Source organism: Schistocerca americana, chromosome 4 (genome assembly GCF_021461395.2).
Source record: "Schistocerca americana isolate TAMUIC-IGC-003095 chromosome 4, iqSchAmer2.1, whole genome shotgun sequence".
NCBI classification, from domain to species: Eukaryota; Metazoa; Arthropoda; class Insecta; order Orthoptera; family Acrididae; genus Schistocerca; species Schistocerca americana.
The window spans coordinates 498,489,369-498,561,457 of NC_060122.1; the positions used below are offsets into that span (position 1 = coordinate 498,489,369).

Here is a 72,089-nt window from a genome sequence, read left to right on the forward strand (position 1 = left end):
TCCATGCCCGAGGCTGGATTCGAACCTGCGACTGTATCGGTTGCGCGGTTCCAGACTGTAGCGCCTAGAACCGCTCGGCCACACCGGCCGGCAAAACTATTCTCAAACTGGCTACACGAGTTGTCGCGTTACCAACCAATGAAGAGTCCTCGTTGACACAAGGTTCCAGATTATTGGCGACACAAGCGTTTCCAAACGAAAAAATAATGGTAGAAAGAAAAATGACAGCAAATGACTATGATGATAAAATGGCGTGGCAACATATTAGAAATTAAATTACATGTAAAAGAATTAACTGAATCGAAATAATTATCAGACTCTTCTGATTAGACTTAGAAATAAAAAAATCGTTATATTAGACGAGATTCGAATCCACGACCTTCAACACGTCAAGCTTGTTCGCTAACAACTACGATATGGTTCTATGCTGCATTACAATATTTATAACTCTCGTGTCCAGTCGCAACGGTGAAAACTGTACAATGGTGAGCCAAAACATTGTTACCACGTGCTTAATATGTTTTTGTCCATCTTTGGAACGAAATACATCACTGATCCTGCGTATCAGTGTTCCGACAGGTTGTTGGTAGGTTTGTGGAGGTATGTGACATTAGATGTATACGCACAGGTCATGTAATTCGCATAAATGACGGGCCGCTGATTTGTGATCGCGGTGATGGCGCCTTATACTGACCCAGGTGGGCGCATTAGGTTTTACATCAGGGGAATTTGATGGCCGATACATCACCGTGAGTTCAATACAATGCACGCCAAACCACTGTAGCACGGTTCTGGCTCCGAGACACGCACAATTATACTGCTGAAAGACGACATCGCCGTCGGGGAAGCCATCAACAATAAATGTAAGTAGGTGGTTCGCAACTGCCTGCGTGACTTCGATTACTACTACAGGTCCCATGCAAGCGTAGTAGAATGTCTCCCATAGCACAATACTGCTCCCACCAGCATTCATACGTGGCCCCGTGCAGGTTCCGAGGCGTCATTCAGCTCGATAACGGCGTTTGTGGAGACGACCATCGACCTAATACTGAAAAAATGTGATTCATCCGAAGAGCCGACACGTTTCCATTGATTGACTGTCGAATTTCGAAGGTTCCGTGACCACTGCAAACGTAACTCACGATATTGTTGGGTCAACATGTGAATACGTAGTGAAGGTCTGCTGCGGAGCCACATGTTCAACGAAGTACGATGAACAGTGTGCTTCGTAACTCTTGTACGTGCACCAGAATTGTGCTCTTTCGGCAGTGATGCCGCGGATCACAACCTATCCCGCTTTACAGAGCAGATGTAATACCAATCTTTCCTTTGCTAAAGTCGCTTATTTGAGCCCACATCTTCGCTAGGGAGACACCCCGTCTGTATCTGCTACGCTTCCATACTTTGTTACCGCGTCACGTGCCCGCAAGGCTACCAAAGCATGCAACGTCGCGGTGGGCATAATGTTTTGGCTTATCAGTGTATAGGTGACGCTGAATCGCGTGTTGAGAGGAATTATCCAGTAGAATTTGGTTAATGCTGCGTGTGGAACGTGCATATTTCGTTACCATCGTTTCGTGTCTGTTGTTTTTGGTGTGATTATCATGTGAGACGAAATACAAAATGAAAGTGCCGGACGTATGATTCAGGATGCAAACACATCAAGAAAGAAAGCCAGACAAGGAACTGGAAGTGAACTGATCAATTGTGTGGGAGTGTGGCAACGGCGAACGGTACGGGGACGACGCAGAACGCTCTGGTTGGAGGAAATTAGCTCAACGCGTGAAGTGCCGACTATAAAGTAGTTTTAACCGGACTGTAGTGACCCTTCTTGCAGTCTGGAAAGGGCTGGACCTTCTCCAGCGTCAATATTTTCCTTTCAAGGAAGGAGTCACACTATTTTTGGTGAATCACCAAAATCTGGATCTCACCTGTGATGGCAGAGCGCGTTACACAGCAATGTCAGGTGACATCACAGTGTGTGTCGGTCTGCCACCGCCTCTGACACAGAAGGGCGGCTCTTTGCCGATCGCAGCTGTCTGCAGACTTTCTATTGACGATTGCAGTGAAGGACGTTTAAACCTCTAGAAATTTATTCAGTTTCATGCAACTTGAAAACCAGGACAGCTAAGAAAGACCCCAATGACAAATTAGGGTTAGCTGTATGGGACTTGTCGTTGTTGTTGTCAACATGATAAAAAATGGTTCTAAGCAGTATAGGACTTAACATCTGAGGTCATCAGTCCCCTAGAACTTAGAACTACTCAAACCTAACTAACCTAAGGACATCACATACAGCCATGCCCGAGGCAGGATTCGAACCTCCGACCGTAGCAGCAGCGAGGTTCCGAGCTGAAGCGCCTAGAACCGCTCGGCGACAGCGGCCGGCTCAACATGATGGTTTGATTCTTATTGTTCTGCTCACAGGCAGTCCATGGTGTTAAGGCAGTAGTGGCATAATGAAATATTTTGTTTTCTAATTATTTTTTTATTTTTAAACATTTCAGTTGGTACATATAGATACACACCATTTATCATCAGACAAAATAATCGAGCGAAAGTACTGCAGCAAGAGTGTCCAACAACACAGTGGGATATAAAACTGTTACGCGTCAGCCTATGTATATACTGATATGTCTTGCTTTAGTACACTCAGTTCGAGAATAAAAACAAAATGCTTATTCGTTTGAGATTCTTGATAGCTACTCCATTATGGAAGCAGCACACACATACATACAGTTTTTATTAATGAAACACACGGTCAGAACTGCCGTTCGTGGAGACCAAATAAATAAATTATGTCTCTGAAACCAGTGAGCGCAACGTTGTGATAGTCTATGTCCACAAGGTACTACACATTAGATTCATAACATTGTTGATGATCTCTACTTCGAGTTTCAGAAAACACATCGCTCTCATGCTGACCGTCTAAAATTCGGTCTTCTGGAAGAGTCTACCGCTTGTCAGCCAATTGTCTTCTCGCTACCGGTAGACACGTACCACGGAACATTTGTTTTCTCTTCAGTTCCGATGTTAATGTTGCTGACTTATGCCTTTTCTGCAGACTCTTTGGTGCCAGCCGCTTTAGTATCCATCTCCTCCTTTATGTCTTCCAGAGAACGGCCCTTAGTTTCTGGGATGAAGAACCAGGTGAAGATGAGTCCCAGCAGGCAGAAGACCGAGAAAAACCAAAACGGCACGAACGACCCGAGCGAGTCGCCGACCACCTGGAACAGCTTGGTGATGCTGAAGGTCAGCACGGAGTTGAGGACGCTGAATGTGGAGTTGCACAGTCCGCGCACCGACGAGGGCACCAGCTCGTTGATCAGCACCCACAGCAGTGCATTCGCTCCGACGTTAAAGGATATCTGTAAGAAAGATAGAAGGAACGTCAGTTCGAGTGGTACCACTTTACTTAACTGCTGCTGCCCAAAAAAAGTAGCAAACGATGATAGATGCCCCATGGTGACCTATACTTACTGATACCGATATTCCACTAAGTAACACAGATCATTATACCACGTTTCTGTGCTGCTCAGTTTACTATCATATAGATCATCTCTAAGTATCTATCAAAAAGTTTCTGTTTGTAGGCTGTACAGTCCTGAATGGGAACACCAGTCAGGAAAAATCGTCATGAGCATGGAGGAAAAAGATCACCATGAGCATTGAGGAAATCGTCCGACTAATGGACCAGGTCGAAGGTACCTGTTTTGAAAAACAACGTGTCATACTGCGTGAAGCAGTCTGTAATTCTCTGCTGCAAACTCTCGTCCAACTGGAACGTTGACACTTCAGGGTCTTTTTTAAGGGACCGAAGGCATGACAATCGCACGGACAGGGATCAGGACTAAAGAGTGGGGACTCGAATGTCTCCCACTTGAGTGTCCCATTTGAGGCTGGCTCCACAAATCGACTGGCGTCTTGTGTCGAATCACGAACTGAACGGAAGTTGACGCACCATTCTACAATGCTGCTTTTCGACGGACATGGTACTCCATACACATTCTTCATTCTCCAATCTATGTCCACCGGTGTTTGTCTTCGAAAGCCGAGAAAAGAGTAACAGCATACTGGTCCTGTTTGGACACACTTGGTAATAACGTCGCCCCAGTTCATGTTTCCGCATTAACCACTTACACGACGGATAGACATGAATATTACGAGAGATAATTGGAATGTAAAGTGGGATCAGGCGCGAAATCAAAACCACTGTGAAAATCCGGTGAAGCTTTGCACAGACGTGTTGGGAAGCTTGTCTAGTATGCCTGTCGATAACGTCACGTCGCTCTTTTCAGTTTTGAGCGCACAGTGAGCATGTAATGATGCCTAGAAAATAGAGTCTCCCACCAACTATGAAGGCCTGCTGAGAAATTTCGTCTGATGTCATGCATACCGCATAACGTAACTGTCAGGCGTTTCCTTCTTTCTGACAGTTCTCTGCCGAGGTCTGCAGTGGTAATAAAGATGCTCCTGCAGCGTTTTCAATGGGAAGTGGGTTTGATCAGGCACAATACAACCCGTAATTGGCTCCCCCTGAGTTTCATCTCTGCTCACATGAACCGCTGGCTATGAAGACAAAGTTTTGTTACAGACTACGAGCTGTAGACTAGCTTTGAGATTGGGGGAAAACACAGGAGGATGCCTTCCACAATGAGGGTGTAGTGAAGTTGGTTCAATGCTACGGCAATTGTCTAAATCGGAGTGGCGATTGCATAGAGAAATAGGTGGGAGGTGTAGCTAACTGTTGCAAATGAAAGATTTCTTTTTTTATTTTTACATATGTTTCCATTTCGTGACCTATCGAACTTACTTTCCGAACAGCCCTCGTGATCCCAAGCCTACATGTCGATGCTTATATACTACATTGCGTTTACGCTGCAGCAACGCCTTCAAAGAGAAAATTTTTGATCGCCCCTGATACCACTAACTCAATGAATCTTTCTTGAGAACAAATTGAGTTTACCGATAAGTGTGGAAGACGAAATTGTGCATTATTGTAAAATGCGACAAAATAACTATGTTCACGATATTGTACAACTGCAGTGTGTAATTTAATTCGTATCTGGAATGTCCAGAGGCGTACACTAAAGAATAATTGGGAAACATGTTACTTTCTCCCATATACGTTTTGCGATGTGAGTACGACCAGAAAATCAAAAGGAGCAGAACTCACACGGATGTTTATCGATGACTGTTCTTCCCACACGACGTTCGCGAATGGAACAGGGAAGGGAGGAACAGATTATGGTATCAAAAGTATCCTCCATTATAACTGTAAAAGTGCTTGTGTAGATATACACTGTCCAAAAAAATAATAGCAACACCAAGAAGTTGTGGGATATATCCGAAAGTTCGTAGGCGTATTTACACTTCTCAAAGTTGGTGTTTGCTCGAATTTTGCGACAGTCGCTTAACAGTGGCGCTAGTAGCGACACTATGAGGATGAAAAGCAGGTCTGCTTTAAATACACACAGTAAAGGCCTTGAGTGCTAGTTACCTTTGAGACTGGCCGTGATGAGCTGATGTCAGTCAAGGCGACAAAGATGTCATTATCAACACCTCAGTGAGTTTGAACGAAGTCGTGTAGTAGGGCTACGAGAAGCTAGATTTTTCTTCTGCTATACTACAGAAAGATTTGACACGACTGTAGTCACTACGGTGATCACGAGAATGTATGGTCTCAAGAAGACCGGGCTCCGGACGGCCACGTGACACTACCAAGAGGGAAGACCACCGTGTTTGGCGTAAGGCTCTGCCGCATCGTAGTGCATCTGCAGCAGCAATAAGAGTGGCAGTTTGCACTACAGCGACACAACAAACAACTACAAACAGATTACTTCAAGGACAGCTCCGGACTAGAAACCCTGTAGCGTGCATTCCATTGATCTCTAACCACCGCTATATGCGACTTCAGTGGCGTCAAGAGAGAGCTCATTGGAGGGTAGAGGGGACATCTGTTGTCTTTTCTGATGAAATCTGGTTCCCAGTTCTGCCTCGGAGCCAGTGATAGCCGTGTATTGGTCACAAGACTAGTTGAGGGCCTGCAACTGACCTGTCAACGTGCTAGATACATTGAATCTACACCTGGAGTGATGGTCCGGGCCTGCGATTTCGAATGACAACAGGAGTACTCTTGTCCTTATCCTATGCACCTTGACTAATTTGTACGTCAGTCTGGTGATTCTTCGTGATGTCCTGCCGTTCGCGAACAGCGCTCCAGGAGGTGTTTTCCAACAGGATAACGCTGGCCCATATGCCGCTTTTTAGCCCAACATGCTCTACAGAGGGACCACATGTTGCCTTGGCCTGCTTGTTCACCAGACGTAGGGGACATCCTCGGACGATAACTCCAGTGTCATTCCTAAATGGTATTAACCATCCCTGTGTTGACCGACCAACTGCTACAAATATGGAACTCCATCCCGCAAACTGACCTCCGTCACCTGTACAGCACAATGCATGCACGTTTGCATTCAAAATTCCGGATGTTTACACTCGTTATTAACGTACCAGTGTCCGCCCCCGGGAGCTGAGTGGTCTGCGCGACAGAACGTCAATCCTAAGGTCCCGGGGGTAGATTCCTGGCTGGGTCTAAGATTTTCTCCGCTCAGGTACTGGGTGTTGTGTTGTCCTAATCATCATCATTTCATCCTCATCGACGCTCAAGTAGCCGAAGTGGCGTCAAATCGAAAGACTAGCACCCGGCGAACTGTCTATCCGACGGAATGCCCTAGTCACACGACATTTACAGTTTTTAATGTACCAGTATTTCACATTTGCAATGACTAATCTCGCGCTTACATTAACCTTTGATCTTGCAATGGTAATCACTTAAATATGGTATCTAGACTAACGTGTTCCAGAAATTTCATTATTCTAAATTATTTATTTTTTGGTGTGCAATGTTTTCCGTCAGTCAGGTGTAACTACGTGTGGTGAAGTGTAGAACATACTGTAGGGACTTGCTTACATAGTACAAGAGCAGCGTCGCGAGTGGCAGCCAGAAGAGGCTGTTGACCACCTCCTGGGAGCCGTACTCAGCCAGGTAAAAGTAGACGCCGATCACAGCCATGGCGATGGTGCAGCCCGCGAACGAGAAGAGCAGCATGGGCCGGCGGCCGGCGCGGTCCACCAGCAGCGTCGCCACGATCGAGAAGAACAGCTGCACGCTCAGCAGCACGATGGCCGACACACTCGCGTCCAGCGTGCTGCCGCTAGTCAGGAAGATCTGCGTCGAGTACGCGCTAATGGCCGCACTGCCGTTCAGGGCCAGCAGCACCATGAACGTCAACGTCACCTGCCAACGCAAACGTTCACTCTAGCTTCAGTCTTCCAATGGCTCTAATTTTTTGACCAATAGAATCCTTTACACTGCACTACACTGACTGTTCAAAAGTCATTAGGAAGCACTGGATGTCATGCAGATAGCGAGTCACTATTGTGTGAGCCCTTAAACTGCTATAAAACGTCAGGCACGGAATCTACGAGATGTTGGAATCGTTATGTCGAAATTTGTCCACGTATCTTCCAGTATCACTCAAAATTGTTCCGGTGTAGTTGGTGTTAGATTCATTTAACATACGTATCAACAGCATCCCATAAAAGATTGACTGGGTTAAGGTGACAACCAAGGGGCATTAAGCCACGGCTCCGCATTCACTGGAGTGTTCGTCAATCCATGTGCTTTGAACCAAAAATTAGTGACATCCTGCATTGTCCTATTGCCGGCCGTGGTGGCCGTGCGGTTCTAGGCGCTACAGTCCGGAACCGCGGGACCACTACGGTCGCAGGTTCGAATCCTGCCTCGCGTATGGATGTGTGTGATGTCCTTAGGCTAGTTAGGTTTAAGTAGTTCTAAGTTCTAGGGGACTGATGACCTCAGAAGTTAAGTCCCATAGTGCTCAGAGCCATTTGAACCATTTGAACCATTGTCCTATTCAAACATAGCATCTCCATCAAAAATGGTTCAAATGGCTCTAAGCACTATGGGACTTAACATCTGAGGTCATTAGTCCCTTAGACCTAGAACTATTTATACCTAACTAACCTAAGGACATCTCACATATCCATGCCCGAGGCAGGATTCAAACCTGCGACCGTTCAAGCAGCGCAGTTCCGGACTGAAGCGTCTAGAACCGCTCGGTAATAGCGGCCGGGCATCGTAAAGCCACAAAGGAATGCAAATTATCTGCTACCAAAAATTAGTGAGATCCTGCATTGTCCTATTCAAAACATAGCATCTCCGTCAGGGTATCATAAAGTCACAAAGGAATGCAAATGATCTGCTAGACTGTTCACATGACGTGTGTCTGACATTGGTTCTTGCAGCTTGGCAGTCGGTCCTAATTGCATCCGTATGGACGCAACCCAGCTGAAAACTCTCACTGGCAGCCTGGGTACAATCTTGATGACATGCATGATCCATAAGCTCACGGAACGTACGTTGCACTCTCATGCGCTGATTGTCTCAACACAGCTGAGACCAAGATTCATTGGACCATACTACACTCCGACACATATCCATAATCCAGTGTTGATGTTGTGTATAGAGGTGCCAGAATTCCGGCTGCAGAAGTATGTTATGTGCACCTATTTCTGTACAGCGGTGGTAAAAACTGGTTCCTGTACCTGTACGGATTGTCGATGAAGTGATTGAGCGGATGTGCCAGCTGCTATCCGACTGTATGAAAACTATTCGTCGAAAAAACTTAATTCTTTCGCATCTGACTCATGTGCAATGAAGGGCTGAATTTATTCTCGTTATTTGTCATAGCTAGTGTGCTGTATCGAAATTTAAGTACATCGTAGTAACAAATTTCTGTGCCTGTGTAGGGATAAATCAGGTATGGTGCTGTTTGCACCATACGTTGGTGTGAGTGGGATTTATCGAAACTGTATGTAAGGCTGAGAGCAGAGCAGTGCACTCTGTATTTTCCAAATATTGGTTTAAACGTAGAGGAGGGTCCACTTTGGCTGTATGCAACGTGACTCGTGTGATCTTGACGCACATCATATTTCATAAACAGCTAAAAGTTTCGAAACAATTTTTTTTTGAAAATGATAGCAAACAAAGCTGGGAGTATTTTTCTGTATCAGTAATACTCAAAACGTTTTTTTATGTCGAGATAAGGAATTAACTATTGCTTTTTTAGATTGAACGACAAACTTTCTTAGACATCATTTAATATCTCGTCTAAGAAGAACAGTGTGACCTCGTAGACGTTAATATCTACGATATTGTATGTGGGCCTGAAACCTGACGAAAATTTCACACTTGAAGCGCAGACCGCAAACCCCGTCCACTTCAAGAAAAAATAGAAACTGATTCATCGCATTTGTTTCATCCCATTGTGCTTCGCACGATGCCCCACGCGTGTGCGCTCACGTTGGACAATTCAGCCGCTGGCGACCAATATTCTCTCGCGGTCGCCGCTCTGCCCGGCGTTCGCGACAGTTCACTTATGTCGGATGATGATTAATGTCACGTTTGTGACTACCGGAACTGTACGCTACAAATGCAAAATGGAAAGACTCTGATAGTCAGAAGGAGAACACGGTATAATCCGATTTCCCGTAAGTTTTGCGCAGTGGAAGAGGAGTCAAAACAAGCGAACACTTGTGTTGGTTTGTCCGTAGACCGTTTCTGATTGTCAAGATAGTTTAGATGTCTTGTAGCGCCCCGTCTTTGAAACCCGATTCTTGTTTTTATTTATTTAACTTATTAATTTTTTTCATTTATCTACCCATGTATGTAAAAAGTGACTACAAGAATGTTTCTTATGAAATAAGGCGATACAAGGGCGTTACATCAATTGTAAATTTATGATTAGGTTCCACAGTAAGTGTCACACTTTTGCAGTTTAATGTATGTGTGTATGATATTTTCAAAGGTTAGAGTCTATTTAAATTATCATATTCTGATATTTCATTCTTATATCAAGTATTGTATCAGTTCTTTTATTTTATTCTTATGTTTACTCTTCAGGAAGATTTTTTGCATGTCCTTGGATGATACCGATCATAGAAACATACAGAACATAGAAAATCGAAACAGCATGAGCATAGCCCGAAGATAGGTTTGGCACAGTGACATTTCTTCGTATAAATCACACTTGGGAAAAAAGGCGCTGTTATATTACCGAAGATTTCATACGTTGGCAATAATTTCGCAGAAAACCAATCATAACAGATCACTGGCGCTCGTCATTGATTATGTATCACGATACACTACAGGAATTTCACCGAAAACAGTAGTAGACGAATAAGGACAACGTTATTTCAATGTACTCTGGAAAGCATTCCTGTATTAATATTCTACGGACATGGATGGATAAACAAATAACAAAAAAAGTAACAATCAGGTTCTAATGTGGGACCGAAAATTGTGAAGCAGAGGCACTAGTCACTGCGCCACCATTTCTGCTGAACTATTTATCCGGTAGTAGGTACATAGCGAAACTAGAAAAGTTTGGCTGTCATTTTCTCAGAAACGGCGAGTTTGTACCTACAAGCAGGACGTGTTCACTTATTTTCACCCCTCTTCCATTGAGCGAAGTTTGTGGGAAATCGGGTTATGGCACTTGCCGTGTTCTCCTCGTCAGCCTCAGTGCCTCACGTATAAAACCTATAGATTTTGATACGGAGATGAAGCACTATTATTTGTAGCAAAAAATGTTAAAATTTACAACAGAAAGTCTGAAAGTAACGTTCATGAGCGTGCAGTACTTATTTTGAAATTGAACATATCCGACAGAAAGCTCGTTACGTTTCGTTTCCACAGAATGAGATGGCTGTAACGCTTTGAAACCCGAAACAGATGGCCCCCTCCGTACAGAGAGATGGGGAGCGCCAGACTCACCGCCACAGCACGGCGAGCCCCGGGGTCTCTCCGCAGGGCTCGGAAGGAGTCGGCGACGCTGATCTCGTTCTTGCTGCGGTCGTCGACGGCCTTCTGGATGGCGTCCAGCTCGGCGCTCACGTCCTTCTCCGAGTTCTTCCCGCGCAGCCTCATCACCGCCGTCTTGGCCGCCTCTGTCCGGTGCTTGGCAACCAGGAAGTAAGGGCTCTCCGGCATCCACCAGAATATCGCCACGAATACGACGGGCCACGGCATGATGAACTCGGTCACCGCGAAGTAAGGCAGGTAGGAACCTACGATCATCATCAGGAACGAGCCTGTCCCGCCCATCAGTGTGAAGAGCGTGATCAGCATTCCTCTGACGCGGTCCTCCGCTATCTCCACTAAGTACGACGGAATCACCTGTAGGTAAAATAGGTTTTCAGTTTAATTTTCATTCATGAGCCTTAATAGTAATTCTGGCTGACAAGCCCATCGTTGCTTGGATATTCATTTTGCCAATCTTCTATTAGGAAAAAAAAAACCAAAAACAAAAAGTCACATCTCTATGTACTCGTATTATACTTTTGAAATCATGAAACAGTCATACAAAAAATATGTATAATGTATAAGCACACTAGCCTACAACGTGATTTTGTAATTGTCGGTATGGCAACGTTTCTTCTCAGCTGTATGCACGGCTATCGTTACCGCCCACAGCCGTTTGAGATTCGCAGTTGAAGACTGTCAAAAGTGCTGCCACGTGTCAGGGATTTACTTTAGCTGAGTCGACTGAGGGAATCTCTTAGTGGTAATTAATAAGTGTATTTAAACTTCATGCGTGATGCGGTGTTTTTTTCGTGAATTCCAGTGTATAGTACACTATTTTTCTCGAACTGTGTAGCGCGCAATACTATATTTGTGCAGGTACACTCAACGGTGTATGTGGATGCTGTCTGAAAAATGTGTTGCGAAAAGGTTTAGTAGAAAAGAAATAATGAACTTAAATGTGATGGATGATGCGACAGTTTTTCACGCATCTCAGTGTCCATGTCGTCTCATCTCCTGAACTGTAAGCGGTACAGTGATATATTTTTGTAGGTGCATTTAGGGGAATTAATTGATTACTTCCCACAGAATTTATTGCGAATACAGTTTGTAGCAGAGAAGTAAGACGTTTAAATGTCATGCGTGATACGGCGGATTTTCACGCGTCTCATTGTTTATGACGTCCTATCTCCTGATCTCTGATAGGTAGGTCGTCCTTACCTCCACATCAACCGTTGCCTACCGTAACGGATATGTGTTCCACGTTTTGTTGAAATCCGTCAAGTGGTTAAGGTGGAGATATAGAAAACACACACACACACACACACACACACACACACACACACACACACACACAAACACACTCACTCACTCACCCAGACACACACACACACACACACACACAAACACACTTACTCACCCCCCCCCCCCCCCCCCCCCACACACACACACATTCATTTTTATAGTTTGTGTGGATTTCGTTTGGTTCACAAAATTTTGCTTTCTACGTTACTTAAGTACGTGTTGGAATAACTAAGCCGTAGCTGAAGAATGGAAGCCAGCTTAAGTTATTTCTATATGTAAAAAAAAAAGCAAAGGGAAAGGCACTCCTAGAGGAATATGTTGACTAGATGCAGGGTATAAATTTACTGTAAAATTCCCAATCAGATACTGCAAATATTTGCTGACACGTAATTGCAGAATAAGAATCGGACTTCAAAAAGGGACGTGCGTGTAATGATATGTTTATTATAAGACAGATCATCGGTAAATGTAGTGATTTGGACTCTGAAACGTATATAGCATTTATTGATTACGAGCAAGCCTTTCATAAGGTAAAAAGACCCATTTTGTGGAAAATATTAGACACAAACGGTTTTCCTAAACATCTCATGGACATTAAAAATCTATAGGTAAACATAAAACAGATAAAAGTTCAAGATCTAAAATGTCGGACGATATTTTAATAAACCAAGGTGTTCGACAAGGCTTGTAGTCTATGACCCACTACATTTAATTTACTTAGTTATGTAATAGAAATTTAAAATACATTTAGGAATTAAAATAGAATCTAGCATGTTATTAAATTTTTATTTGCTGATGACCACGTAATTATACAGAAAATAGAACATAATTTACAAAAAGCAGTATATTTATTGAGCCAATAAGCAACATATTACAACTTAACTATATATGCAAGTAAGACAGAGGAAATGGCTCCCAAAGCAAAGAATCCAGAATGACTGAAATTAATAATAAATGAGAAAATTTTAAAACAAGTAGATCTATACCACTTGTTACGTAGGTTGTCATATTAGTTTTAACTATGACAAAGACATAATTAATAAATTTAAAACTATCTGCGTAACTTTTGGAAGAGCGTTGAGAAACAAACAAGAAAGGAAACAAAAATGAGACTCTATGAAGTTATGGGTGTAGCTACTCCTGTCCGTGGTTCCGAATCATGGACAACAACAACAAAAACAGCAAAATCACATATGCAGGCAGTAGCGAAGAAGTTCATGGATAAACTAAGGAATGGCACATAAATCAACTTTAAAAATATTTCAGTTAATGACAACGTAGATGAGAATACAGTGAAATGAAATGATCATATTGATAGAACGATAGTAAATAGAATGTCAAAAAATAGCGATTTAGCGGCCGACTGGAAAGAGAGAACTAAGTAGACATCGTAAGAGATGGACAGATGATAGGGACCGAAACAGGTGACCGTAACACCTAATTCTTGGAAATAGATGGTGATGATACACTACTGGCCATTAAAATTGCTACACCAAGAAGAAATGCCGATGATAAACGAGTATTCATTGGTCAAATATATTATACTAGGATTGACATGTGATTACATTTTCACGCAATTTGGGTGCATAGATCCTGAGAAATCAGTACCCAGAAAAACCACCTCTGGCCGTAATAACGGCCTTGATAGGCCTGGGCATTGAGTCAAACAGAGCTTGGATGGCGTGTACAGGTACAGCTGCCCATGCAGCTTCAACACGATACCACAGTTCATCAAGAGTAGTGACTGGCGTATTGTGATGAGCCAGTTGCCCGGCCACCATTGGCTAGACGTTTTCAATTGGTGAGAGATCTGTAGAATGTGCTGGCCAGGGCAACAGTCGAACATTTTCTGTATCCAGAAAGGCCCGTACAGGACCGGCAACATGCGGTCGTGCATCATCCTGCTGAAATGTAAGGTTTCGCAGGGATCGATTGAAGGGTAGAGCCACGGGACGGGTCGCAACACATCTGAAATGTAACGTCCACTGTTCGAAATGCCGTCAATGCGAACAAGAGGTGACCAAGACGTGTAACCAATGACACCCCATACCATCACGCCGGGTGATACGCCAGTATGGCGATGAAAAATACACGCTCCCAATGTGCGTTCACCGCGGTGTCACCAAACACGGATGCGACCATCATGATGCTGTAAACAGAAACTGGATTCATCCGAAAAAATGAACTTTTGCGATTCGTGTACCCAGGTTCATCGTTGAGTATACCTTCGCAGGCGCTCCTGTCTGTGATGCAGCGTGAAGGGTAACCGCAGCCATGGTCTCCGGGCTGATACTCCATGCTGCTGCAACCGTCGTCGAAATGTTCGTGCAGATGGTTGTTGTCTTGCAAACGTCCCCGTCTGTTGACTCAGGGACCGAGACGTGGCTGCACGATCCCTTACAGTCATGCGGATAAGAAGCCTGTCATCTCGACTGATAGTGATACGAGGCCGTTGGGATCCAGCACGGCGTTCCGTATTACCCTCCTGAACCTACCGATTCCATATTCTGCTAACAGTCATTGGATCTCGACCAACGCGAGCAACAATGTCACGATACGATAAACCGCAATCGTGATAGGCTACAATCTGACCTTTGTCAAAGTCGGAAACGTGATGGTACGCATTTCTCCTCCTTATACGATGCATCACAACAACGTTTCACCAGGCAACGCCGGTCGACTGCTGTTTGTGTATGAGAAATCAGTTGGAAACTTTTCTCATGTCAGCACGTTGAAGGTGTTGCCACTGGCGCGAACCTTGTGTGAATGCTCTAAAATGTTAATCATTTACATATCACAGCATCTTCTTCGTGTCGGTTAAATTTCGCGTCTGTAGCAATTTTGCGTGGTGTAGCAATTTTAATGGTCAGTAGCGTAATATAATTCCAGTCAGTGTGAAAGATCATCAGGCCTCGAGACGGAAATACACTCCTGGTGGAAACAGTTTACTATCAGTATCTATGTGTACTGGGTGTCTCAGGAGGAATGATTAGTATTCAGGCATATGAGAGGAAGGATCACTGGAAGCTTAAAAGTATTGTAAACTTTGGCTCTTAAGAGCTGTGAGCACCTCCTCATCTTCGATACCGTGGAACAAAAATCTCGAGATTTTTGCTTGTCATACTGTGGGAAGAGGTAATAGAGCCCAGAACAAGAAAATTTTTTTTAGATAACATAGGCTCAAAAATGCATACCTTAAGAACTGTGAGCATTTGTTCGGTAGAAGATATGTATTTTATGGTAGCGAAGATGAACACGTTCTCATAGCTCTTGAGGCCTGCTTAGTGGACATTTTTGTCTTGTTTCTTTCCATGCTACCTTCTCACAAAACACAGAAAGCAAAGAGCTTGCAGTAGAAACGAGAACGAAAAATCACACCTAAGTCACGACTAGTCGGAACTCATGTACTGACTCACCAGACAGTAGGGCATTGCGGAGGCTGAATGAAAAAAATCGCATGAAATTAGCGGAAGGAATACGTTTTGAGTTGTAAACAGCTACGGACGGTCCTTTAGGGCATATGCGTGTATGCTGTTAAAAAGAATGGTGTACAGCAGTCGGGCAGCCTTTCGTAAGCCAAAATATTTCTGTAGTAAATGCAAAGCGAAGCTTTAGTCTAAAGAGAGTCGCCACTGGACAGAAGATGTCTGGAAACGAGTCATTTGGAGCGATCAATAATGATATGTCATGTGGCAGTGCGATGGAAGGCTTTAGGTTCTGACGAATACGTGGGGGTCGTCACCCACCATCACGTGCCAATAGCGTGCCGCGCGGGATTAGCCGAGCGGCCTGAGGCGCTGCAGTCATGGACTGTGCGGCTGGTCTCGGCGGAGGCTTGAGTCCTCCCTCGGGCATGGGCGTGTGTGTTTGTTCTTAGGATAATTTAGGTTAAGTAGTGTGTAAGCTTAGGGACTGATGACCTTAGCAGTTAAGTCCCATAAGATTTCACACATATTTGAACTTTCTTTTGTGCAAATAGCGAGTACGGACGAGGTGGTGTTACGCGGTGATTTTCGTGATAGTCTGTGTTCTCCTTATTACACTTAACAAAACGCTGAATGTGGAAGGATACGAACTCATTTTCTGCTATTTTGCTCTGAATCCAGTAAAGGAACAGTTCGGGGTGCACCCTGTCATAAGCCATCATGTCGGAGGCAACATTTTGTGGACAATGACATTACCTCAATGGACTTGGGGCCCAGAGTCCCGACATGAAACCAACAGAACACCTTTGGGTTGAGTTAGAATGTCAGCTTCGCTCCAGTTTTCAGGATCCATCAATGCCTTTTCCACTTTCGACTTTTGAGGAAGAATGGGCTGCCATTCTTCCACAGACAGTCAGACAACTCATGGGAAGTGTCCCAAGCAGACCACAAGCTGCCATAAAGGTAGACACAGTCGATACTAATGGCCAGAATAGATGTCTGGATAATTTTCATCAAATACTGTACGTAAGGTACATTATGTTTAAAATGGGGGTAATTTCTACCCCCCTTGTGAAATAATGTTTCGGATGGAGACTAGGTGGTGCACGCACCGGCATGATGAAGCCAATGGCGAGGTTGGCGATGATGACGGCGGTGAGCAGCTCCCAGAAGGAGGAGGCGAAGCGCAGCCAGAGTGCGGAGCCCAGGAAGGGCAGCGCGCAGCTCAGCACGATGGGTCGCCGGCCGACCACGTCGACCAGCCAGGCGGACACCAGCGAGGGCGGGACGGTGGTGATCATGCCCACCGACGCCATCCACGAGCCCTCGTCCGCCGAGATGACGATGTGCGACGTGTTCTGCTGCAGCCGCGGGATCATAGGCGAGCTGAAGCCGATGAACAGCCCGCTCGTCAGGAACGCCAGCGTAGCTGCACACGTGTAACACCCACCCTGTCATCTCGCGTCACAAATATTTTCTAGATGGTAAGTCTTACTCAACAGGGTGGGAAAAGCAAAACTGGCCGGGAAAATATTTCATTCGCCTTAAAACAGTGGACATCAGTATAATGGCAGGGTTCCATGAAAGTAACAGTATAGTGCCTGAAGCACAAATGTTCTAACATTCTGCGTGGTGTCTGTTTGTTCTAAGTCATGTCTCCCTACCACTTTCGCGCAACGACGCTCTGAGCGTGTTTTTTAGGGAATTGACTAGTTTGAACCTGGGACCTGTTGCTGGTAAGGAGACGCCAGACCACACATGACATGTAGAGTTCAGAAGAGTTCAGTGAGACTAGCGATGATATAATCAAATACTTAATGATTTCAGCGTCAGCTCCACTGCATTCCCTGTAAAAGAATCTTAATACTAACTAAATTTAGTGGAAGGGGTTCATGGTTTTCCTATTTTTAGTTAGCTGGTAAAATAACGTCGAAAAAGCAGTTAAGTTTACCATTGTAAATTTTATTCTACTCACAAAGCATTGTTTATAAATTGCGCTATTGATAAAAGGAAATATTTTAATACAGGATGATAAAAACCAACTGCGTTCAACAAAAATGTGAACGAATATTCCCTGAATGGGTTTCCAAGTTCTACAATGGATTGAAGGATGACCTATGCCATATCACATCTATAATCTAGATTTAAGTTAAGTTTCATAAAAGAGAAAACTACCAAAATGGTGTACAGTGACCCTCAATTATCTATAATTACTTATATAACTTGTCGTAAATTACAGTGGCTGATGTGACTTCTCAATAATTATTTAACAGAGAAATCATCGCGTTTCAGATTTTTACTTCACGTAGCAAATGTGAATACCATGAGCTTTAATTGACGATCGAAACTAGTATTACGCAAAAAGGGGATGTAACAGGTGAGACTTCTGCAGTTCTGAGTGAAGCCTTAGGCTCTCAAAAATGCGGCATCACGTGCATTCATTACCTTGTCGGTGTTTAGGCAGCGTCAGGGGGCGGCGGGCGGCGTAACTCCACGCACCTCGCCGTCTCGGAAGCAACTCTCTCCTAACTTCTCCTTACTACAATTTACCGAAGTTGGTTTAAAAAAAAGCTATCTGGCTGTGTTTTCAACTGACCAATCAGGGTCTCAATGTTAACCTTAAGCTCTGCCTACAAAATTCTGTCTATCCAATGAGAAACGTTATACTTTTCGTGGTGGGGCAATGTTTTTAACGTTTGCAACGTAACAGAGACGCGAAAAAGTCTCACGCTAAAACTTGCAGCTGGTGTGGCCCTTTTAGTGTTATCGTAAGATCTATACTGTTCTTCTGGTGGGGTCTATCTTTTAACATGGGCTGGGGGGTGGTTTTGGCGGTCAGCTGGCGACGTGCGTGTCCGTCCCTCATCGTAGGACCTCCTAGCCTACACGATTCTGCTCTCGGCATCTGTTCTCGTTTCTCCCCTCGGAACTGCGTCTGTTTCACGGTGGGAAGGTATGACATGCCTTTAGGCGTTCTTGTGTTAGTCTGTGGTATTCCATTTGCTCACTCGTTGATCGTATTACTTTGGTTAATTTAATGTCAGGATTTATTTGGAGCTATGTGACATACTGCCGGATTTGCTATCATTGAGGGTTTTCGTGGAAGGTGTTAGATTTGCCTGACACCTTACAATGTATCTAAATTACTATCGAGGTTTTTTTGTGGTTTTTAGGGCGCACAACTACAGTGGTCATTAGCGCCCAAACTAAGTTATGAATGCACTGCGAGGCACAAGGTTAAAACAGCAACTAAAAAGGACAACACTATTAAAGGGCACATTAACAGGCAAGGGAGTAAAAGAAAACAGCATAATCAAATGTCCTTAGACAGGTTTGTCAAGTGGATAAAACGAAGAACGCGAGCAGCTGCTCCTGAATCATCCGCTAAAATGTCATCCAGAGGACATGGCAGGCCAAGGTCAATGCGCAGTGTATTAAAATTCGGACCGGACGTTAAAATGTGACGTATCGTCAGCAATTACCCACATGGGCAGAACGGCGCCGGCGCAGCCGTCGGCAGATGGCGATGACTGAACCGGCAGTGTCCAATCCATAACCGGGCCAAAACGACCTCCTCCCGCCGAGAAGGGCGTGAAGAGACCGTCCAAGCCGTGGGGAGTGGTTTCAAGGCCCGAAGCTTGTTTTCAGTAAGTGTAGACCAATCGGCATGCCACAGCGATAAAATGCGCTGACAAATGACCCTGCTAAAATCAGATGAAGGCACACAACAAGAAGCTGTCCGAGGCTGGAGGACCGCAGCCTTGGCCGCTGCATCTGCAGCTTCGTTCCCAGGGATACCGACATGGCCTGGAACACACATAAAGGTAACCGGAGAACCGTCGTCCGTCAGCTGCTGAAGAGAGCGTTGGATCCGGTGCACGAACGGGTGAACCGGATACGGATCACTGAGGCTCTGGATGGTGCTCAGGGAATCAGAGCAGATGACATAAGCAGAATGTCGGCGGCGGCGGATGTAAAGAACAGCCTGACAGAGGGCAAACAGCTCAGTTGTGAAGACCGAACAATGGCGATGGAGCCGGTATTTGAAACTGTGCGCCCCGACAATAAAAGAACGCCCGACACCGTCATTGGTCTTAGAGGCATCTGTATAAATGAAGATCGTATTAATGAACTTCGAACGAAGTTAGACAAACCGCGAGCGGTATACCGAAGCTGGGGTAACCTCCTTTGGGAGCGAGCTGAGGTTAAACAATCATGACGGAATTACAAAGTTTCTTTCATAATGCGAGTAACAAAATAAGGTGTTAGAATTTCCCGTATGAAATTTGGTATAAAGGCACTCACTGTTCTATTAGCCTATTGCACTGTTAGTACTTTGTCCAACCTCCGTTCTACCAAATTATCTCAACAGTCCTCTTCGGCACTTATTTTGGTAGTGTTTGTAGTTCTTGCAGTGAAAATGTCACCCATTCTTTTCTCGTATCTTTATTTTCCGCTTATACATGCAATCAAATTGCCTTCCATTGCAATGAACACGCCTTGCAAGTATTTCACAATAGTTTTCCCAGATTTCAAATTCGGGATACGTGTAAGTCTCAGCAAGACAGGCGTGTCTCTATCATCAAACCACTTTTCGGTTCTAGGAGAACCATACACAGATGCATTACCTTGTTGAAACATTAGACTTTCGTCCCCTAGGTCCTCAAACATTCTTACTAATTCTGTCTTCAGCATCTCAGTGGACATATTAGAGTTCATTCTAGTGTTCATCAAAGAAATTCGTGATATATCTTTAGTGCGGAATGCTGCCCAGATCATAACGCTTACACCACATAAACTTCTGCTGATTCTTACCCGCTACTGTATTCTCAGATCATGCCAATAATATTGAAATCCATACTGCCATCTTAATTAAACATTTTCTCACCACTGACGATCATTTTAACCCATTCTGAAGTCCATGACGTACGTTTTTCAGGAAATTATAATGTGACCTGCTTATGTTTGAGTGTAAATGCGAGTTTCTGCAGTCGTTTCTTGAGTGCAGGAAGTTTGTCATGTGACAAAATTTGTCATACACGTCTGGTTGTACTGGCAACTGAAAATCAGCTAGAACTGAGTAGAATAACCGTTTGTGGCCCTTCTTTTGCCAAAAGGAACCCTTTCCACGACTCAGATAATTTTATGCTTTGCCCGTATTTTCCGTTCTGCCCACATGGTGCCCCTATGTAACGAAATTATTAGCCACTGTACTTGAACAGTTCATCTTTCTGGCAATTTGACGATTAGGGAGTCCCATTTCCCTGTAAGTACCAACTTTTGATTTTCCATCACGTGACAACTGTTTTCCATATGGCATTGTCACAACGTGGTTTATGTAAACAAGATTCAGTGTCACTAATGTTGTCTGTTTCTTATCTGCCTTAAAGGGATATACACACATACTAACACGGCATAGATCTGACTGCTTTTATACCAAGCTCCACACTCTGCCAACAAAATCGTTGATGACTTGTAGTATACTGTACTACTGACACAAAATGCGATACTATTTGACTGCATTTGTCGGCATATTGGATTTTATGCTATTGCTCATACATTGTCACGACTATCTCAACAGACAATGTTAATACTCCTGCATTAAACCGCGCTTCGTACTTATTTCCACTCTTGAATAGGAAAGCTAACTTACCAGGGCAGATGGTGTAAGTTGAATTGCCTTTCTTGAGGTGTCGAAATATTTTCTGGGCCATTTTATTTTTCCCATTCTGTACATGAGGACTGTCAGTTACTGAACCTAAACTGTCGCAGTTGTTTACAGTAAAACAATGCTGCCTCCGTAGCCACTGTCGCTAGTGAAACTGCACTCAACTCGGAGATACCTGGTTCGAATAATGAGCTGTGGAAGAAAGTTTCGCCTCCTGTATCTGGCCGACAAGAGGAATCGAGATGGTGTCGTACAGTTGCAGACCACCAGTGCGTGCTTTAATGTCTTGGATTAAATTATGGCTTACTTCATACTGTCTCATGGAATGACGGCATGTGATTTTGACGATTGTCATCTGTCCGTCGGGTGAAGATGTTCAGCCCGGCGTTCTCCTTGGTTCTGTTCGAGAGGAAGAGGGTATGTGCCAGTACCAGGTTTCTCACAGTCCCTTCTCTCATCATCAAGCAACAGAAACATGACACTACATTATACAAAAAACTGTAACAGCCACCAACGCTTAAAAATACACTTTAGACACAACTCCCATACACTACGTGCAGGACGAAAACTCTTTCCGGTTAGGTGTCCGAAACTACCCCTCGTCTTCCCCTAGCCAACAATGACATAATACGGTCTTTTCTTTCACAACTAAACTTGTTTCCATCGAACAATTTATATTAACTATAAGCGAATTGTTGTAAAATATGGCGCTCTAGCAGGCAACGTTGACTTCTGATTGAGCCAAAGTTACTACAATGGGGAATTGTGCTGATTATGCACCTTTGTTTCTCCATTTCTTTTGCTATGAAATATATTTTCTTCTCACACAGTTAGCTATAGTCAAAGCGTCAATGTGTTGTGAAATTCCGTTCTCTTTCCAGCCATATACTGCGAAGTTTGTATTGTGGCAAACAGAAAAATGGTTCAAATGGCTCTGAGCACTATGGGACTCAACTGCTGAGGTCATTAGTCCCCTAGAACTTAGAACTAGTTAAACCTAACTAACCTAAGGACATCACACACATCCATGCCCGAGGCAGGATTCGAACCTGCGACCGTAGCGGTCTCGCGGTTCCAGACTGCAGCGCCAGAACCGCACGGCCACTTCGGCCGGCGGCAAACAGAATCCCTTGCTGCCTTCCATTATGATAATACTTCACCATCCACTCACAACTATCCTGGATACGTGCAGACAAGTGCACGTATCTAGGCATATTCACAAAAAAATTTTCCCAGATTACAAAGTCTTTTTATGGGAAGAATGCCAAAATTTCGCTTTCTTATCAAGGTGTATGCCATAATATAACTTTTGCACTCTTTCTTGAGATTTTCACTGTCACTATAATAATAATAATAATAATAATAACAATAATTATTATTTATGTCGTTATTTATGGCAGTATTAGTAGAACTTCTACTATTATCACTAGTTCCTATTCAATATTATTGTAACAAATAAACTTCAATATAATTAAATTCGGTTGAGATCTTCCTTTCTCTCATCATTTTACGATTATTACAATTTAAGTTATTGTAATCACTAGATTATTAATGAAACTTCAATGCAAGAAAGATTCCATGCCTTAAAATATTCATCAGAGACAGTGTCAAGTCCGTGATGTAACCGGGTTGAGTAAATATAAAAAATAAAATGGAATATATTATAAATGTTTTCCTCCTCATTTTTTTCATTTCATGCCCGGTCAAAATGAGCTTGTGTCCGCGTCGTAGACCTTTTTGTTCCTTACAGTCAGTTAACAGCGAGCAGGGAGGAGTACGCGTGAGTGTAATTGCAGCTATGCACTTTGCTTTGTGACAAAGAAGAGCTTTATGGAAACCTTGATTGGAGCTATAGAATTCGATCGTTTTTGTTTTACTGTTGGTATACTGTTGTATCTAAAATGAGGATGGTTAGTGATTTCAAAGAGGAAAATTATATATTGCATTCATGCTCATGGACCGTAAGAATAACTTCTGTACGCCTGAGATCTAATAATACCTATTTTAAGAATCATCTTCATTGCAGTAAGGAATATTGGTCGCTGTTGATAGCACAGAGAAGACTACGAGCCGCTGTCCTGTGGGAGAAGCCACCCCACTTCCCAAGCGAGGTGATTTAGAAAAGTCACGGGAAGCCTAAATCAGTATTCACGGACGAGGATTTGAGCCCTGTTCTCCCAAAAATTTGTCCAAGATCGTAATTACCGCAACAACATACTAGGTTTGACAATGCGAGAGCGGATCACTTACTTTCCAATATGTACAGTAAAAACGAAGAATTTAGCATGTGCGAAAGTTTACTTATGATAAATGATTGATCTGTAAATAGCAAACCACTGAGAAACATAAAGTCAGCAAGTTCCGCTAATGTTATGAACGAATTCGTTTACTGATGCCAAACCCAATATTGATACAACTGACTGGCCGCGCGGGGTAGCCGTGCTGTCTTGGGGCGTGATGTCGCGGTTCGTGCGGCTCCCCCCGTTGGAGGTTCGAGTCCTCCCTCCTTCGGGCATGGGTGTGTGTGTTGTCCTTAGCGTAAGTTAGTTTAATTTAGTTTAATTAGTGTGTAAGCCTAGGGACAGATGACCTGAGCAGTTTGGTCCCATAGTCCTCACCACAATTTTTTTTTTTTTTTTTTTTTTTTTTGCAACTGACTCGGCCAATTAAAACATTCAGTAAATGGACTGGCTGCCCTGAACGCAAACTGCTGAAAAGAAATAATCCGAGGGTATCTGACAGGATTCCTGTTCCTTTAGGACGAAGCATTGCCAATACTGTTTCGTATATTTCCCAGATATGTCTTATGCCGTAACACCTAAAGCCCGAAAGAGGGAAATAATTGTGCAGTGTCTGAAGAGAATGCGAATGGATCAGGACATGACTGGGGTTTATACAGTGCTCAGTACTGCTCAAATTCTGTTCTCCCTGGACCGATGGCCTCCACTAAAAGTAAATGAACCCTGAAGAGAAAGCCACAAAGAACTCTTTACGAACGCTTAAGTCAAATACAGATGATAAAGAGGAACTTGACAGAGTGGAGAAATGGAAGAATGAGCACTGTACAGCGTTAAGCCAAAATGAAAATAGTATTTCAGGGTCAATTAAGTGGACCTCATCTTAAAAAGCGTGGAAGGCAGCTTATCACTACCGTTGATTAAAATATTTGTTGAAGGAGCAATGGACACTAGAAATGAAATATAAGAACAGGTCTGGAAGTGCAAAGATGAATGATACCGATACTAAGGTTGGCGGATGATATTGTCATTTTGGTTGAAAGTAAAGTAGACACGGAAGAACTGTTTATTATAACAGTGCTGTAAGTATGCTAGTCTCAAATCTTTTAGAGTATTAGAACACGTCATTTTAAAACTCGAAAACGTCATGAATGTTTCGAATGTCTTTAGAGCGGTGCTTTTTAAGAAGCAAAACTGCTGGATTCTGAAGATTGCAAGCCTATATACAGCATCCTATTTCGGGTCTCACGTGAGAAACCACTTCGCTATTCCGGAACATCATTGGATAGTCCAAAGGATATATGTCGAGCGTAGTGGGAGGTATTGCAGAAAGACTGTACTAATATAACAGGTGGCTGGCAGCCAACAGCGAATCAGCAGCATGGACCCAGAGGCAGCTTTTTCAATGAGTAAAATTTCTTTGGCAGACGGCTGTTCTATTGAGAGCTCTTGTTTATGTAGTTGAAAGAGCATCTTGATGACATACTGGGCTCACCCCTTTCTCTAGTTGATGGATTCATGGAAGCTTTCGAGCAAACAGCACTAAGTTTCCATGCCATTGTTCTCACACTGAGAGAGGTAGCACAGTGGTTAGCACATTGAACTCGTATACGGAGGGACAACGGTTCAAATCCGCGGACCGCCATCCTGATTTACTTTTTCCCGTGGTTTCCCTTAATAGCTTAAGGCAAATGTCCTTCGAAAGGGTACGGTCGCTTTCCTTCTCCATCCTTCCCTAATCCGAGCTTGTGATCCCTCTCTAATGACCTCGTTGTCGAGGGGACGTTAAACATTAACCTGCTCCTCCTCCCACGTGGTTGACTGACGTACTTAGGGAACACGTTGGTCACATGACTGCATGGCAGCTCTGATGAAAATTTCGACACCGTTTTTGAGGCTGTCTAATATCCAAAAGAATTTTTTTAAAAACAATATTGCCAAGCACAGATAAGTGATGAAGGGAAAAAAGAGACTTCGTTGTCGCCAAGCAACTAAGATCAGTAGCAACCGAGAAAGCTACCTATTTGAGGGAAACTCAGTAAATGTAAAAGAGTTCTTGTCACAGATTTTATTTTATTGCCAATAAAACTTCCTTACAGGATCATAAAACACGAGTGCCGCAGATAATACAACGCACTAAGAACTAACATAGGGGTACTACACGAGATGCACACGGGATGAACAAGAACAGCACCGACAAACTCTGAGAGCTGCTACTATAGACTAACACAAGAAAGTAACGGCTATTAAACATAGCTTCTAAAATGCCTGCCTAAAAAGGTATGAACTGTTACTGAGTAAAAAGAGACGTGTTTCACAGTGCCCATAGCTCTAAATGTATGGAGTCGGAGCACATTTTTACTGTACATTTTTTCTTTTCTTTTGTCCATATCACATCTCAAATTATAAAAAGTAAAGATTTTGTAGAAGAGATGTGCCTCAGAGTAGTAAAGATGAATAAATGGCCATAGCTCATAAGGTAGTATTTTAGAGCCCATGTTTGTTAGACTTTTCTTTTCTTGTTTCGGCCCATACTACCATCTCTGACAGTTTGTCAGTTGAGTTACGGTTCACCCTGTATACATTTATGCTTAATAAAAATCACGCGTCCGGCCATCCTGATTTAGGTTTCCCGGGATTCCCCTAAATCGGTTCAGGCAAATGCCCGGATGGTTCCTTTGAAAGGGCACGGCCGACTTCCTTCCTTAATCCGATGAGACCGATGACCTCGCTGTTTGGTCTCTTCCACCAAATCAACCAACCAAGTCGTTATTATAATGATAACCCACTGATAATGACGAAGGAATTTATATAGCTAACGAGGACAGAAAAGTGTTTTTCATTCAAAGAAACTACAAATCCTTCTTCACATGGAAAGCAATAACCCCTATCAAATGTCTCACATGCGAAAAAATGATCTATTTTCGATGTAGACCCACGTCAGATTAATACAAATATACGCCTAGGAGTTATACTGAAGAGACAGAGCCAAGATGTTATCTGTTATAGCCATGGTCGAATGGCTTTCTTATATTTACTGGGGGAAGATCTTAAAATATTTCATTTTACTTACGAGTATCTGTTTCGGTGCGCAGACAGCATATGCCTAAAATCTACTATCCAACACTAATGAGATAGGAATATATATTTTTATGAATGCAGATTTTAAAGCTGAGCGAGTCGACATTAAACTATAAGTATTGGAATTCGGCTCCCATTTCTGCATACAATTTCTGATCTGTCAAGAATCCCTAATACAGGAGCAATTTACTTGAGAGAGATATTCCAGTTTAACTGCAATAATCATTCTGAAGTAATACTGCTAATGTTTACAGCTAACTTCGCTTAAAATCGTTACTGACATCAATTTTCACTTGAACAATGCAAGGCACAAATTATGTGACAGTAATAATGTTATCGACGACCGTAATACATACAAGACCAGCAGCAGCAACAATAACAACAGTAAAAGATTAGATCACTTGAACAGAAATTGATAGGCGTTTAGGGGAACATTCGTGGTCTTTTAAGATCATCTTCATACGCAGCGCGCGGTAGTATGCTTGGCGTTCTCTACCTGCAAACGCAGCCGGCCACTGTAGAGGAATGCGTGATACTTGAATCCCAAACATGGTACTAGTCCATCGTAGCTACAGACTTATTTTTATATGCAACTGTACCTCCACTTCAGCAGCTGTCAACGATAAGAGGAAATCAGAAACGACTTTTTTATCGCGTTTCATCGATCACAACGTAATGCGATATCATGCAATGTATAGACACTGGGAAAGACCGACATTTTTCAGTAGTGAACTGTAACACCGAACGTTTTAGCTGCCCGGCGCAGCCTTTTCAACCACTGCTGGTTGAGAAAGTGTCTCAGAAACTGAGAAGCGGTTTTTGAAGTTTTCAGTTAGTCGGTAAGTTGTGTTTGTCACAAGAAACCTTAGAACAGATGAAGGCGATGTTCTAATGGCATTCTAGCGTATTTTGAACTAGTAAAGTAACAGTTTGTGTCAATAAACCATGTAAGAAGACAAACTTTGTCAGCTTTTAAAAGCAGCTATGCTTTAAACATGTCGCCTTGCAAGATGTAAGTTGAGCTAATGAATGAATCTCGGACATTACTAAGTGCGTATTAAAATAATTTGATTCTATCCTGCAAGTGATATGGCGATAAGTGACGCGTTCTGGGGTCATATTTCTGTATTCCCAGCAGATTTTTACACCGCTCCTCAGAAGCGACTACTGACTAAATTGCGTGCCTCTGTAGTTTCGCCTCAATTGTGCCACTGGATTAGTTATCTCTTATCAGATGGGTCAAGCTCCTAGATACCGACGGGAAGTCATCTGGTCAAAGCGAAGAGGTATCTGTGCTTCCACACGGAAATGTTACAGGTCCTCTGCTATTCTTAATCTATATAAATAGTTTAGCAGACGATATGATCATCCCTCTCTGTTTTCAGATGATGTTCTCGTTTAACGTCTGTTAATGTAACCAAAGGATCGAAACGAATTGCAAAATGATTTAGACAAGATATCTGTCTGGCTAGTAAAGTGGCAATTCACTTTAGCGGATAAAAAGTGAGAAGCCTCGACATGAACACAAAGAACTCTGTTTGAGTACACGATAAATGACACAAATTTAAAGGTTGTCGATTCAACTAAATATACGGTGCTACGATTACGAACTTATATTGAAACCATCACATAGAGAAGTTTGTAGCGAAGGTGAACAGAAGACAGCGTTTTATTAGCATAACACTTAGAGGCCGCAACAAGTCTACTAAGGACACTGCATACATTGCGCTTGTCCGGCCGTTTCTGTAGACTGCTGCGCGGTATGAGAACATTACCAGACAGGTTTGACGGAGGACGTAGAGAAAGTTCAGAGATGGGCAGTTCATTTTGTATTATCGCTAAATAGGAAGTGGGCGTCACATATATGGTACATGGTTTGGGGTGATAATCATTAAAACATCTACATTTAGACATACATGACTAGATTTTCATGTTCTCTCGGTCACTAAGCGCGAACTATTAGTCCTAAAGAAAAGGGAACAGAACCTTGTTGCAGGAAATTTAAGCCAACCCCACTCAGCCCCGACCGGTCAGCATTTCTAGTATGTTGTTTATGGTACTCCGTCCTACCACTGTACAAAAATTTGCGACTGCACGAATTATTTCACGCGTTTGATCTTCTTTGGCCTAAATTGAGTGACCTTATTACGCCACCTGTTTAGGCAAGCACTTACAAATAGTAAAACCGACGTTTGTGTAAATTTTACCAAACAATTTTGTGAAGTTTAACAGCATAAAACATACATTTACGTAGCTGTATTTGCCAGGCCTTCTGACTGCGAAACAGCTCTTCTTGTAGGAGTTAAGTTTGGATCGAATTGTCAACGTCATTAGTTTTAGCGTAACGTTTACAAAAGTCGTTTTTATTTCATACCCTGACGGGCACGTTTAAATTAACACTGTTAACGAAATCACCGACTGTGCCGGCGCCGTAACAGCGCAATTAGAAATAAAAGGCGAATATCGGGAATAGTTCGCGTAGTTGGAAACTTTGTTTAGTAGTGGGAGGAAGTTCCACAAACTACATACTAGAAATTGTGACTGGTCAGGAATCAGTGTGGGGATGGAGGTGCGTTTCAAGGTAATTTTTGTACGTTTTTCTTGAATAAATCGAAACCATGGCCTCCAGTGAAAAGTATCCCAATACAAAACGTAGTTACATTAAATTTCCTAAAAAGATGTTGTTCGTGTTTTCTATACGAGTAACAGTTTGCACGTACCAAGCGAGAGAATATGAAAATATCGCGCGTGGTTTTTGAAGGCAAGATATAGAATTGAGGGTTGCATAAAACGACATCGGTAGCGACAGCAAAACCACCCTGTATATGATTGCTGAGTATTGTCATAGTAGGGCGACATTTTTGTTAACATCAACGTGCAACTCCACTAATATATATATATATGTATATATATACGTTTGTTGAAGTACGCCGTGGTTTTCGACGACACACTTAGACCAATCAACGATTTCGTTCATCATTCCCTCAAGCCTGGTTTCTTCTCTATGTTCATCGGAACATCATTTACAGTTTCCTACGTGTGGCTATGATTCCTGAACCGCAAGCTGATGCAACCTAAACCTTGCTTTCATATCCTAGATTTCACTGTGAACGGTTGGACTTTTTGAAGACACTGCTGCGTATAGGATACCACCTTCCTCAATCAACCTGTTCTCTTTTATTCGCTAAGGACTTTGCTCAAAAATATTGAGAAAAATCTGTAGGTTTTAACGGTATGTATGTTTAATTTCTATGTCTTGCTTGTGATAAAATTTCTGAAATGATGTGAAGTTAGAAATGAAAACTGTCTAATTTAGTTTGAGCTCTTATATCCATAAATATGCACTTATATTTTCACTTCATACGGCTCGGTGCCCAGTGTAATGACGTTTTTTAGATGTCAAAATAGAATACACATTCTGGAGGACCAATAAATTTTATAGAATGCATTGTTGATATCTGAGGCACTGACATGGGAAAGGTCGTAACTGCCAAAAATTGAAATGTTGAGGTTTCGCATCGAGAAGTTAGCACGTGGCCATTCCAGTGGCAACGAGAAGGCAGTATGTCTAGATATAATCAAACTTGACTGATAGCGTAGTCATTTGATAACAAGTTGTATGTGCAGAGCTGTTGGCGCGGACAAGGTGGTATGTCCTTTTATAGTCTGTCGGCAACAGAGCTTGCCTAGATGTGATGGTAACAAATAGTAGTGTTTGTTGTCATACAGATCTGCGTTTACAAATCAATATGCCGCCAAAACCCCTTTCATTTAGAATGGTAATTTGTGATAGGACACTCGGTATCATTGTGAAGAGAAAAAAAGAGATGCAAGACATGGATTCCAGAAACAGCAGAAATTATTCGAAGTGCTAAAGATGAAAGGCCTAATTTTGTGACGATGATGGAGGATGAGGACTTCTTTGATTTTTCTGCAGAATGTGACGAGCTTGTGAACACAAATCCTTTAAAAATTAGCTTCCTCAACTGGATTAGACTGTCAAGAAATAATTTTCCTGAAAAAAAAACGAAAACAAAAAAAGGGACTGTCATTCAGGTCAGTCACTAGTCTGCAGCGCTTGTAAAGCCTTGAAAGATAACCATTTATCCAGACTTTTTTTTTAAATTCCAAGCAGTATCTGTAATAATGTTAGTGAAACCAATTCGTAAATTTGTTTCTTTCGTTCCCCTGAAAATTCTTCTTTTGTTCCAATTACTACCTTTCTCACATCAGTGCCTCATTTAGAGACTGAAGTATACTTTTCCCAAACATTTAAGGTGCATCTTAATTTCCCTTCCTCCTTCCCTCGTTAGAAGTCATTCCTTTGATGTTTACAACAACATTCAATGGCGGAAATGGGAACTGTTCACAATGAACACTTTGACTGAATTCTATCACACTGTTGCTTTGCTGCTTCCATTTCTACGTGATATCTTGATTAAACCTTCACCCTCTGCGAATTTATTTTTTGAACAGTGAAAAGGAATGCCCATAGATTAAGAAATGTGTGAGTACGTGATATCTGTTGGTTATGTCTAACGGTAATGGAACTTTCCAAGTGGAGATCGCAACGCAGCAAATCCTAACAACATGTACGTGCAGCTTATATCCGACTTTTGGTTTAAGAGAGCTCGAAACTTTGGCAAGAAGGATATGGTAGCGTCATACACACAGACTGCACAGGCAGTCGGCTGTAGCGCGGAACTAGTGGTGACGAATTGGTTTCAGAACAGTTGTGGTAAGGCGTGCAGGCATGGGTCCTTCCTTAAGTATTACGCCATGAGTAGATCACAGAGCTGTTTGACTGAATATGACAAACAGGTAGAATACAGCAGCTAGGATCGATGAAGAGGCTATAGGGAGAATGTCAAAACGAAACCACTGGGAAAAGATTACCGGAAGTTGCGTTGAGATCTCAGTTTGTCCTGCATTGTGCATTGCTGACACCACAACACAGAGAATTGTAAGGTATAAAGCCAGAATCAAATGGTACACCGAGTGCTGTTCTGTGGTGCTCAGCGAAGAATTTCGCTTTTGTTTGTGGCTGCTAGATCGACGTCAATGTATCGTTAGACGTTCTGGTGAAAGGGTCAGAGGAAGCAGCGTCTGTAGAGACCATAATTCACTAGCTCCTCCAATCATCGTGTGGGCAGGTGATAAATACTGGAACCGGCAACAGCGCAGATATGATATATGATGAAGGGAAGCTGAACGCTCGTCAGTGTGTAGGAAGAATGGTAAAACCTGTGATCATATTTATCATGTCCATTATAACAACTGGAATATGCCAGCAGGATTACGCAGAACCTCACTCTGCAGTTCACACTGTAATCGCTTCAAGGACTGTACAGATTCTTGGTCAGTCGCACAACCCTCTCATTTTCCACTAGTAGAGAATGTCTGGTATAGTCTGTCGGTAACCTGAAGAGCGAGCGAGCGAGTCCCCACTCTCCCAACCCAGCTACGTCACAAGACGCTTGTACAGGCTGTTTCACAACGTAGTACTGGCCCTGCCGCGGCGCGCGCTTTAAATCTGTGGGACGTCGTGTACAGATACGTCTCGGCTACGTTCATTTTTAGACAAGTGCGTTAAGACTTTAAGGAATTAAAAAAAACGATAGATTCTTCCGAAACATAACATTACAGAGTAAATAATATTAAGATAAGAAGGGAAGTTAGGATTATACTACAAACATAGAACAGAATGACTGTTCATGTGACTGTAATGTATGTTCCTCTATTGCTATCCGTAAAACGAACCCTATATAATGCAATCAATCTGTAGAATTTGAGGCTTGTTCTTACTTTGTGTTTCTACTAAAAGGCAGAAGTTTTCTTTTAAGGACTGCATTGAAACTTAACAATTTTTGAAACACTAAAAGTGTTTTAAAAGTAAGCAGAAATTTATAATTTTGCGTGTTGTATTAGTCCGATTTACACTACTTTTTTGTCACTGTCTTCGTAAACATGTCTCAAAAGCATGTGTATAATGTTATGCATATTGGATATTTACTCTGTTGTCAGCTGTCAAAAAGGTTACATGTGTTTTGGTTCAAATAGCTCTGAGCAGTATGGGACTTAACTGCGGTGGTCACCAGTCCCCTAGAACTTAGAACTACTTAAACCAAACTAATCTAAGGACATCACGCACATCCATGGCCGAGGCAGGATTCGAACCTGCGACCGTAGCGGTCGCGCGGTTCCGGACTGTAGCGCCTAGAACCGCTCGGCCACTCTGGCCGGCCATGTGTTTTGGTAGCATCAACGATTATTTGTTTTGTATAAAAATAGATCAGAGAATCTGTATTAAATATTGTTATAAGAATGGAATAAAATGTATGAAATTTTTTGAAATGTTAAATATTGCTTTTGGTGAGCCTGTTACAAGTGAACCAAGGGCATACAAGTGGTATAAACATTTCAAAGCAGGCCTTTAAGGGCAGCGGTTTTACAAGCATGGATGAGATTAAAAATGCACAGTTAAGAGACCTATAAACTACCCAGAAGAAACAGTTCCTAAAGAATTCCGGGAATTGGAAAAAGCACTGGCACAGGTATATAGTATGAATCGGGGAATATTTTGAAGAGGATAACATTTCTGTAGATTAACAAATAAAGTTCTTACCAATAAATAAAAATTAATATGTGAACGCACCTCGTATGTCAAGGGTTTTGCTTAGAAGTCCAGAATCGATGTGCATGTTTCGAATAAAATTTCAGCAGTGTTTAGGATAGCTATTGCGCAAATATTTCAAGCAATATGTCTCCGAATTAGGTGAATAGTGACCGAGATAGAGATTTAGTGTTCCATAAGCATTAACCGTTTTACGTGATTTTGAAACTGTCTATAATGATCGGTTTCCTCTCACGATTATTAGTTTTCCTTCGTAGCGATTCCATTAAACCATGCGGCTTATTTTCACGTTCCTTCCTTATGCGTCCTATTGGACGAGGCTGACGTTTGCATAAATTGCAACCCTTTCATTGGGACTGGTAATATTAGCCAACAGTTCTTCTTGGGTCGCCTCTTCAATACACGCTATAGTAACATTAGAGACGATTGAACGCTCGTCACTCGGCAAATACTTCCTCTTTCTCGTATTCTGCACATTTTCTTGCAATGCTAGACGATTATACATCACTTCTGGATATCAAAGTACATCAGTAAGTGTACAGAGTTAACTGACTGACACTGGCAACTAAGATTCCACGAACAGAAACGACGTATATCACTACACGCCGATCTACACCGCTAGACAGGTAACAGACAACAGATTTTGTGTGCCCCTGTAGGTCGGTGGCAGCGTTCTTCCGGGAAAGGCCACTTCCCCCATCAAAAGGACTGCTCGCTCTTAACAGACAGACTTATAAGCGATGGGAAAAATGTGTACTTTTGTACCAGCCGTCAACCACTAAATATCAGTACCTGCAACAGTATTTTTTTTAGATATGGCAAGAAATTCCTCGAGATGAGTTTTGGAGACATTTTTCTTCCTTACTACAACGAGTACAAGAGTACACATATGCAGACGGAAGAGGCCAGTGAACATTTGTGCCAAGACCAGGATTCGAAGCTGTGTTTTGGATTGAGGAGGCAAATATGCCGTAGTTTTGTTTGATTAAAGCACCTATGCCTGGGTTTCAGGCAGGATCCCACGTTTCCTTCGATGCTGAGGTGTTATTCCAATACAGTTGGAGAGTCTCCGCAATGCTGTTCGAATTTAAGGGGATCACCAAGTGGGTTGAGGTGAGAATGAGAGTTTGGACCGAGGAGGGAGGCGTGCCAGGGTAGTGTGTGCAGGTGTGCAAAGCCACTGTGCCAAGGTGGTGTAGTGATTAGGGCATCTGCCCAGTGAGCAGGAGACCCGGGTTAGAATCTCAGCCTTCGTTCAAATTTTCATTCATCGCTTCGGTCTGCTTACATACATCATAGATGTTTTAGACTTGAAAAGATGCCATGAATCATATAGTTTCATTTGAATACAAGAGTGTTGTTGATTAACGCAACCAGCTGCAATTGCCGTTAAAACGCTTTATTTCAACCCCAGAATAGATTTAGAGCTGCCATGACCATCTTTATGTGTCTAGATGGCTAACATTTCTATTTACATTGATGGTTTGGTGAGAAACATGTCCCCTGCTCCTGCAGTATCTTCCGGTGAACGGAGATTCTTTCCTTGTGTTTCTTATGTTTTCCAAGGTCGATGTATAAGCCGTTGCATTGCAAACAGCACACATATTGTAAGTAAGTCACTGTGCAACACTTAATAACATTCTTAATGCTAGTTAGAGCCCATACACGTGCATTACAGTCGATGTTTTTGCAACAGTGGTGTTGCGCAACAGCTTGTGCATCATTCTTGAAAACCGTACGAATCACAACGAAGCGTATCGCAGTCCACTGAAAGGTATTGCAGAAGCAGTGGACACACTGCTGCACAAAAGAATGTAACTGGAAATGTTAGCCATCTCAGGGTGGGCATGACAGCCAGAAACCGGTTTAACAGGAATTGTGGCTGTTGCGTTATTCGCCAACAATCATAAGCGACCGCCGAGATCACAAGATCAAACATCAATAAAATAACATTGAATACAAAAATTTTCAAGTGTACTTACCGATCACATTTCATACTAATACTGAGATGTTAAGTCCCATAGTGCTTACAGCCATTTGAACCATACTAATACTGATGACAGACATGGCTCTGAACTGAGTGGAAGTTTAATCATTTAATACCCGTTATGTCACGAACATTTGCACGAATTTTGGTAAATATTGGACTGTTGACTCATACTGCAACCACTTTCCATTTCCTGCAGCGTACTTCAAGTGGTTAATCTCAGTCCACCGCGCGGGGTAGCCGTACGGTCTGGGCGCCTTGCCACGGTTCGCACGGCTCCCCCCGTCGGAGGTTCGAGTCCTCCGTTGGGCATGTGTGTGTGTGTGTGTGTGTGTGTGTGTGTTGTCCCTAGCGTAAGTTATTTTAAGTTAGATTGAGTAGTGTGTAAGCCTAGCAGTTTGGTCCCATAGAACTCACCACAAAAATTTCATGTATGACATGCGGATATGTTCTGGATATAGCCAGTGTTCCCTTTTATCTCCGATATATTTAGATGCACACCCAGGGTACCTTTGTTGCAGAGATAAGTACAACATGTTAACAAGGTGCTTTAATGAACATGTGATAAACGAACTTCGTGATTGGGAACATACAACTTGCTCCATGAAATTTCGGGAGATCTGGCAGATGCCAGTAGCTTGCTACCACGATATTTCGGCGTCTTCAGGTGTATACTCCTGACAGAACAGTGAACATGCGCACCGGCAACAAGGGTCACTGAGCATGCGGCGGGGGAGCCTTAAGTGGGTAATCATCTTTGAAAATTAAAAAAAAAATCATTTTTTTCCTTAAAATGGTCTCTGACATGTCTACTTTATTGCAGTGTTCATCCCACGTTCGCCAGAAACTGCGTTATCGAGCTACAAGGCGATTTGTGAAAAAATTCACAGCGGGAACAAAAAAGTCGACATCACAAGGACAGCATAATACGCATTATGGAAATTATGAACGTGCTGCCCTTAATCGAGCAGGTAGGTTAGAAAATTTAAAAAGGGATAGGTTAAACTTAGATATAGTGGGGATTAGTGAAATTAGGTGGCAGGAGGAACAAGACTTTTGGTCTGGTGCATACAGGATTATAAATACAAAACCAAATAGGGGTAATGCAGGAGTAGGTTTAATAATGAATAAAAACATAGGAGTGCCGGTAAGCTACTACAAACAGCATAGTGAACGCATTATTGTCGCCAAGATAGACACGAAGCCCATGCCTACTACAGTAGTACAAGTTTATATGCCAACTAGCTCTGCAGATGATGAAGAAATTGATGAAATGTATGATGAGATAAAAGAAATTATTCAGGTAGTGAAAGGAGACGAAAATTTAATAGTCATGGGTGACTGGAATACGAGAGTAGGAAAAGGAAGAGAAGGAAACATAGAAGGTGAATATGGATTGGGGGTAAGAAGTGAAAGAGGAAGCCGCCTGGTAGAATTTTGCACAGAGCGTAACTTAATCATAGCCAACACTTGGTTAAAGAATCATAAGAGAAGGTTGTATACATGGAAGAATCCTGGAGATACTAGAAGGTATCAGACAGATTATATAATGGTAAGACAGAGATTTAGGAACCAGGTTTTAAACTGTAAGACATTTCCAGGGGCAGATGTGGAATCTGACCACAATCTATTGGTTATGAACTGTAGATTAAAACTGAAGAACCTGCAAAAAGGTGGGAATTTAAGGAAATAGGATCTGGATAAACTGAATGGGTAGCTCTGAGGGATGAAGTAGTGAAGGCAGCCGAGGATCACGTAGGTAAAAAGACGAGGGCCAGTAGAAATCTTTGGGTAACAGAAGAAATATTGAATTTAATTGATGAAAGGAGAAAATATAAAAATGCAGTAAATGAAGCAGCCAAAATGGAATACAAACGTCTCAAAAATGAGATCGACAGGAAGTGTAAAAATGCTAAGCAGGGATGGCTAGAGGACAAATGTAAGGATGTAGAGGCTTATCTCACCAGGGGTAAGATAGACACTGCCTACAGGAAAATTAAAGAGACCTTTGGAAAAAAGGGAGCCACTTGTATGAATATCAAGAGCTCAGATGGAAACCCAGTTCCAAGCAAAGAAGGGGAAGCAGAGAGGTGGAAGGAGTATATAGAGGGTCTATACAAGGGTGATGAACTCGAGGACAGTATTATTGAAATGGAAGAGGATGTAGATGAAGATACTGCGTGAAGAGTTTGACAGAGCACTGAAAGACCTGAGTCGAAACAAGGCACCGGGAGTAGACAACATTACATTAGAAATACAAACAGCCTTCGGAGGGCCAGTCCTGTCAAAACTCTACCATCTGGTAAGCAAGATGTATGAGACAGGCGGAATACCATCAGACTTCAAGAATAATATAATAATTCCAATCCCAAAGGAAGCAGATGTTGACAAATGTGAAAATTACCGAACCATCAGTTTAATAAGTCACAGCTGCAAAATGCTAACGCGAATTCTTTACAGACGAATGGAAAAACTGGTAGAAGCCGACCTCGGGGAAGATCAGTTTGGATTCCGTAGAAATGTTGGAACACGTGAGGAAATACTGACCTTACGACTTATCGTAGAAGAAAGATTAAGGAAAGGAAAACCTACGTTCCTAGCATTTGTAGACTTAGACAAAGCTTTTGATAATGTTGACTGGAATACTCTCTTTCAAATTCTAAAGGTGGCAAGGGTAAAATACAGGGAGTAAAAGGCTATTTACAATTTGTACAGAAACCAGATGGCAGTTATGAGAGTCGAGGGGCATGAAAGGGAAGCAGTGGTTGGGAAGGGAGTGAGACAGGATTGTAGCCTCTCCCCGATGTTATTCAATCTATATATTGAGCAAGCAGTAAAGGAAACAAAAGAAAAATTCGGAATAGGTATTAAAATCCATGGAGAAGAAATAAAAACTTTAAGGTTCGCCGATGACATTGTAATTCTTCAGAGACAGCAAAGGACTTGGAAGAGCAGTTGAATGGAATGGACAGTGTTTTGAAAGGAGGATATAAGATGAAAATCAACAAAAGCAAAACGAGGATAACGGAATGTAGTCGAATTAAGTCGGGTGATGCTGAGGGAATTAGATTAGAAAATGAGACACTTAAAGTAGTAAAGAAGTTTTGCTATTTGGGGAGCAAAATAACTGACGATGGTCGGAGTAAAGAGGATATAAAATGTAAACTGGCAATGGCAAGGAAAACGTTGCAGAATAAGAGAAATTTGTTAACATCGAGTATAGATTTAAGTTTCAGGAAGTCTTTTCTGAAAGTATTTGTATGGAGTGTAGCCAGGTATGGAAGTGAAACATGGACGATAAATACTTTAGACAAGAAGAGAATAAAAGCTTTCTAAATGTGGTACTACAGAAGAATGCTGAAGATTAGATGGGCAGATCACATAACTAATGAAGAGGTACTGAATAGAATTGGAGAGAAGAGGAGTTTGTGGCTCAACTTGACAAGAAGAAGGGATTGGTTGGTAGGACATGTTCTGAGGCATCAAGGGATCACAAATTTGGCATTGGAGGGCAGAATGCAGGGTAAAAATCGTAGAGGGAGGCCAAGTGATGAATACACTAACCAGATTCAGAAGGACGTAGGTTGCAGTAAGTACTGAGAGATGAAGAAGCTTGTGCAGGATAGAGTAGCATGGAGAGCTGCATCAAACCAGTCTCAGGATTGAAGAACACAACAACAAACATTTAACCGTTCTTTTATTTCCATCATTGCTTGTTCGATGTATTGATTGAAGAGTAAGGTCAAAAGACTACATCCCTATATTACACCCTTTTTAATCCGAGTACTTCGTTCTTCGTCTTCCACTCTTACTTTTCCATCTTGGTTCTTGTATATACTGTATATTACCCGTCTGTCCCTACAGCTTACCCCTATTTTTCTCAAAATGTCGAACATCTTGCACCACTTTGCATCATCGAACTTTTTTTTCCAGTTCGATAGATCATAAGAACGTCTCTTGGTTTTTCTCCAGTCATTCTTCCATTATCAACGGAAATGTCAGAATTGTCTTTCTGGTAGCTTTACTTTCCTAAATTCAAACTGATCGTCATCTAACAGATCCTCAATTTTCTTTTCCATTCTTCTGTATGTTATTGTTGACAGCAACTTGGATGCATGAAATGTTACGCTGATTATGCGATGATTCCTGCACTTATCGGCTCTTGTAGTCTTCAGAGTTGTGTGGCTGATGTTTTTTGCCGAAAATGTGGTGGTATTCACCATAAATTCTATACACCGCCGTGAATAATTTTGTTTCCACTTCCCCCAAAGAACTTAGATATTCCGATGGAATATTACGTATCCAGTGCCTCACTTGATCTTAAGTCGTCAAAATATCTTTTAAATTCTGTTTCTAATACCGGATCCCCTCACTCCTCCCTGTTGACTCCATCACGTCATCAGACAAATCCTTTCCCTTATAGAGGCCTTCAATCTACTCTTTCCACCTACCCGCTCTCTCTTCTACGGTTAACGGCGTTTCATTGCGCTGTTGATGTTATCGCCATCGATTTTAAGTTCACCGAAAGTAGTCTTTTATGTACGCTGAATCAGTCCTTCCCACAGTCAATTCTGTTTCGATTTCTTCACATTTTTCGTGAAGCAATTACACCTTAGCTTTTTTGCACTTTCTATTTATTTCGTATTTCTGAATTTTCCTGCACATTTTTGTATTTCTTTCTTTCGTCGATGAGCTGAATTATTTCTTCTGTTATCATGGTTTCTTCACCGTTACCTTCCTTGTACCTACGTTTCTTCTTTCCAACTTAAGTGTCTGCCCTTTTGAGAGATGTTCATTTATCTTCCAGTGAACTACCTAGTGAGCTATTTATTATCGCAGTATCTATAGCCTCAGAGAACTGCAAGCGTTCCCTACTAACTAATAACTTCTGCCTACTCATCATTACTAAATTATGATCTGAGTTATATCTGCTCCTGGACACGCCTTACAGTCCAATATCTGGTTTCGGATCTCTGTCTTACCATGAGGTAACTGGAATCTTCCCGTATTTCCGACCTTTGCCAATTATACCTCCTGCTCTTGTGAATTTTGAACAGAGTATTCCTAATTAGAAACTGATATTTACTGCAGAACTCAATTAGCCTTTTTGCTCTCTTGTTACTAGGACGAAGCACATATTCCCCCGTAGCCCTTTGTTCTAATGCTCTCCTACAAACGGATTTGAATGTCACATGGCTAGTAGCTTTTCATTTCCTTTCATGTTCTGTATTACCCGTTCAGTATCCTCAGATACTTTCTCTGTCTCTTCATCCTCTGCTTGCGGCGTCGGTATGTATGCCTGAACTAGTGCTGTCAGTGCTGGCTTACTGTCGATGTAATGAGAACAACACTACCACTGAACTGTTCACAGTAACTCAGTGTCTGCCCTATTTTCACGTTCGTAATGAAGCCTGATATACCATTTTTAGGTGCTGTTGATATTGCCCCAGGCTCCTTTGACTAGAAATCCTGGTCTTCTTTCTATACTGAAGTGCCAAAGATACTGATTTAGGTATGCGTATTCCAGTAGAGGATATGTAAGCAGGCAGAATACGACACTGCTGTCGGCAACGTCTATATAAGACAACAAGTGTGTCGCCCAGATTTTAGATTGGTTACTGCTGCTACAACGGCAGGTTATCAAGATTTAAGTGAGTTTGTATGCGGTGTTGTAGTCGGCGCACGAGCGATGGGGCACAGCATCTCCGAGGTAGCGATGTAGTGGGGACTCTCCCATACGACCGTTTCAACAGTATACCGTGAATATTAGGAATCCAGTAAAACATAAAATATCCGACATCGCTGCGACCCTGAAAAGATCCTACAAGATCGGGACCAACGACGACTGAAGAGAATCGCTCAACATGACGGAAATACAGCCCTTCCCCAAATTGCTGCAGATTTCAATGCTGGTCCATCAACAAGTGTCAGCGTGCGAACCATTCAACGAAATATTATCGATATGGGCTTTCGGCGTCGAAGGCCCACTCGTGTACTCTTGATAACTGCACGACACAAAGCTTTACGCCTCACCTGGGCCCGTCAGTACCGACATTCGACTGTTGATAATTGTAAAAATGTTGCCTGGTCGGACGAGTCTCGTTTGAAATTGTATCGTGCGGATGAACGTGTCGGGGTGTGGAGACAACCTCATGAACCCATGGACCCTGCATGTCAGCAGGGGACTGTGTAAGCTGTTGGAGGCTCTCTAATGGTGTATGACGTGTGCAGTTGGAGTAATACGGGACCCCCTCATATCTAGATACTAGTCTGACAGATGACATGTATGTAAGCGCCCTGTCTGATCACCTCCATCTATTCATGTCCATTGTGTACTGCGACGGACTTGGGCAATTCCAGCAGGACTATGCGACTCCCCATATGTCCAGAATTGCTACAGAGCGGCTCCAGGATCACTCTTCTGAGTTTGAACACTTTCACTGTCACCAAACTCTCCAGCGATGAACATGACTGAGCATATTTCGGTTGCCTTGCAACGTGGTGTTCAGAAGAGATGTCCATCCCCTCGTACTCATACGGATTTATAGACAGTCCTGCAGGATTCATGGTGTCAATTCCCTCCAGCAGTACTTCATACATTATTCGAGTCCATGCCACGTCGTGTTGGGGCACTTCTGCGTGCTCGCAGGGATTCTACACGATGTTAAGCAAGTGTATCTGTTTCTTTGGCTCTTCAGTGTAAGACAACGAGGCGCATTGAATGTACTGTCTTTGAATTTCAGTGAGTGAGAGTTAACTGATGAAATACGCTGCAGGACAAAAATAGGACATCCTTTTGGTAGTTTACAGTTCACTCAAGTTCCATTGTTACAAGAGCGGATATGGAGAACATGAAATGATTTCATATATAGAGCACAAGAGCCGTCCAAGGAGCACGCATGCCCATAATAATCTTCGAGAGACCAGTTAAAAGCGCTGCTATATTTTGTGACACGAAGGTTTCTCGATCTAAGCAGGCCACAAGAAGACATAATGTATTGCCGAAACTGGTAGCCTAAAAATAAAACCTAAATAACGGCGATTGGTATTGTATTATTGGAAATTGACCAGCCGTAGTCCCACACTCCAGACAGAGGATGGAGTTACATTCAGTAACACAAGCGGTTCTGAAGCATCTGGTATCGATCAAAGGTGAAACACCCATATTAGTACGTGGTGTAGCTTCCATGGGCGGCATTACAGGCGCTGACTCTGGCATCCAATCCAACGTAAAGATAACAAGTACTGTCCTGAGATATGCTCTGTCACGTCTGCTCGACCTGTTCACGTACTTCTGTAAGAGTTGGCTGAAGAGTCGGACGAGTCACTTTTTGTTCCGTAATATACCACCAAATGCTCGATTGGAGACAAGTCCGGAGACTGAACTGGCGAGGGAAGTTGATCCACGTTTTGCAGAGCACGTTGAGTTTCGCGGGTAGTATGTGGGCGAACGTTATCTTGCTAGAAAAACACATCACAACATTCTGCAGGTACTGAGCACTGGTCAGCGTCTCATCCAGGAACACTAAAGGTGAAGGAGAGTTGGTTCAAATGGCTCTAAGCACTATAAGACTTAACATCTGAGGTCATCGGGTCCTCTAGACTTAGAACTACTTAAACCTAACTAACATAAGGACATGACACACATCAATGCTCGAGGCAGCATTAGAACCTGTGACCGTAACAACAGCGCGGTTCCGGACTGAAGCACCAAGAACGGCTCGGCCACAGCGGCCGGCGAAGGAGAGTTGGGGTGTGGCCAGTGTTTCTTGGACGAATGCACTCTACGAGACAGTGCTATCCAGGTCTACGTCGTACGCACAAACGACTATCACTTGGTGCAGGCAGAATCTGCTTTCATCGCTGAAGACCACGGTACGTCATTCCATCTTCCAAGTGATCCTATGACGTCACCAATCGAGGAGTGCACATCGATGCTGTGCCGTGTGCGGAAGACGGGCTACAGCTATGTGTACCCGTCGTCCCACTGCTAATAACTGGTTTACAACAGTTCGTGCTGATACTTCTGGCCCCACAAGCCCTCTTATTTGTGCTATGGTAGCTGTATCATCTGGCACTGCTAACCTTACAATATGGCGACCCTGCAGGATATCTTTGATGCTTGGACGTACAGAACCTTGGGTGTGAGAATGTTCACACGACCACTGAAACCAGCACCGTTGTACAACTGACGCAGCAACCTTTGTGGCAGTTCTCCGAAAGAACCATTCTGTCACTCGGAAGGCTACTATTTGACCCTTTCAAAATCTATCTGTTGGCTATAGGATACATGAGTGCATCACCGAGGCATGACTGCATGCTTCTTTCACACGTCTGAATCACGCTGAGCCATGTGGCTCCGAGCATTTCTTTTTAAAGGGTAGAAACAGGTGGCGCACTGGTAGCTATGCCAGTACGCTATCTGTTGACGGCGATTTTAAAACCATTGTCAGTATATCTACTGTCCCCCAGGTGGCAAATGCCGTCATCGGATCAAAATCTATGTTGTATTTTCTGGTATATTTTTTCCGGTAATGTATGTGTGTTTACAACATGTAAGTTTGCTTGTAGTGATATGAAAATTCATGTTTACATAGCCGCGCGGTCTTAGGTGTCTTGTCACGGTTCGCGCGGCTCCCCCATCGGAGGTTGGAGTCATCCCTCTGACGTGGGTGTGTGTGTGTGTTGTTCTTAGCGTAAGTTAGTTTAAGTACTGTGTACGCTTAGGGACTGATGACCTCAGCAGTTTGGTCCCATAAGACCTTACAACAAATTTCCAATTTTCCATGTTTACACTATTGGGCAGTTGTTTACTCCCTGGTATTTCAACGTAGTTTAGCGGCGCAGTACTATCAATACTAGGTGAAGTGAGCACTTAGGGGCAAAATAACGTATTTTACGCAGGTAGAAATAATGTTTCCAGAGAATTTGTAATCAGGCGTCACCCAAATTGTACAGAGAGAGTTAAATTTCATTCGTAACACTGGTGGTTCGGAGAAAGTATTTACGTATGTGTTCCATTCAGAAAGTCCAAAAGACCCGCCACAAGCTGATTATAGAGACGGCCGTTTGAATGTCAGATTCTTGCAGGTGTCTTTCTTTTCGCAATGACATTTAACATCTTGCTTTTAAGTTCAGATGACTCTGAGCACTATGGAACTTAACATAATCATCATTATGAGTCGTTACTTTGACGGCACATCTATAGGTTTCATGTCTACGTACGTCAAACAAACACATTTTGCCGTAGAATATTCAGGTATTAGCAGTGGACTATGCGTGCGTAGAGGAGCGATAGTCTTATACAGCCAAGGAGTTACTACTTGCGTAATACTTTGATCTGCCTGCAACGCTGGATGAGCTCGCTAGTAGTGTAGCACACAACTTTTAGAAAGCTATCATGAATATGGCAAACTTTCAGTACCAAAATTTCGGCAGAACGGCTTACATGTGTTATGGCACTAATGTTCTTGCAAAAACTTGAGATACACCTACTGTGTCGTCCGGATTTAGGGCTTAAACACGAGTACCTCTGCATTTTGCAAGAGATTTAGGCTAGGTATAGGCGCTCAAAGCTCTTTTTTATTTGGTATAACTATATAAGGTATTGGTAGCCATCATTTAGCCAGTTAAGCAGAAGGATTTCAAAAAAGGACGATCTTGTATAAATAATGCTGTAGACAGAGTCTGTATCTGAAACGTATTTTGATTTTCCAAAGGTTTTCTTTTATCACCTTGCTAGGAAGAAGTTACAACTTCTAACGAAAGAAATAAATACTCCTAAACATAAGACCAGTTCAGTCACTACGCTGTGTAGAAATACGAACATAAGAATAAATCGCAGGCAGTAAAACCTGGCTAAGTCCGAAGAAACGTTGTTTCCTCTATCATTATCGATACAAATGTGACAACATGTGCTACCTAACATGTTCCAAAACGCCGCGGATAAAAACGGCATTCTTCCGTGGCTCAACTGTTAGCGATAGAAAGGTAGGGTCAAGCGTTTTTCGTGGGTCTTGTGTTAGGGCGATTGTATGCTCATCAGAAGGATCGTCTTAGTCTTAGTAACCTACAATACGAGTTCAAAGTATGAATATTACACTCTTCCACCAGCTTAGGAAAATGTAACAAATTGGCTGTTTTTGCATTTCGTGTGCTCCACGGTGTGCCTTAAGATGCATATGGAGGCTGCATTAACTCATGGACGCTTCCTTAGAAAGCGCGCCAAAAAGGCTTTTTTTCGTTTTTTCGTTCCAAAATCGAGCTGAGGGTTTCAAGACAGCTATGAACAGCAAATGGATGAAATTTGTACGATATATTTGTAAGGCCCAGATCTCGATATCTTGAAAATTCTGTTATGTTTAACTGTTTATTAGACTGATTGGTTCAATATTACCCCATCTGTGCACTTAAAATACGCACTTAAAATCCGGAATGAGGCGAGCTCTGAATAATATATAATTGCTCAAATTAAAGGTATATTTACTAGGCATTTATCAATAAGTTCTATCTTCCTGTTTTAAAAGATATTTGTCCGTTATTGAGTAACACCAAAAAAAATCTTAGTTTCCGGGTGCCAAACTGAGTTGCAAATTCCAAGACGGCTACACACAGCAAGTCGATGTACTTTTTACGATATATTCCTAAGATTCCGATCTCAAATGACAACTGTACTCATAAAATACGGCGTGAGGCGTAAACGTAATTTACAAAGTGAGACAAATGTTATGTAAAGCGTCTTCGTTATCATCATCAACGTTCTGGGGACCCATGCTGTAAGCCGGCCGAAGTGGCCGTGCGGTTAAAGGCGCTGCAGTCTGGAACCGCAAGACCGCTACGGTCGCAGGTTCGAATCCTGCCTCGGGCATGGATGTTTGTGATGTCCTTAGGTTAGTTAGGTTTAACTAGTTCTAAGTTCTAGGGGACTAATGACCTCAGCAGTTGAGTCCCATAGTGCTCAGAGCCATTTGAACCATTTGAACCCATGCTGTAATACTGAAGCACATGAAAAATTTTTGCCCACATAAAATCCGGTCTGAGGTGTAAAATTAGTTTCAGTTTACTCCAGATTCATTTAAGTTGCAATCTTTCTCCGTAATTTATCTGTATATGAGATACTTATTATTATTTTTTCAAAAACTTCTTCATCGTTTAACATGTGCTTTAGATATCGTATTCAACTGCTGAGCAATACTTACTGTTGGTTGGCACTATGTTGCACTTGTGAATAGCGTCGGCAACCAAAACTTTAATCTTAGTGAAATGCTGAATTTGAAATAATGAAAATCAATCTAATTTAATCCCAAAATAAACTAATTATGTACCCAGTGAAGACTATTTAACTGAAACCCAATGCTGAAGTACGTTATGAAAGTTACGTAACATGAAGTGCAATGTCTGGCTTGAAATATCTACGGTATAAAATAACTCTTTAAGGTAACTTACACTGCTCACTGCCAATTAATATGCTTACTTAGCACAACATCCGGAATATCTGACTACATACTGAATATTCACAAGAATGGAAAGTGAGATTTTCCCTGACGTAAAAGTAACTTGCCTCACGCTCAGCATATTGTCTTATGTCTGCTGTACTGACGTTCTCGGAAGCAAATTGAAATCAGCAATTGCAGCAGTTGAAGAAGGATGACTTACCCCAAATTTTTATTAGCCCGTCACAAGCAATCTGTGACTGCGTGTGGAGTAAGGTGCAATGCACACACGACAAAATATTTTGAACTTTACTGAGAATGGTGGAGGAGGCTTTTACTTTAAGGAAAATAGTTCTTGAAAAATTAAACTCTAATTATTGCGAAAAAAGATTGTACAACAGAAAAAGCTTTTAACAATTACGAAATTATCTCTTTATGAAAATTACAGACATTTCAACCAATTGTGTAATTTGTGATGTAATGAAAACAAAGATATCAAATTAACACAAATTATGAATATTATTAGTTACCTAAAGGACAAAGATTTCCCTAAATTGGTAGTTGACAAACAAAAATTTCATTTTTGCGCGTGCATGTGTTTGCTTGAAATATTCCTCCAAAAATCTAATACATCAATAAAATCAATAAAATAGTCTTATAAACAAGTTTTCATCTTCATAATAAAGTATTCCAGATAATTTCTCATAGCTCCACAAATATCAGTCTTCTCCAAACTCATGCGTTCACTGCAGTAGTGTATGGTATTCTTTCATATGGTATTTTTTTCTTACTTCTTTGGTCATTAGATTCCTTGACCTTCAGACACCGGTTTTAAACGAGTATAGAGTTGACTTTAATGGGTGTTTTAGGCGTTTGAGCTGTACTACTTCCATTGTTAGAAGAGACTTCGTTATATGCAGCAATACAGACAGTAACAAAGCAAAGTATTTGCAGCCGAGGAACAACGAGACATTACCTAAACAAGTACTGCAGTTTCAGTCACTCGGGGAGGCCAATGCAGGAGGACAACGTAAAAAATGAAACTCAGTCTCCTATTCATGGTTTATAGATGAAATATTACCTTTGACATCACAACTACTGCATTACACTGTAAAGGCTTCATGGGACACGCTTAAATCATACAATTACTAGTTCGCTAATTTGTCTACGGAAATAGAATATTGTACTGTTTCCATTTAAACCTTACCAAGAGAGATGTGATGATGCGTATCTCATTATTTTTATTGTAATTCTGCCTGTATGCCACGACTGCACCGAAATCAGGAATGGGTATAGTCGAGTCACTGGCGACAAACTTTTGTAAGGCATTTCCTCACGAATGGGATAGTACAGGGAAGGACAAAAAAAGTGACCGGGAGAACAGAGTTTCAGGATACAAGGAAACACAGCAGGGGAAAGGAAAAACAGTGCTAACCTGACTATAGCAAATGCTGAAAGTGACCACCATTCATCTCCTGGCACTTATGGGTGCTGGTCAGCAGGCTACTAAAGGTGAACCGAAGCTGGACTGCTGGAATTGCTGCAGTCTCATCCAGAATGTTCTGCTGCAGTTCTTGAAGACTATGAGGGTTGTCGCAATACACCTTAGACTTGCGGGCTTCCCATACAAAGTCATCGCACACCTGCAGATCAGGTGACCTGGGTGGCCAGCTAGGGCCGCGACCAGACTGTCCTCTGCTGACAACTCTGTCAGCCGTGAAGATCCAGTAAATGTGCTACAAGGTTCGGCCTGCGGTATGAACAGTTGTTCCATCCTGCTGTAATTAACTGTAGGTCTTTTCCTCCTCTGTTAATGCTGCAATGAATTCGCGTCGAATCGTATCCCCTCGTCCGGGTCACTTTTATTTGCCCCACCCTGTACTTATTATGACAAGTACGGGAGGGTCTCTTTAGGAAGTTGCCTTAGCGATCTTAAATTGCGACATAGTACTTGGAGCTTTTTTGATTTACATCAGTTCACTTGTTCACACGAAGTATCATCTCCTTGTATGGGGTGCATGAGAAGAAAATGGACATACGAGAAAATAACAAAGACAATTTAACGGTTTTTCGGGATACAGCACTCACCTGTATTCTAAATTTTTATTTTACGATCAGTTTTAATTCTTTCAAAATGAACATCCTGCATTATTCGTGTCAAAAAGGGGAAAATGTAAATACTGCAATGAGGCAATGCCATGGTATTAAGTAACTACTTGCACAAAGGTAGACATTAGTTACACCTCACTCGCCCAAACGTGGTTTCACAAACAATTGATAACGTTGAAAGCTGACAGGACAAAATATAAGGAAGGATGGTTTATAAAATACAGACGAATATATGTCTGTAATCCTAAGAGTAAACTACGCATCGAAGTAATCCAGCATAAGACTTGACAGGATGTACACTGCTTTCCAAAAACATTGAAGCTTGGAGAAAAATGGTTCAAATGACTCTGAGCACTATGGGACTCAACTGCTGAGGTCATTAGTCCCCTAGAACTTAGAACTAGTTAAACCTAACTAACCTAAGGACATCACACACATCCATGCCCGAGGCAGGATTCGAACCTGCGACCGTAGCGGTCTCGCGGTTCCAGACTGCAGCGCCAGAACCGCGCGGCCACTTCGGCCGGCGAAGCTTGGAGAAGCAGAAGGGAACACCAAATGAAAATTCGCTGGTCGAGAAGATATATCATGTTATTTGAGTGATTGCAAAATCGAGTCAAATTTGTGTCAGCCATATTATTAGTATGAGGTTGATCCCCTCCGCCCTGATCCGGATAAATGCACTACTTCGTTTGGGAAAGGTGTTGTAAAGCCGTTGTATAAGCTCTTGAGGCACATTGGTGAACAAATGTTGAAACTGGCCGTTGATATAGCAGCAGTGGGTACTGCACTAGGGTGGAGTTAACGTCCCAGCTGGTAACACACATGGTTTATCAGGGACAGACCTAGGGATGTCAGTGAGCACAGGAGTAACCCAACATCATGCAGACACTTCTTAGTGACTCGTACCAAGTGAGGATGAGCATTATCCTGGCGAACGTGGCACCTCGATACTGTCGCATGAGAGGTAATACATTAGGGTAGAGAATGTCCGGACGTACGGCTGTGCCGTCACATTTTCCTCAGTCACTACCAGGCATGACCTGAAGTCATAGTCGATGGTTTCCCACAGCACACCAGCAGTAACAGTTGTGTCCCTCTTGCTTATAAACTATCTTTATTGCAAAAATGTTTATTCGCATGACCCATTTCGTTTCCTCTAGAACCATCTTCAAATCTGCAATTTCGGTCACAGGAGTAACCAGTCCACACACATGCTGCGTGATGAGACGCAGCATGTGAAGGTTGCTGTGTGTGGACGGGTTACTCCTCGAAACAGGTCATGTGAACAAACATTTTTGCAATGAAAACGGATTATAAGTAACATCGTATAACAAGTGATTGCGGTATCCCATCAGACATTATGTATGTTTTTGCAAAGTTGTCTCCCTCTCCAAAACATTGGAAGACTGGGATGTCTCGCCAGGCTGCCGTCAGACACGCCGACGATGGTCACGAGTGGTAGTGCAGAACCATGATTCATCGCTTGAACACAATACGATGCCGTTCATTAGTACCCCATGCTTCCTGGTCAAGGTACGACTCCAAATGGAGTCGTTTGTGAAGTGGTTTTACCGACAGCTTAAGAGTGGGACGGTAAATCCTGTCTGGCTGCTGCTAGTCTCCGATTAATGCTATTGAATCTCACATAATGTTGCACGGCGTCCACAGAACGTTCTCGGATGACAGGTGCAGATATGAAGGAGGTATTGTGTGCTTGGTGCATACTAATGTGATTCTCCATTGTGCTGGTCAGGCGTGTCGGCTTGGCGCCTTGACAACGAATACGCCTACCATCATGAAGCCCATCAACAGGCCACTATTACATCAGAATACCCCACAAATATAACTGCAAAATTCGATCTGCCGGCCAAATAGAGGTCCACAATGATGCGTCTTTCAAACTGGGTCAGGTTCTGATAACGCTGTCTCAAACGAGTACACTGCATCTCAGCATCCTTCACAGTGATCACTGAACATGTGGTTCTATCCGCGTCCCTTATATACCCTACCCGGCCTGGTAATGATACTAAACACTAACAACACTAATACTCATTCTACCTGTTACAGAGAATTATAACTATAATATTTTATGTACACGCCTGTGATGTGTACGTGTACGAAGTTTTGTTGACAAGCGACCACGTCCTCTGGGTGCTTCAATTTTTTTGTCAGGCTGTGTTTTATACAGATGCTGAAGTGTATTATTGTACGTAGAAATGAGAAAATAATCCTCTGCAAGTACGGTTTGGTAAGAAAGAACAGTTGCGTTCGCTTCCTCTTCGAAATGTTACAGTTAAGCAGCTCGAAAGATGTCATAACTATTGGTGGTCGAATACGAACCAAGACATCTGAAACTAATATAATTTGAAACTTAGTGTGACTGAAAACTGTGCGCGTCAAAACCTTGGGCTAGTAATATGAAAGCAAGTACTTTTGAATTCCGATTACTGTGTCTGATCTAGAATTGCCTTTACTACCCTACTTTTAAACAGGAACGTAACTGCGCAATATTTTGATGAGTGCGATATCAGTTAATGTAAACTGCACCGGACTATCTGTAAATGAGATTGAATATAAGTTATTTTATCAGTAGCGCTCAGAATATCTTTCTCATGACACAGTCACACACAATGGGTAAACCCTTGCGCAACAAAAATTTGACCTTTTGGAAAAATACCTGTACTGTATTTACACGAAATTTTGTGAACGGATATTGTTCTTAATTTTCTCTAAAAGTTTCATTTAGGCACTGCAACAGATTCTTACCTTCCAGTGGATAATTCGGCTTTCCTCTGTCTGGACGCTACGCAGATGGCATGTACAGCAGGTACGTGCAATAAGTCACTGCACTGCAAATTGCTTTATCTTATGTTTATTCACATGCCGCATAAACAAATTAAAATTTTGTTATCTTGTCTGGGGATATTGTTCACTGTCCACGTAATGATGCAAGGTTTGGCAGTACACATTTTGCCAAATCTATCATCTTTAATGTAATGGTGAGGATAAGTTTCATGAAACATTTACAAACGAATAAGAGAGTATATTCAAACTGTAATGAATCCTTTGAATAACACAGAAAATACTCGCACTAACATGAGCTTCAAGCCTTCCTTAGCATTGTCACACACCATAAAAAGTTACTGTTATTCACAATGCTTCAATTACGTAAAATTTATGCCTTTTTTATGAAATACTTTAAATGACAGTGGAGGATGGAAGAAAATTAGAAATTCGAACACATGGCTGATAATTCACCGTGGATATCAACACGTAGATATTGATAAACGCAATGAAATCTTTACTCTAGAATAATTACTCTACCAGTTCAATATGCTCATATACTTTGTCCCATTTCCGGCTTACGGCATATATACTTAAACTATTATTGTCAGTGGTGGTTTGCTGACGATTTTGAGGGGAATGAACCTATCACTGAACTGTTCACAGCAATTCACTTTCTACTCTACCTTCCTGTTCATAACGAATCCTACTTCCATTATACCATTTTCTGCTGCTGTTGGTATTACCTTGTCTTCTTGCCATTTCACTTCACTGACCCCACCATATCTAGACTGAGCCTCAGCATTTCCCTTGTCAGGTTTTTAGTTTCTCCACCTTGGTCAAATTTCTGAAATCACCACCCCAATTCGTAGAACGTTGGTGATTCAATCTTTTGCTCATGGTCACCTTCCCCTGGCAGTCCCCTCCCGGAGAATTCGAATGGAGGCTACTCAGGAATCTTTTGTCTACGGAGAGATCATGATGACACTGTTTCAATTACAGGCCACACGTCCTGTGGACACACATTCTGTGTCCTTAATGCAGTGACTGCCTTCTGTATCGTCATACATGGGTTTCGGGTTCCGCTGAATATGTCAGGTGTCCACTATACGCAGGAGGCGGCTACACGGGTAACAGGGACTGTGTGGCATGGACTGGGCGGTTTTTTAGGTTGAGAGTTTCGGGAAAACACAAGATGGGCTTCAGTCAGAAAGGGTGCAGGGTGAACACAGGAAGAACATAGATACAGGAACCATTGGTATAACAGTTGTAAATTGTCGTAGCTGTGTTGGGAAAGTACCAGAGCTCCAAGCGCTAATAGAAAGCACTAATGCTCAAATCGTTATAGGTACTGAAAGCTGGCTAAAGCCGGATACAAGCTCAGCCGAAATTTTTGCGAAGAACCTCACGGTGTTCCGAAAAGATAGGCTAAACACTGTTGGCGGTGGCGTGTTTTTTGATGTTAGAAGTAGTTTAACTTGTCGCGAAATTGAAGTAGATACTTCCTGAGAGTTAGTATGGGCAGAGGACATTGTTGGCAACCGGAATAAGACAATAACTGGATGCTTTTACCGACCTCCCAGTTCAGATGGTACAGTTGCTGAAAGGTTAAAAAAAATTGAGTTTGATTTCAAACACGTACCCAACTCATACGATAATAGTTGGTGGTGACTTTAATTTACCTTCGATATGCTGGCGAAAATAAATGTTTAATTCCGGAGGTACGCATCAAATATCATCCGAAATTGTGCTAAAGTCATTCTCTGAAAATTATTTCGAGCAGTTAGTTCATAAGGCCACGCGAATAGTAAACGGTTGTGAAAACGCACTTGACCTCTTAGCAACAATTAATCCTGAGTTAATAGCCAGCATCAAAACTGATATAGGGATTAGTGAACACAGGGTTGTCGTAGCGAGATAGAATATTCTAATCCCCAAATCCTCTAAAAATAAGCGAAAAATATACCTATTCGAAAAAAGCAGATAAAAATTCACTTGACGCCTTCCTGAGAGACAATCTCCACTCTTTCCAAACTAATAATATAAGTGTAGACCAGATGTGGCTTAAATTCAAATAGTATCGGCAGCAATTGAGATATTTATACCAAATAAATTAAGAAACGACGGAGCTAGTCCTCCTTGGTACACAAAACGGGATATAACACTGTTGCAGAAACAACGAAACAAACATGCCAAATTTAAACAGACGCAAAATCCCCAAGATTGGTGATCTTTTACAGAAGCTCGAAATTTAGCGCGGACTTCAATGCGAGATGCCTATAACAGTATCCACAACGAAACTTTGTCTCAAAACCTGGCAGAAAACCAAAGAGATTCTGGTCGTATGTGAAGTATGTTAGAAGCAAGAAACAATCAATGCCTTCTCTGCGTGATAACAATGGAGATACTACAGAAGATAGTGCTGCCAAAGCAGAGTTACTAAACACAGCCTTCCGAAATGTCTTCACAAAAAATGGCGAAGTAAATATTCCAGAATTCGAATCGAGACCAGTTTCCAACATGAGTAACGTAGAAGCAAATATCATCGGAGTAGTGAAGCAACACAAATCACTTAATAAAAGCAAGTCTTCTAGTCCAGACTGTATACCAATTAGGTTCCTTTCGGAGTATGCTGATGCATTAGCTCCACACTTAACAATCATATACAACCGTTCGCTCGACGAAAGATCCGTACCCAAAGACTGGAAAGCCGCGCAAGTCACACCAATATTCAAGAAAGGTAGTAGGGGTAATCCACTAAATTACAGGCCCATATCGTTAACGTCGATATGCAGCAGGATTTTAGAGCATATATTGTGTTCGAACACAATGAATTACCTTGAAGAAAACGGTCTATTGACACACTGTCAACATGGGTTTAGAAAACATCGTTCTTGTGAAACATAACTAGCTCTTTATTCACATGAAGTGCTGAGTGCTATTGACAAGGGATTTCAGATCGATTCCGTATTTCTGGATTTCCGGAAGGCTTTGACACTGTACCACACAAGCGGCTTATAGTGATACTGCTTGCTTATGGAATATCGTCTCAGTTATGTGACTGGATTTGTGATTTCCTGTCAGAGAGGTCACAGTTCGTAGTAACTGACGGAAAGTCATCGAGTAAAACAGATGTGACTTCTGGCGTTCCCCAAGGTAGTGTTACAGGCCCTTTGCTGGTCCTTATCTATACAAACGATTTGGGAGACAATTTGAGCAGCCGTCTTCGGTTGTTTGCAGATGAGGCTGTCGTTTATCGACTAATAATGTCATCAGAAGATCAAAACAAACTGCAAAGCGATTTAGAAGAAATATCGGAATGGTGCGAAAAGTGGCAGTTGACCTTAAATAACGAAAAGTGTGAGGTCATCCAGATGAGTGCTAAAAGGAACGCGTTACACTTCGGTTACACGATAAATCAGTCTAATCTAAAAGCGGTAAATTCATCGAATACCTAGGTATTACAATGACGAACAACTTAAATTGGAAGGAACACATAGAAAATGTTGAGGGGAAGGCTAACCAAAGACTGCGTTTTATTAGCAGGACACTTAGAAAATGTAACAGATATACTAAGGAGACTGCCTACACTACGCTTGTCCGTCCTCTTTTAGAATACTGCTGCGCGGTGTGGGATCCTTACCAGATAGGACTGACGGAGTACATCGAAAGAGTTCAAAGAAAGGCAGTAAGTTTTGTATTATCGCGAAATATAGGAGAGAGTGTCACAGAAATGATACAGGATTTGGGCTGGAAATCATTAAAAGAAAGGCGTTTATCGTTACGACGGAATCTTCTCACGAAATTCCAACCACCAACTTTCTCCTCCGAATATGAAAATATTTTGTTGTCACCGACCTACATAGGGCGGAACGATCACTACGATAAAATAGGGGAAATCAGAGCTCGAACGGAAAGATATAGGTGTTCATTCTTTCCACGCGCTTTACGAGATTGGAATAATAGAGAATTGTGAAGGTGGTTCGATGAACCCTCTGCCAGGCACTTAAATGTGATTTGGAGAGTACCCATGTAGATACTGTTTATCGTTGTTCATTCCTCTCCCTTTATGGGGCAATCTCCCAGTCCTAAGACAAGAAACCTCTGTTCGCTCTTCCGCCCTCTTTGACAAGGCCGTTGGCAGAATGAGGGCGACTTTTTATGCTGGAAGTCTTTGGCCGCCATTGTTGATGATCTTTTTCAAAATTTGAACAGTGGCGAAGTTCGATCCTGGGACCGAGGACGTTTTGATTACTAGTGAGATACACGACCCCAGTCCACGGGTGCTATGATTACAAATGTGGGTTCGCTGCTGGGCGTGAGGAACAGGATGGTGGCGATGTGTCCACACATGACTTCTGATGGCAGAAAAACTGTTCAAATGTGTGTGAAATCTTATGGCACTTAACTGCTAAGGTCATCAGTCCCTAAGCTTATACACTACTTAACCTACATTGTCCTAAGGACAAACACACACACAACCATGCCCGAAGGAGGACTCGAACCTCCGCCGGGACCAGCCCCACAGTCCATGACTGCAGCGCCCTAGATCGCTCGGCTAATCCTGCGCGGCTCTGATGGCAGAATAACATTTATTGATCAGCTGCAATACATTGGTTTTGGGCTTTTTGGGAGCGGTTTGCTTCCGATTATAATTTGCTCGGAGGCGACGAAGGTGGCCGACGGACGCTCACACGCCCGTCTGCTGGTGCGACTGAAGCTGTGCTGCCGTAACTGGATTCCTACGGCCTTCCTGCGTCCTACTGTGGCGGCTTAAACCACGCACAATGGGCCTCCGTTGTAGTGACCGTTGGGGGACATGTCAGCAGGACAGGGCGGCATCTTGTCTCAGCGACCGTCCTCGACTGTGACTGTCTGACCAGGGTTCCTGGCTCTGGCCCCGGTCACCGCTTTTGTGGAGGCAGCGTCTCAGGACGATGGCGACAGTGAACTAACACAACGCAGGCCAAGTGATGACTCCCATGATAGGATGACAGACGGCTGGCTATTGACGGCATCCGACGATAGTTACCAGGGCGGCGTCACTCTGGCGTCCCCTGGGAATGACCAGCATCACGACACGGGTTATTACAATGACTGCGATGCCAGGGACGACTCAGAAGTGACACAGGCTCTGGCTCACTCCAACGCCTTCTCGTGTCCGTCGGCCGTCGTAATTTAATATATTATTGTTATTGTTATTTTTGATTGTTACCGACTTGCGTGGTGGGCCTTAATAAAAATGATATTTCATTCAATTTTGATATACGGTTAAATAGTTTCCTGAAGTTCTCCTTTTTAACAATATTAATCTGAAATTATTTGTTACGTTAATGAATGTTAGACTCTCTGAATCTTAAAACAGGAGCATATAAGCTGAACAATGTAATAAACTTTTCATATTAATCTCCTTGGCTAGTCAGCTTACTTTAAAGCAAAAGATCTTTAGTTATTAATTACAACTGCGGCCCACACACGCGCGAGAGTATTTTTCTTACCTCCGTTAACCATTGCATTGTAGTCGGAATCCTGGCTCTGGCTGTTGGCTATGGTACTGAAAATAAGAATCTTAAAGCTACGTATTTCTGCAACTTCGTGCGGCTGTGGAGAAAAATTAATATTATGTTAATAGCGGGCGAGTTTTTCCCTTCCGCTAATTTTTCATCAGTTAATATCGCCACGTAATGGTGTCGTTGGCTGCATCGGCGGCTGCGATTGTTGAACTGTAGATTACTTGAATGCAGGTTAATTCAAGGAAGACGGACATGAAATCGGGATCACTTCTTACAAATTAAAAGTACACAATAATATTAAATCAATATATTATCTGCTTAACTCTTACAAATATGCTTACATTTGCCAGCACTCGCAAGATGTCCGTCTACACACAACTAAGACAAGAGAAGAAGTGAAGACGACTAAAAAATTAACAAACGAGCGTATCTTGTCGTCTCTCTAGATCATTTTGTTATATTTCTTTGCCCTCGAAACTTACACATAGAAATCATTGTTTTACGGCTACATGATAAAAATATATTATTCAATTTTTAAATGTCTCTTCTTTATAAATACTGTTTTTTAAGTCTTTTCGTAATATAGCACTGGGGATGCTATATTTCCCCCCGAAATGTTTATGTCATAAAAAATGTTCGTGGTTTTTGACATAAATATTTCCTATTTCATGTCCACAGTGTCTACACGCAGGTTTTTCTTTCACACTCTACATATGTCACATCGTATGTTTAAATCGTAATTACTGAGGTTTGTTGCACACAAAGTGTAGTACAGATGAAGTTATTTATGTAACAATATAATATACAATTGGTTACGTATACAGTCATGTACGAAAGGACATAGAATACAATTAGTTTCATTTTGGCTGCTTCTTTTTAGGGTTGCAACTTTCGCAGTGTTCAAAGGTATACAATCACGAGTTAGTCTGTAATACTTTAAGTCCCAGGGGTATCACCTGTTCGCTCCCCATTTGGCACGGCCGTAGGGAAACCCTGGAGATAACCTCGGCCGTGCGACAGACTAACTGCTTTGGTTACTTTCGCTTAATTGTTTCTGGGTTGTCATTGGAGTACAGGATGTGCATACATTAAGAATAATTTTTTGTTGCACTATGCAAAAAGTGAGGTAGTTATAACAACTGATTGCGGTGTTGTTGATGATCTACGCCGCGACGTTTAGCTCGCGACAGCGCCGGTTGGTGTGTTCGGTGCTCGGCGTTCGCGGTGGCTGCGGAGAGGTCCACGCCCGCTCGACGTCAGCGTGTGTCTCGCCGTCTTGGAACGTCAGAATCAGCTGATCGGCTGCACGGTTGGCGATGCGCTTCTGTCTCGCCCGGGCGTGGCGGAGTGGGATGATATCCGCCCCCCGCGCTTGTTTGCGGGAGTCAGCTCTGCTACGCACCACCAACGTAGTACATGAAACATACACACAACCAACGTAATATTTGTTTCCCGCTGCATATGGTTGCGCTAGTGGGAAAGAAGCATTTATTAGTGCGGCAGTTGTAGTTAAGTTTTCGCCAGTTTCCGAGTGTCAAGCCAGCACTGTCCTGCAGAATACATGACATGGATCTTCTCCCGTGAATGGAGTTTTGATGTGCCGCTGTTTCCACTACACGTCAGTTTTGTCTTGATAAAATTATTTATGTTTTCGCCGCACTCGCAGGCACTGGTGAGTGTCCCAATACGAGCTTAGTACAAACATTCGCCGTTTCTGCGGTCGCTGTTTTGCAACAGTCCACGCATCGCATTCCAATCTCGCATTGTTGTTCTCACTGAAATTACAGTCTGTCCCAAAAATATTGACTGTGGGTTCACTTCACGTTAGCAATTCACATTTATAAGTAAATTCACAGTTTTTCGTGCGTAATATTGGCGTTTGGCGTCTTCACCGCTGTTGAGCGTTCAATACTAGCACTTCACTGTCCGTATCACAGTTTCACCTTCACAGTTTTTCACACTGCTTAAAGTAACTGTTTCGATTAGTTCACAAACACTAATGTATTTCATTCAGTCTAAACTGGATTTTGGCTCGTGCAGGATTTTACGAGTCTCCCGCACTAATTATCTCTTTTTATTTTGCACTTAGAGTCGTACTTGCCTTCAGATTTTTTGACTATACAATTGTATTTCCGTCTCATCTGAGGTAAGTCCCCATGTCATGTCTGCCCACTCATTGCGTACTTGCCCTCCAGAGCCAGGCTCGACTTTACAAAACTTTGCCTCTCGCATTATTGTACACATTTTATAATCTAGGCCTAGCGTGCAAGTTCCTAGATTAGTGTTACATTTGTGACTTTTGTTTACACGATAAATTCGTGCAAATCTCTGCCTTAGCAGATGGCAATATATTTTAACAGTGCTTAACGGTAGTCGCGTTTACTGATTTGCTTTGTACCTTGTCCACAAAACATGAGGTACCTTGGGTGATGTACACCCTGCACTCATGTTGTTTAGTAAATTATGATTGAGCATATTTCAAGATCGGTACAGACATAAATACATGGAACAACATAAATATTATAATATTGAATTTCATGTTTCATTACTACTACAGTTAAAAAATATTCATGACACACTAATGAAAAATTTCATCATTACATGCTGTTGAATTTTTTTAAAAATATTTTTAAAGCATTTTCAAACATGAAATTTGTGAAATATTCTTAAACCTAGGTTCATTTTTTTTCTTTCAAAATGCAATTGCTTAAAAATACTGTTATTCCTTGACATCTACGAAAGTGAATCACACTAATCTTGTGTGCCTCACTGTCTTTAAATGTTACACTAAAATCCGAACATTTACTCACAGAAAAAAATACTCTATAAACTTAACCTACTACTCATATATGTAAACGTTGCTCTACTGAGCGAAAGGCTTTAAGTCTTTGTAAGTATTTTTCTTGTTTCCTTCGTAAGTGCCTCCTACTTTGACCACGGGATGGTGTAGTTGGCGTAGCAGAAAGTAACATGAGGTACCACTTCGATATTATAGGTGTAGGCTTCGGTAACACCGGGTTTTTCCGAAAACACATTCTCATAATCTGTTAGTAGCTGAGTCAACTCGTTTTGTTGTGCTTCAGTCAAATGTTCTGACTCGCTGACTTTCATGGCTATCAGTTTCCTTTTTTCCACTTTGCCTTCGGTAATGAATTCTTTATAATATGCTTGTCTTGTTCTTAAGTCAGAATATAAATTCATTGCCCGTATTCCTTCGAATTTAGACTGAAAGCTCCGGCAATATTTACTGTGCACTTCCCGTGTCCTCAACAACGGCAAAATTACACGTCTACCCTCATTCATAAGGCTTACTTCCCCGCACAAGAGGTCGATTTTTGCGTCCCTCTGGCGTAAAAATTCCATCCCCAGGATGCAAGCAACACCTAATCCCTTAACTACTAGGAACGAGCTTTTCATTGCTTCATTTCCTACCGTAAACTCGACTTACACCTGGTGCATTATGATATGAGTTGTGCATCTATTGCACCTGTTACACCACAATTCTTCACTGGCAATACTGGTATTCTATTATTTTGACTCAAATATTTATAAAATTTTGCACTCATGACATTGGTTGACGCACCGGTGTCGACTATTATCTGTATTGGTGCTCCGTACATATCTGCTTGCAATATAGCCTGCACAACACTTTTGTCGGTTCGGTTACATTTCTGCGGTATGTCTACAAGTTCCTTATCTATTTTTATTCCCTCATTGTATCTCAGCATACAAAGTTTATGGCTGTCATCCGTGAATGTGCCCTCACTACACCATCCTGCAGCCAACAATGGAGAGGGTATTGTGGCTGTCTTTAGATTAACGGATGAGCATTAGTGGGTTGACAGCTGTCTGTCACTTCCACTAACCTCACAGTGTGGTTCTGGTTGTTGTTGTTGCTACTGTTGGGTTGGCCGCCCTGCCTCCCCGATGGCGTATTTTGATACTGTGTATGGCTATGGTTTTGCGGTGGTCGGTTGTAACTTCCTGACATGTTCTGTGATGTACCTGGGTTGGCGTTCCATTGTGGCGCTGTGTTTTGTTGCCACTGTGGTGCCGGTTCATTACTACCACGCCACTGGTTTCGGTTGTTCCGCCATTGCGGATTGCCGTTACCATTACATCCTTTCGTCATGAGTCCATCATGATGTCGCTTTCGATTTTGACGATTACAACAGTTGCCCTTATATCCATTGCCATTGTTTGTGCCTCGATTCTGTTGCCGGTGCTCTTGCCTATTCCCGTTACCATTTGGTACTAAGTTACTACCGTCACTGTGGCTGCCATTGTAATCGGCTTTTTGTTGATTACAGCCTGCATGGTTCCACTTGTTTTCGGTTTTCATATCTTCGATCAGTAAGTCAACAGAATCCACTATTTCCATGAATTGTTCTATATCGTATTCCGGCACATTGATGAAATATCTTTTAATTTCACTGGGCAACTTCATTTTTATTAATCTGATTATGTCACTATCGGACATTGGCTCGTCTCAGTACCTGGTTTTGTTTATATACTTTTCAAAATATTTGCGTAACGTTCCCATCTTAGGATTGTACATTTCTGGACTGTACAACTCCTTTCGTAGTCTTTCTTGGACGCGATGGGACCAGAATTTTTGCAAGAAAGCACCTTCAAACTGTTGCACCGTTAGACATTTTTCGGACACGTCGGTGGCCCACAGTGCCACGTCACCTTGAATAAAGGAGACCACGAACTGTATTCTTTGTCTTTCCGTCCATGTCCTGGGAAACACATTCCTGAAGCTCTTAAGAAATACAACAGGGTGGACATTTCGTTTTTCGCTACTGAAGGGGTGGAATGTCCTGTGTTTTATTACATTGTCCTCTTCTTTGCACATCTGATTGCTACATTCTGTGACATTCATTACTTCGCGATGTGCGCTGCACGGTATCGCATGTTGTTCGTGCCCGTAATTCACATTAGGTTGCGGTTGCGCACTCGCACCCTGCATACAGTCTGCGTTATTATAGTAGTCAGTACGCGGAGTCGGATTCATTATCTGTCCGCCACAGTTTACATTGCTCTCCATCGCAGACAGTCTCCACGCGACCTTCTGTTGCCAATTTGGCAACTCCGCTGTCACACGGGATTTGATCTGTGTTAATTCGCCATGTAGTGCGGCAGCGCTAGCGTCAATTTTACACTCGCGGCCTCAGTCGCTTGTTCCACAGCTGTTTTTACGTCGCTTTCAATCTTTGCAGATATCTCGCGATCCTTTACTTCTAGCCATTCATTGAATTCTTTGTCGATTTTTTGAGCTTGCACTTCCAAATATGTATCAATACTTTTCCGTACACCTATCTCCACATTATCCACGCGGTTGATTAAATTTTGGACATTGTCTTCAAGGCTAGCCTGCGATATCTGTGGTTTTTGCATCTCGCCGGCTAAGCTTTGCACAAGATCGGGTATTTCTTTGCACGCGTCCCGCATCTCGGCAAGTTCGCTTTGTATACGGTCTAGTTTCGCTTCACTGCGCTGCTCTTGCTCACTGAGCTTTTGCGTAAATTCTTTCCCTTGGTCATGTAGCATTTGCGTTAATTTTTTCTCCTGCTCAAGTAGCATCTGAGCCAGTTTTTCCTCTCTTTGTTGCCCTTGCTCATGTAGCATTTGAGCAAATTTCTGATCTCTCTCCATATCTCTTTCTTTTAACCTGCGCAGAAATTCTGCAAATGGGTCTGCAATCGGTGAGCATACTGATGCCGCGCCTAATCTAGCACTCGATTGGCCCCCCTGCCCAGGCAGTGGAGTTGTTGTTACTCTATTCCCATTCTGCTGTGGAGCGTGCAAATGACCCTCACTTTCCATATTAACAAAATTTTGTTCGTCTGGTACGGATGCATTAGCTTGTCCTATCTCACCCATAATAAATTCATTTTAAGCCACTGACGAATCTTTAACACTGATACACACACGAATAACTATCCCCTCCAATAATAAACATATAAATACACAAAACGAATAATTATCCCCTCCAAAAATAGACACATAAATACACAAAACACCGAAGGTATCTCACGTGCACAATGGTTCGATATTCCGCACAGAGCTACACAGGATGCTTGCACAATAGGCCTAACCTTACTTATTTTTATTTCTCGCAATCCTTTTTCTTTTCAACACATTTATTTCTCCAGATCTCCCCTGGGTGTGGTTTTGTTGTTGTACATGAATTCATATAAGAATTAATATTTTACAACAATTAGACACATACATAATTATATTCATTACATTAGAATCAATTTGATATGGCCCCGAAGTTGCGGCGCCAATCTCGCGTCCGTCGGCCGTCGTAATTTAATATATTATTGTTATTATTATTTCTGATTGTTGCCGGCTAGCGTGGTGCGCCTTAATAAAAATGATATTTCATTCAATTTTGATTTGCAGTTAAATGCTTTCCAGAAGTTCTCCTTTTTAACAATATTAATCTTAAATTATTTGTTACGTTAATGAATGTTAGACTCGCTGAATCTTAAAACAGGAGCATATAAGCTGAACAATGTAATAAACTTTTCATATTAATTTCCTCGGCTAATCATCTCACTTTAAGCAAAAGATCTTTAGTTATTAATTACAACTGCGGCCCACACACGCGCGAGAGTATTTTTCTTACCTCCGTTAACCATTGCATTGTAGTCGGAGTCCTGGCTCTGGCTGTTGGCTATGGTACTGAAAATAAGACTCTTAAAGCTACGTATTTCTGCAACTTCGTGCGGCTGTGGAGAAAAATTAATATTATGTTAATAGCGGGCGAGTTTTTCGCTTCCGCTAATTTTTCATAAGTTAATATCGCCACGTAATGGCGTCGTTGGCTGCATCGGCGGCTGCGATTGTTGAACTGTAGATTACTTGAATGCAGGTTAATTCAAGGAAGACGGACATGAAATCGGCATCACCTCTTACAAATTAAAAGTACACAATAATATTAAATCAATATATTATCTGCTTAACTCATACAAATATGCTTACATTTGCCAGCACTCGCAAGATGTCCGTCTACACACAACTAAGACAAGAGAAGAAGTGATGACGACTAAAAAATTAACAAACGAGCGTATCTTGTCGTCTCTCTAGATCATTTTGTTATATTTCTTTGCCCTCAAAACTTACACATAGAAATCATTATTTTACGGCTACATGATAAAAATATATTATTCAATTTTTAAATGTCTCTTCTTTACAAATACTGTTTTTTAAGTCTTTTCGTAATATAGCACTGGGGATGCTATATTGCCCCCCGAAATGTTTATGTCATAAAAAATGTTCGTGGTTTTTGACATAAATATTTCCTATTTCATGTCCACAGTGTCTACACGCAGGTTTTTCTTTCACACTCTACATATGTCACATCGTATGTTTAAATCGTAATTACTGAGGTTTGTTGCACACAAAGTGTAATACAGATGAAGTTATTTATGTAACAATATAATATACAATTGGTTACGTATACAGTCATGTACGAAAGGACATAGAATACAATTATTTTCATTTTGGCTGCTTCTTTTTAGGGTTGCAACTTTCGCAGTGTTCAAAGGTATACAATCACGAGTTAGTCTGTAATACTTTAAGTCCCAGGGGTGCCACCTGTTCGCTCCCCATTTGGCACGCCCGTAGGGAAACCCTGGGAAAACCTCGGCAGAGCGACAGACTAACTGCTTTGGTTACTTTCACTTAATTGTTTCTGGGATGTCATTGGAGTACAGGATGTGCATACATTAAAAATAATTTTTTGTTGCACTATGCAAAAAGTGAGGTAATTATAACAACTGATTGCGGTGTCGTTAATGATCTACGCCGCGACGTTTAGCTCGCGAGGGCGCCAGTTGGTGTGTTCGGTGCTCGGCGTTCGCGGCGGCTGCGGAGAGGTCAACGCCCGCTAGACGCCAGCATGTGTCTCGCGTGCGGCGATAGGGCTGGTGACACAGCGTTCTCCTTCGTGTTGCTTAACTCGGCGTTGCTTAACTCGGCGCTCCTCCAAACCACTTGCTTCATGGTATGATACCATTGAACTGCGCAACAGAATGTAAACATATTCAACTTCCGGCTCCCAGTATTCCTTCACATTTTAACTAACTGTGATAGTCCTACATTTAAGTAACTTAACCACTCTAATCATTAGCCCCTCTACAAAAGAAGCTGGTGATCAGTATCGCGTTTCTTCCTCTTTAGCCTGGATGCGTGCACTGATTCGGTTGGGAAAAATGTCATAATGCCTTTGTATCTTCTCCTGAGGCAAGTTGTTTCACATTTGTTGTAATGGATCCTTGATATCCTGGTAACTGGCACAGGGACGGAGTTGACGCCTAAGCTGGTCACAGACATGATGTATGGTGATCAGATATGGGGACTATGCTGGTCACGCTGATAGTCCAGTGAACGAGCATTGTTCTGCTGAACATGGCGCCACGATACTGTTGCATGAGAGGTAAAAGATGAGGACGCGGTATGTCCATGATGTACCGTTGTGTCGTCACACTTCGCACAGCCACGATCAGACGTGACATGAAGGGATACACGATGGAACTCTACACCGTGACACCAGGAGTAACAACGCCATGCCTCTCCACAACACTGTAATGCCTCCGTTTGTTTTGGGGTATTAACGGCGGCCTACGTTTGGCATGGTAAATTCCCAGTCTGGCTACTGCTAGCCTGTTCGCCACCGGCTGGTCCAGAATGTTGCACAGATCCATTCCTTTTCCTCGGATGTTGTGCGTCGTTCACAACATGGTAATACTTTCTTGCGGTGTTCAGACGTGTTCGACTGGAACCTTGACATCAAGTATGCCTGTCCTCACAGTCCCACGAAAATAAAAATCGAGTCACTTCTCCAAAAATCCTGATATTGCATCATTCGACCAGCTGGCCAAATGGTGACCCACAATGAGACCCCTTTTAAACTCCGACAAGTAATAATAGCGCTGTCGCACCAGACTGTGCGGCAGTATGAAGATTCAGGGAATATGCGGAGAGCGACCTGAACATCTGATGGTTTCCACTTCCCTTATATAATTTACGAGACTAGGTAACAACACAGAACACTAACAACACTAATGCTCATTCTACCTGTCACAGAGAACTGCAACTCTAATCATTTACGAACATGTCGATTTTGTGTACGTGTGGCAATTTACGTTGACATTCGACTGTGTCTTCTAAGCCGACCACCTTCGTGATTACCGAGAGACTCTTTCTCTATGGAGCGCCTTATCAATCTGCCATTTGTCAAAATCACTTATGCTGGTGGCTTTATCCATTTTCGGCCCACATTGTGTCTAGAAAATTCCCTATTTTTCATTGATCCGCTAACATAGTTCCGTTTTTCTTTACTATGTCACATGCCCACAACGCTGTCATGTGAGATTCAAGTGGGCTGTGTGTAGTGGTTTTAATGTTTTGGCATTTCACTGTAACCGACAAATTTTTTTAAAATTACTCCCCCAACAATCTCAACATAATCAATATGAAGATTCAGGGAATACGCGGAGAGCGACCTGAACCGAATTTTAGTGTCAGTCGCACTTTTATTTTACAATTATCAAATTGTGGATGCACTTAACGAACCATCCTATATGTTACAGAGAAGGGCCGTTGTGTAAACACTGACGAGCTACAATGAGCTGACGATTTCGAAACACGTGTTTTCTATGTTAAAAATAATTTCTTAACAAAGATAAGAATGTTTAAGTAAGAAGTAGGGAATAGGAGCGATTGTTAGCGACAAGGCAGGTTGGCGCGTTCATAGTCATTCTTTACTGTGGGAACGCCTTGAATCACGCAACCCCCAACACAGTTTACGGAAGCAGTACTGCCGGAGTCTGAAAGTCCCAGGCGTCAACCGTTTGCTACGCAGTAGAGGTGCGCTCTACCGAAACTACCGTTCGATGGTTTTGGTGCAGTATGTAACTGACATAGTAAACGATGGGATTACCGGCAGTGTTGGTAGCACGCGTGGGGAAATAAATATAAATGAGTATGTGACAGAGAAACTGGGAGCCTACAACCTCTTTTTTTTGTATGTTTTACACATGATCAGATCCGCATATCGTTCAGTATTAGTCCATTGAGTATTTTATATCCTTACGAAATTTAATCTGCATTTTATAAGTAATAAAAATTAGTTGAACGCGTAACTTCTGCGCTTTTGAGTAACCACAGCACCGTTTACATGCACGAACATAGTGTTCTATGCAATTATTGCAGTTATTTTATACTCAGTAGAACGTTCTCCATCATGATGAATGGCAAGAGTTTCCTGATATTATTAATTAGTGCTGAAGTTGTTTATGGAAAACGGAAACATGTTTTATACAAGCACGGCGTATATTGAAGCGTTGTTTGATATGGTTTTGTTTTGCATTTTTTTAAATTTTAGCTTATTTAGGAAATTTCATTTTCTAGCGCTACATTAAAAATCAGTAATTTTTAAATTTTTAGTACAAAATATCTGTTTCGTGTTAAAAATCAACGATTTTCGAATAAAACCAGAATTAGACATCGCAGTTTCAATTTTGTAGGAGGATATCTGAGTAAAATAACAATATTGCGTAAATTACACGACCCTTTATATATCCTGACTCAATTTCTGGACGGTTCACCTTTTCCGATTTCTGGAGGATACAAGTAAGAGACTGATCGTATGCGCAAACAAAAGAGCGAAATATGAGGCAACACCTGATAGATATGCAACACACCGAACACACAGATAACGCGGTTACGATCTTAGCTGACCAAAGCTACAAGGATAACTACCATAGTCTATGCTTTCTTTGATAGTCTACGGTAACCTTCTGTAGTTTGATAACTCTGCTTCGCAGTAAGCACACTGTACATAATAACGTTCACCTCTAGGAGACACCAACTCTTGCCTTAATAACGATCTCAGTTTCAGGGAGGAAGACAGTCCACAAATTTCTTCAGGTGTGTTACATCTAACAAAAGACAGTCACTTATAATTAGATCTCAAGAAGTTAAAAACCTGGATATGTTTTGATTGCTACATTTCATGTCCTATTTCCAAAAGCCAAGACATTTTCTACAGGATTAAGAGCGCAGGGTTAAACTCATATCCAAGTGCGATATGGTGCCTAGGAGTCGGCAAAACCAGGAATGTAGCGTGCAGCCCTACGAACACTGGTGTTGGCATCAATGGACGCAATTCACGATGCGAAAAACCACCCGAAGCAAATAATAAAACTGTTTCCGGCTTGGAATTAGGGCTAAGCGCCTCACTGAGCCATCGATCCATTTGTCGCCTGGAATTGTTTGAGAAAATTTGCACCGTAGAAGAAGACTCAAGTGAGCAGATGCCACACAATAACAAGTTTCACGCACGTTTTCAGGGTCCAAGGTCCAGATTAAAGCAACAATGAATACTTTGTTTCCTTTTTAAACTGATGAAGTTCAGGATGATTACATCAGGCAGCTCATCACGCAAGTGATCCTTGGACGGTCACGATAAGATCCACGAAAGTTGGTTGTAGTTTTAGGGCCATAGATCTATAAATGTGCATTTTATACCTATGGTCATTCAGAAGATTTGTTCGATTCGACGTCCTCTAGAGTCACGTTTTTTTCTACAAGAAATATATGTTACGTCAGGAAATAATAAAAAAGCACTCATTTTTCGCTTGTGATTTAATATGCGAGAGAAGAGCCTTGAACAGCTGTTGTAGGCACAAGATTTCGAAAGCATTCTTAACCGATTTCTGCCTAGCGTAACATATGCCACGTAAGGTTGCATCACAAACATTTTTAGTTCACCTAAAATAATGAGGCTATGGTGAAACTGGGACTATTTGTGAGAATCATACACCTAAAAATGTTTGATTATACCCTCTAAGACAATGTGCTAAAGGAATAAGACAGGAGATTTTGATTACAAGAGCCGCAAGGAAAGTGGCTAGGTAACTCTACCGTGACAACTGCTACGACCTGCCATGACATCAATCCAGTGAGATCTGTGGCCCGATACTCCAGACAAGCGAACGGAAGTATCCTTGTGACCCGGTCGTATATTACTGGAGCAGACTATAGAAATGTGGGGGAATTGACCGAATGGACAGCAATGTAGATATTACAGAGTGAGTATCAGAGGTAAGAAACGGTGGTGGCTATTTTTTACATGGCTACAGGATGTATCTGTGCAAAATGAGTGGCTTCTTTGCAGAAAGACAGGTATGAATATGCTACACTTGCAATTTCGGCACTACATTCTGAAATGTTACCTGATTCCCAATGCAACAGTCCCTAGAGGTCCTGGTCGCCCTGCAGCTAATTCATATCAGGCTAGAGTGCTGCAGGACAGGTAAGATGAGAAAAAAAATCATTTGGTAGCTATGGTGCCACACAAAAAGAAGGCTTTGCGATGCAGGAAATTGCAGGTGAACGCCAGAAGAATTTGCCGAAAATCTGATATTTTGGTTTGCTCATCAAATCTTCTGAAACATATCACAGGAAATGAATGCCGTTGCTTAAACATAATATACATGACATACACTTCATTATTTTATATAGTGTCACGTATTTCACTTAAAATGTATGTTCTGCCTAGCGGGACATGCTGTGTGTGTTACACCCAGTTTTGCGCAAATTATTAATTACTTTTTTGCTTAGCTTGTTGTAGTATGCTTCTTTGATGACAATAAACAAATAAATACGAGTATCTAATTTGTAAAATTCATAGTGAGAATTAATTAAGGCAGAAACGGATTAACGAGAAAGACCAAATAGTGAATTTCAATAACTACAGCGAATTGTGAGATCTGAAATTACAACAATACTTAAAGACGAACCGGAGATACTTTTCACACTCTTTGACACGTCACACGCAGTTCGTATACCTCGACAAGGCTTGCTTTTCAGAAGAAAAAGGACAAATGAATGAAGACAGACGTCATTTCGACGCAATTCTCTGATCACTGTAGTCTGGCCATTGGTGTGACAGTGAAAAGACAGCCAACTAAAACGTTTGCAATTCATGAAGCTTGATAGTGTCGTTACTCACTAACGACGAGTTGAAGGAGTAGCATCTAAGATCGTCATAAATGGAAAGATTATGAAAGAATTACACAAGAAAACTCGTTGTCGATGATACTATTTATAATTTTTGTGGAACCTTTTCTAAGACGAGTGAGTGCAAAATTGCCTGGGGTAGAATTACGAAGAAACGAAACGGTGACCATGGTGTACGCATAGGACGTATGGATTATAGTAAGAAGTGAACGGGATAAGGGGATATGAAGCTTTTAGAAACTGAAATGAAATAAACTTTATGCAGGGATAAATATAATTGAAACTAAAGGATCGTCATGAATCTTAGAGGACTGAAAGGAACGGACATAACATGGGCAAAATCTCAGATGCAAAACATATCGCTAGGAGTTACTTTTAATGTTAGGCTACTAAGAATTATTGCAGTGAATTGGCGGATTGTTACTACCAAGTTTAAAGCAGCTTTAGTACATATATACTGTTTAAAGTATACTTAATGAGCAAATATTATCTTTGCCAAAGTCTTACTTCTAAAGTTAGCCGATATATATGACAAGATGTTCGTTTTAGAATCAAAGCAGGAACAGTATCAGATGAACCTAAAAATGCTGTATTAAAGTTAGTCAACATCAGACTGAAAGCAATAGCCTTGTACAGTATACAGACACATAATACACTAGAGTGCGAACTTAAGGAGGAACGTAGCTTTCTGGTAGAGTCACTGCCAAGCAACATAGCTTGAGGAAAGGCGGGCTGTAAACAGAAAGATCCGCTACGCTATTGTACGGAAGGTAACTGTAAGAAATACGTAATCAGTCGAAGAGAGAGGGCACTTTTATTCAAAGACAATAATTACATTGAAGACACCGTGTTTTATGATGGTCCCCATTTCATTACAAAAGGTGGTACATGGCACTCAGTAGCATGTGTGATCACCACGCACGGCAATGCAAGCTCTGCAGCTTGCTCCTATGCTGGCCACAACCTTAGTAAGGAATTCTTGAGGTAGGACGTTCCATTCATCCCTCCACCAGCGCTGTTGACAACTGCTGGACTGTCACTGGTACTTGTGGACTTGCTGCAATACGTATCCTCAACACATCCCGCACCTGCTCGACAGGATTTAAGTCGGAGGCTCGGGCGGGCCAGTTCATTCGCCGAATTTCCTCTCGTACCAAGAGTTCTTCCACCTGCGCTGTTCGGCGCGGTCGCACATTGCAATCCATAAAAATGAAGTGATGGCTGAATGTACATCTGAAATGACAGACGTGCGGAAGGAGTATAGTGTTAGTAATGTTGACTGAGGAGTGTATCTTGTTCAAAGGTTCGGAGGTATTGGTCGTAAAACGTCATGCCCCCCTAGACAATAACACTCAGACGACCGAAACGATCATGTTCGACTATGTTCCTGGACGGATGATGTCTTCTTGCCTCTCACCTTATGACGGTACGTCCAGCATTGTTGAACATCACGTCCAGCATTGTTGAACATGATAGTTTCCGTTATTCAGGTATTATGGTATGGGAAGGCATAGCGTTGCTGCGGAGTACTGACCACCAAATCTCTGAGCAAGTAATACTCACTCTTCAACGTCATTGTGTCACTCCACTCCTTCCCAATGTGCATCTCTTCAGACTGCATTTGAATGGGTGAAAATGTCCGACCACATCGGAGTGCTGACATGGTGGAGTTTTCGGAACGATAGGATACTCGGTGAATGGGCTGGCCTACCCGACATAAATCCCATCTATCATTTGTCGGATGCGTAGGAGAGACGTATTGCAGCACACTCCCGTGCATCAATGGCCACCTAGCAGTTCAGAACCACGCTAGGGGAGGGATGTAACTCCTTGCCTCAAGTTCCGTTACCAAACTTGTGAGCAGTTTGGGATCACGTTGCAGAACATGCACTGTCATTCGTGGTGATCACACACCCTGTAAACAACTGTCACGCCTTTTGTGTTGTCCAAGGGACCATCATAAATCTGAGTGACTTCATAGTAAT

At 42.2% G+C, this 72,089-nt stretch overlaps 1 protein-coding gene across 1 annotated transcript; it reads right to left on the bottom strand.

The window, feature by feature from the left end:
* Positions 1–2,515: 2,515 nt before the first annotated feature.
* Positions 2,516–27,137, bottom strand: LOC124613946 (facilitated trehalose transporter Tret1-like). Its single transcript, XM_047142708.1, has 5 exons — positions 27,101–27,137; positions 16,731–17,047; positions 10,862–11,263; positions 6,974–7,300; positions 2,516–3,368 (listed from the first exon to the last, which is right to left on the bottom strand). The coding sequence occupies exons 2-5, from the start codon at positions 16,995–16,997 to the stop codon at positions 3,048–3,050; spliced, it is 1,317 nt and encodes a 438-aa protein (XP_046998664.1). The 5' UTR covers positions 16,998–17,047; positions 27,101–27,137; the 3' UTR covers positions 2,516–3,047.
* Positions 27,138–72,089: the final 44,952 nt, after the last annotated feature.

Coding starts and splice junctions, on each gene's coding strand:
- LOC124613946 (XM_047142708.1), bottom strand. CDS start 16,997: ATGATCCCGCGGCTGCAGCAGAACACGTCGCACATCGTCATCTCGGCG. Junction 11,264..16,730: donor CCATTGGCTTCATCATGCCG/GTGCGTGCACCA, acceptor TTTTACCTACAG/GTGATTCCGTCGTACTTAGT. Junction 7,301..10,861: donor GGGCTCGCCGTGCTGTGGCG/GTGAGTCTGGCG, acceptor TTGCGTTGGCAG/GTGACGTTGACGTTCATGGT.